This window comes from Amblyomma mixtum, chromosome 6 (genome assembly GCF_055824585.1).
Source record: "Amblyomma mixtum isolate Tamu chromosome 6, ASM5582458v1, whole genome shotgun sequence".
Classification (NCBI taxonomy): domain Eukaryota; kingdom Metazoa; phylum Arthropoda; class Arachnida; order Ixodida; family Ixodidae; genus Amblyomma; species Amblyomma mixtum.
In genome coordinates this window covers 81,059,524-81,131,612 of record NC_143017.1, presented here as the reverse complement: position 1 = coordinate 81,131,612, position 72,089 = coordinate 81,059,524, and the positions used below count along the sequence as shown (strand labels likewise).

The following is a 72,089-nucleotide window of genomic DNA, read 5'->3' as shown; positions in this document are numbered from 1 at the left end:
CGCCGGGATCGTGCGCGGCGCCTCCTGGACGCCCGCGTCCAAAAGCCTAATGAGAGCGTTGCCATGTTCGCCGAGGACGTGACCCGTCTTTGTCGGCGCGCTGACCCAGATATGGCGGAATCAACGAAGCTCCGCCACCTGATGCAAGGTGTGAAGGACCAACTCTTCGCTGGTTTGGTCCGCAATCCCCCGCAGACGGTAGCCGACTTCATCAAAGAGGCGACCGCCATTGAGCGGGCCTTGCATCAGCGCTGCCGCCGAAATGACTCCTTGTGCGGTGAGCCAAGCGCCAGTGCGGCTTCTTTGAGCGTGTCCAGCGACAATGCGTCGCTGCGTGAGCTCATACGCGCGGTGGTCCGTGAAGAGCTGCAGAACCTGACCCTTGCCTCTTCTGATCCGACGGCTGCGGCTCTTACCGAGGTTGTGCGCGGCGAGATTCGCCAAGCATTTTCACCGCCTCCTCCAGTCATGCCGGAGCCACGCCCCATGAGCTACGCCGCGGCTCTCCGTTCCGAGTTGCCACCTGTGCAACGCTTGCCGTACCACCCGCCGCCGCCAACCGCTCCGTCACCGTCATTCTACCAGCGGCCTCAGCGAGGACCTGCCATGCGTCCACCGGCCCGGAAGGCGGCTGTTTGGCGCACTTCTGATCAGCAGCCGCTCTGTTACCATTGCGGGGAAGCCGGCCACCTGTATCGCCGTTGCCCCTACCGTGAAATCGGCCTCCGGGGTTTCCCACGTGACGCTCCCTGTCCCCGTTTCGGTGAGCGACCCCACGAAATAGAGGAGTACCTTGCTGCCCATGACAGCACCTCTACCTGCCGACCCCGATCTCCGTCTCCCGCACGCATCACGTCGCCCAGCCGCCAGGCTTTCCCAGATGGACGGCGGGGCCGGTCTCCAAGCCCGCGCCGGGGAAACTGAAAGCGGCGACCTCAGGGGGGAAGGTTGCTGACAGCGGATATAACGAAGACCCCCGAACGCCGCCGGAGCGCGATGCCGAGATCCCGATGCCGCCGCAGCCCGATTCTGTGAACCCGAGTTTCCCTGACACCGATGCAGTTAGCGCCGACCTCCGCATTCACGTTGACGGGCACCCAGTGACTGCTTTAGTTGATACAGGCGCGGACTTTTCGATAATAAGCAAGCACCTCGCGGATCGCCTCAGCAAGGTAAAGACAGCATGGGATGGACCTCAAATTCGTACTGCTGGCGGTCACCTCATGACGCCTGTCGGAAGATGCACTGCTCGAGTCACCATTGCCAATTCTGCTTTTGTTGGCACTTTTGTTGTTCTGCCGCACTGCTGCAAAGACCTGATCCTCGGAATGGACTTCTTGCGTGAGCATGGTGCCATCATAAACCTTCCTGATCGTCTGGTAACATTTTCGACCCCTGGAACGATTTCAGCCGACACCGAACCACGCAGAGTGGCCCTGCGCATAATCGACGCCGATGTGACCGTGCCTCCGCGATCCTGTGCCCTCGTTACTGTCATTTGTGACGACCGGTGCAGTGCTGACGGCGTAGCAGAACAGAACACTGCGCTTGTGCTCTCTCATGGGGTCTGCATCGCGAGGGGTATCGTCACGCTACGGAACGGCCTGGCAGATGTCCTTCTAACGAATTTCGGGACCGAACGGCAACACATCGCCAAGGGCACTGCGGTCGCATACTTCGAGGGAATCGCTGAAATTAACGACTGCCTTGCCCTCCAGAGCGAAACGTGCAATTCTTGCACACCTCAGCTGATCCTCGACGTGAACCCAGACTTACCCCCAGCCGATAGGGAGAGCCTAGTCGGCCTACTGCATCAGTTCCAAGACTGTTTCTCGTCTACGTCGGCAGTCAAACAGACGCCTCTCGCTAAGCACCGCATCATTACGGACTACAGTACCCGACCAATTCGACAAAACCCATACCGTGTCTCACTGAGGGAGCGTGAAGCCATAGCTGAACAAGTCAAAGAGATGCTGCAGGATGGTGTTATTCAGCCGTCGAGGAGCCCGTGGGCTTCGCCTGTGGTTTTGGTTAAGAAGAAGGATGGTAGTCTGCGATTTTGCGTTGACTACCGGAAGCTTAACCAGGTTACCAAGAAAGACGTCTACCCGTTACCACGCATTGACGACTCTCTTGACCGGCTGCGGCACGCGCGCTACTTTTCTTCGCTGGACTTAAAAAGTGGTTACTGGCAGATCGAAGTTGACGAGCGGGATCGCGAGAAGACAGCGTTCGTGACGCCGGATGGCCTTTATGAGTTCAAGGTCCTTCCTTTCGGTTTGTGTTCAGCTCCGGCAACATTTCAGAGAATGATGGACGCTGTTTTGTCGGGCCTGAAATGGCAGACGTGCTTGGTATACCTGGACGACGTTGTTGTATTTTCGCCAACGTTCGAAGAACACCTCCAGCGCCTCTTGACCGTGCTACAGGCTATAAGATCTGCCGGCCTGACGTTGAAGCCCGAGAAATGCCACTTTGGTTATGAGGAGCTCCTTTTCCTGGGCCATGTCGTCAGCCATCGTGGAGTCCGGCCGGATCCTGCTAAAACAGCTGCCGTCGCCAACTTTCCCACTCCTTCGGACAAGAAAACGGTCCGGCGTTTTTTGGGCCTTTGCGCGTATTACCGGCGGTTCATTGCCAACTTTTCCCGACTTGCTGCACCGTTGACGCATCTTACAAGAGAGGACGTCCCATTCGCGTGGACAGAACAGCAGCAGCAGGCATTTGATGAATTACGGCGACGCTTGCAATCCACGCCTGTCCTTGGTCATTTCGATTCTCGTGCGGAGACTCTCGTCCACACAGATGCCAGCAACGTGGGTCTCGGTGCTGTACTCGTCCAGTGGCAGGACGGCGCTGAGCGTGTAATAGCATACGCCAGCCGCACTCTGTCTCGTGCTGAATTTAATTATTCCACGACCGAAAAAGAATGCCTTGCCGTGGTATGGGCTGTGACAAAATTTCGACCTTACCTGTACGGCCGGCATTTTCAAGTTGTAACCGACCACCACTGTCTCTGCTGGTTGACGAACTTACGGGATCCCTCTGGCCGCCTTGCGCGTTGGAGCTTACGCCTTCAGGAGTTTGACATGTCCATCGTGTATAAATCAGGGCGCCAGCACAACGATGCCGACTGCTTGTCCAGATATCCAGTCGAAGCTGCGCTCGACGACGACGAACCGGACTTTCCTCTCATCGCAGCCGTAGACGCAGCGACTATTTCCAGTCAGCAACGTGAAGACCCGGCGTTGAAACCTCTCATCGACTTCCTGGAAGCACGTACCGAGGAGGTTCCCCAGCCCTTCGCAAGAACCCAGTCCTCCTTTTGTCTGCGCAACAACGTGCTGTACAAAGCCAACTTTTCTCCAACCGGAAGCGACTACCTCCTCGTCGTTCCAGCGAATCTCCGTGAAGAAATCTTGCAGGCGTGTCACGACGAGCCCACCGCAGGTCACCTCGGCTACGCCCGCACTCTGGCTCGGATCAAAAAGAGCTATTACTGGCCTAAGCTTGCAGCGACTGTACGACACTATGTGCGCACGTGCCGTAATTGTCAACGAAGAAAAACACCCCCTGTCAAGCCAGCTGGACTTTTGCATCCCGTTCAAGTGCCCAGACTCCCGTTTGAGCAAGTTGGCATGGACCTTCTCGGCCCTTTTCCAACATCATCTTCGGGAAACCGGTGGATTATTGTTGCCACCGATTACCTTACGCGCTACGCTGAAACCAAGGCCCTCCAGCGCGGCACAGCAGCCGAGGCTGCGAAATTTTTCGTGGAATGCATCGTCCTCCGCCATGGCGCTCCAGAACTAATTATCACAGATAGAGGCACCGCTTTCACTGCCAAACTCTTGGAATCCCTCATGCGGCTGAGTGGCACTACTCACAGGAAAACAACCGCCTACCATCCCCAGACGAATGGCCTGACCGAGCGCCTCAACAAAACTCTCGTCGACATGCTGTCCATGTATGTTGACGTTGAGCATCGATCTTGGGACGATATCCTGCCATATATTACTTTCGCGTATAACACGGCTCAACAGGAAACAACGCGGAGGACGCCCTTCTGTCTGTTGTACGGCCGCGAAGTGTCGACAATGTTGGAAGCAATGCTGCCCCATGATGGCCGCGACCCCGACGTTGGCGCCCAGGAGTTCACGCTTCGCGCAGAAGAAGCTCGACAACTTGCAAGAGTGCGCATCATGAACCAACAAGACCGTGACGCCCGACGTTACAACCGCCGCCACAGACTGATGACGTTCGCCCCGGACGACAAAGTGTGGGTATGGACCCCCATTCGACGCCGTGGTCTTTCCGAAAAACTGCTCAAGCAGTATTTCGGCCCCTACCGAGTTCTCCGTCAGCTAAGTGACGTAACCTATGAAGTTCTCCCGGATGGGGCTTCCCAGACTACTCGCCGTCAGCAGAGACCAGAGATTGTTCATGTAGTGCGGATGAAGCCCTATTTTTCGCGAGACATTCAGTGACTAAGTGCTGTGTGTTACTGTGTTTTTTTTTTATTTCTTTCTCTCTATTTTCTTGTTAAAGCATCGGGCCGATGCTCTTTCCGAGAGGGAGGGTAATGCCGCGTCTACAACAATAGCCGCTCGGCGGCTGTTCGGCACGCAGCTCGTGCGCCACGCGGTTCGCTGCTGAAGAAGACGAAGCTCGACGTTCCATCCTGGCCGTCTCGGTGTGCGCTGGCATCATCTCGGTGTTGGCGTTCCTCTGCCGTCTGGACGCGGCGCTACCTGTACCAACTGCTACGTGACAATATGTTTCCGCTGGAATAAACAGCTCTCCGCATGCCTTGTTCAATCTTTCACGTTCCCGAGAAGCTAAAGGGTTTCATTATGATTGTCCAAGAGGACCCCTGGACTCTGTCGTGCCAAAGCACCATTAATAGCTATAGTTCCGTGTCCTCAACGTCTGCCTTGCTTTAGCTTTTGGTACCGCCATGAATAATCAGAACGCTATTAACGCATTACTTAAAATGCACATACTCGTATCTTCGAGAACCTATCAAATCTAATTTACGCGCTGGACATTAGACGCGCGGTTTCAACCCTCCAAGCTTCTCTCCTCAAATATAAACCTATTGGGATTACGGGCAGCTATCATGTGAACATTGATGTTTTTTTCTTTGTGGCCAGATCAAATAACGACGAATGCGAAAAGATAGCCGACAAACAAGAGCTGTTAGTAGGGGTTTTAAGGTACGCCATAACGAGGGTCGTGTGAGTTCACATCTCCTGGCGGTATTTTTGTTACGAGTTCCCCAAGCAACGCTTTCGGGCGTTAAATTTATACAAAAGCTGTTTCTTGGTCTTCATTGGGTGTTTGTTCGCTTTGCCCTTAGTATATACTTCTCCACTTACCAGTGGCTGCCTACAGCTATCAATTCGAGAGTCGTTAAGGGTATCAGCTCAACGACAAAATACAGATTCAGTTTTGAATGTGATGAGTGGATTATACCACAGAAGCTTTTTCTATAAGTAAAGCATTTATTTGGTTCATTCATTCATTATTACAGCGCAAAGACGGCACCGAACCAGAGGGGGACACAACAGCGCTGTACTGTCAACTAAATTTTATTCGATTCCAGTAGGGTTTTTACACCACCTGGGGATCAGAACAGAAAAAAAACATACAAGAATAGCTGCAGGCACGCGCAAGGGTACAAGAACGGCGGTTAACCGGCACGTGTCAGATTTCACATTCTAGATATTTGATATATTTCTGGGACAACGCCACTGATGGTGCGCTTATGCACTCGTCCTGCAATCTTATAATCACACAAGCTTCGATTATTTCTCTTGTTAATGCGTCTCGGTGTTTCCCTATGACACTGCATTGCCTGTACTATCGCGCTCAATATGAGTTGCAACGCGCGATCATCGACCGGAGCTCGTTCCGTCGTGTGCCTCCTCCAAACAGTCGCTCGGAATTCTGGGAAAAACTGCTGTTCCAGGAAACAACAGCACCCCCGCTCAGGAAAAAGCTTGCAGTAATTGAAATTCATTCTTTTGGCTGCGACATACTACCGCATTGCAACAGCTCACGATAAGTTCCCTATAAATTTCCTGTTAGTGGCCCAATTAAACAGCAAGAGAGAAATTATTTGATACTGAATTCTATTTGCTGCATTTGATTGAATTACGTGATAACGTTTTATTGCAACGAAACCTTTTTCAATCCGATCTTGATGCATATCAAACAAAACGATTTTTGTAGCCCTCTGCTGCCATGACTGTCATGAGTTTGCATGAGGTATTACTAGTCATTGTCACGTGACCATGCTGGTGTATAGCGAAATATTTTCATACCTAGGAGTGACTCATATCAAACAATATGGTTTTTGTAGGCTTGATCGGCTATCAAAATAGTGACACCCCTTGGCCTAGTCACTAGTGGCAATAGTAACGTGACTACGCTCGAGCACAGTGCATTATCATTCTACCCAGGCATGCATGTTTCATATCAAACAGACCGTGTCTTAAATCTTTGTTCAGATAACGAGAGGACGCGATCGCGCGATGAAATCGCGTGATTACGGTCACGTGACAATGTTCGAGTGCAGTGAACTCTGTTTGTACCCAGGCATGATGCACATCAAACGAAATGGTTTTCCAAGCCCTTCGGCTGTCAGTATACGAAGACATGACCAAGTCACGAGTGACTATAGTCACGTGAGAACTTTCGAGCACAGGGTATTATTTTTCTGCCCAGGCATGTTGCATATCAAACGACTCAGATCTTGAAGCTCTCTTCGGCCATCAGCATAACGAGTTCCCATGGTGGAATCACTAGTGATTCGGGTCACGTGACCACGTTCGAGAGTAGTGAACTCTCTTTGTACCCAGGCATGATGCACATCAAACGAAATGGTTTTCCAAGCCCTGCTCGGCTGTCGGTACACGAAGGCCACATGACCAAGTCACGAGTGACTAAAGTCACGTGACCACCTTTGAGCACGGAGTATTATTTTTCTGCCCGGGCATGTTGCATATCAAACGACTCAGGTCTTGAAGCTCTCTTCGGCCATCAGCATGACGAGCTCCCATGATGAAATCACTAGTGATTCGGGTCACGTGACTACGTTCGAGAGTAGTGAACTCTCTTTGTGCCCAGGCATGATGCACATCAAACGAAATGGTTTTCCAAGCCCTGCTCGGCTGTCGGTACACGAAGACCACGTGACCAAGTCACTAGTGACTAAAGTCACGTGACCACCTTTGAGCACGGAGTATTATTTTTCTGCCCGGGCATGTTGTATATCAAACGACTCAGGTCTTGAAGCTCTCTTCGGCCATCAGCATGACGAGTTCCCAAGATGGAATCACTAGTGATTCGGGTCACGTGACTACCTTCGAGAGTAGCGAACTCTCTTTGTACCCAGGCATGATGCACATCAAACGAAATGGTTTTCCAAGCCCTGCTCGGCTGTCGGTACACGAAGGCCACATGACCAAGTCACTAGTGACTAAAGTCACGTGACCACCTTTGAACACGGGATACTATTTTTCTGTCCAGGCATGTTGCATATCAAACGACTCAGGTCTTGAAGCTCTCTTCGGCCATCAGCATGACGAGTTCCCATGATGGAATCACTAGTGATTCGGGTCACGTGACTCCGTTCGAGAGTAGTGAACTCTCTTTGTACCCAGGCATGATGCACATCAAACGAAATGGTTTTCCAAGCCCTGCTCGGCTGTCGGTACACGAAGGCCGCATGACTAAGTCACTAGTGACTAAAGTCACGTGACCACTTTCGAGCACAGGGTATTATTTTTCTGCGCAGACATGTTGCATATCAAACGACTCAGGTCTTGAAGCTCCCTTCCGCAGTCAGCATGACGAGTTCCCATGATGGAATCACTAGTGATTCGGGTCACGTGACTACGTTCGAGAGTAGTGAACTCTCTTTGTACCCAGGCATGATGCACATCAAACGAAATGGTTTTCCAAGCCCTGCTCGGCTGTCGGTACACGAAGGCCACGTGACCAAGTCACTAGTGACTAAAGTCACGTGACCACCTTTGAACACGGGATACTATTTTTCTGCCCAGGCATGTTGCATATCAAACGACTCAGGTCTTGAAGCTCCCTTCCGCAGTCAGCATGACGAGTTCCTATGATGAAATCACTAGTGATTCGGGTCACGTGACTACGTTCGAGAGTAGCGAACTCTCTTAGTACCCAGGCATGATGCACATCAAACGAAATGGTTTTCCAAGCCCTGCTCGGCTGTCGGTACACGAAGGCCACGTGACCAAGTCACTAGTGACTAAAGTCACGTGACCACCTTTGAACACGGGATACTATTTTTCTGCCCAGGCATGTTGGATATCAAACGACTCAGGTCTTGAAGCTCCCTTCCGCAGTCAGCATGACGAGTTCCTATGATGAAATCACTAGTGATTCGGGTCACGTGACTACCTTCGAGAGTAGTGAACTCTCTTTCTACCCAGGCATGATGCACATCAAACGAAATAGTTTTCCAAGCCCTGCTCGGCTGTCGGTACACGAAGGCCACGTGACCAAGTCACTAGTGACTAAAGTCACGTGAACACTTTCGAGTACAGGGCATTATTTTGCTGCCCAGGCATGTTGCATATCAAACGACTCAGGTCTTGAAGCTACCTTCCGCAGTCAGCATGACGAGTTCCCATGATGAAATCACTAGTGATTCGGGTCACGTGACTACCTTCGAGAGTAGTGAACTCTCTTTCTACCCAGGCATGATGCACATCAAACGAAATGGTTTTGCAAGCCCTGCTCGGCTGTCGGTATAAGAGCGCCCTATGACCAAGTCACTAGTGACTAATGTCACGTGACCACTTTCGAGCACAGGGTATTATTTTTCTGTCCAGGCATGTTGCATACCAAACGACTCAGGTCTTGAAGCTCTGTTTGGCCATCATCATGAGGAGTTCTCATGATGAAATCACTATTGATTTGTGTCACGTGACTACGTTCAAGCGTAATGAACTCTCTTTGTACCCAGGCGTGATGCACATCAAACGAAATGGTTTTCCAAGCCCTGCTCGGCTGTCAGTATAAGAAGGCCACGTGACCAAGTGACTACAGCGTACAGTCACGTGACCACGTTCAAGCACGGGGAATTATTTTCTACCCTAGCATGCTGCATTTCAAAAGGAATGTTTTTCAAATACCTTTTAGGCTATCACTATGATGAGTCCACATGACCTAGCCGTTAGCGATTACTGTCACGCTAATACGCTCGATCACGCTTCATTTTTCTACTCAGGCATGGTACATATCAAATGACACGCGTTTTAAAGGGCAACTCCGGTGATTTTGCAGCTATTTTAAGTTAATGGAAGTTTTGTGTTCCTAAGAACCTCCTGTAATGTGTAGGATACAAGGTTTTCAAGAGTAATTCTAAAATAAATCTTAAAGAGCAAAAAAAGCAATTACTCGAAACCGAAACTGCAAAACTCAAACCGGGGAGGTGCCTTCGCGCGATATTGACTGTGATGTCACTGGCGTGTTCGCAGCGCTGCGAAGTTCGGAGCGGCGCTGTCGACATGTCTGAAGCGCGGAGAACAGCTTTTCCGAGACCAGCCAGTCTTTAGAAGACGACTCGTTCGACGATTTTGGACTGGACGAGTCGCCTTTCAGGTATGACCTACCGCCGCGCGAGCCAGGCGAGTCACACCGCAGGCCGCGTCACCTGCAGCATGGAGACGGTCTGAACTGGGAGAAGTAAGTGCTTGAGTCATTTCGCGTGCACGCATTTGTGGCACAGTCGTCCGAACAAAAGTTAATGTGATGCTCCCGCGTACAGCTGTTCGTGTGGTGAGTGCAGGCCGATCCAGCTTGAGAAAAGAATCTGCTGCCGGAACGCTGCCGCGGTGCACAACGTCCTTACAGGGGCATGCATCACTAATAGTCCTCTCTTAAAGAAGCTTTGTCTCGACTTTGAGCTTTTGGAAGTGAATTCACGCCAGCTACAATTCTACAATCCAACATACTTTGAGCACGCTTACCGTGGTCCGCTTCCTCTTGACGGCTGCGCTTCGTTCCGCTGGACGCTGCTATGGGCAGTTGTACTCGAATAACGTTGGCACATAATCTGCCTTCAAGCGCAGGTTCATTAGTTAGTCCAAAGCTCTCTCTGAGGTACAGGCTGTCTTCATAGCAATTCGCTCGAAATGTTTTGGGCACAAGCGGGAATGCTTCCTCGGAGACCAGTTGCCACGGCGGACAGCTCTCACCCACTTGTCGCGAAGGTTCTTATCGCTAGTAAACCTACGGTAGATCACGCCCGTTGTCACAGATGAAGAACTAGTGCACCCCACAGTACAACAGAAGTTCCCGTGACCCATCACTCTGGCGTACACATCACATCAGGTACGTTGAGATGGCGGAAAATTACCCAGGTGTTCGAAATAATTCCGAACAACTCCAGTACGCACCTCTTTCTTCCTTTCTTCTTTCACTCCTTCCTTACGTCGCAGTTCGGGTGTCCGTTACTGCGTCATTTACTTTCCTCGAAACCAATTTGCGGTTTTCTCCTGCACTGCCAACGCCAACGCGCGCCCGACCAGCTTGACACACCTGCACGCCATTGACATCACAGTACAGGGTGGCCTGCAGAAGTTGCTCGATCCATGGATGCCGCTCGCGTCAGCTCGCGTCGAGAAGCGCTTGTCTTGAAATTCGCTCGAGGAAAACTACGCCGCTTTCAGGTGCGAAATTGTACATGAGACATCAGATTACTATAAAGAATGCAGACTTAAAATTTCATTTCTATCGATGAACATCGAAAAATCGCCGGAGTTGCCGTTTAAAGACCTCTCTAAGCGTGACCAGCTCATGTGATGAATTCACTAGTGATACTGGTCACGTGATCACGCTCGGGACTCTCTCTGTGTAGACAGGCAGGTTGCTTATCAGACGAAATTGTTTTGGACGCTTTGTTCGGCTATCACTTCGGTAAGCACACACTACGTCACGTGTTAACGCTCGAGCATAGTCCACTATTTTTACTCTCACACCACCGCCCTCGCGCCTCTTTCGCCCACCTTCAACCTGCAGATGAATTCCATCGATTGTTTGAAGTCTTGACTTAAGGTAAATATATTAATTAGAGCACAACCACGACACTAATTATCGGGGGTCATTTCAACGGTTTTCGCCTAATTGTCGACTCGGATGCAAGGTCAATTTATTTGCACTGCGCAAATGCGACGGCGGTGCTCCGATCCGGTCTAAGAACCAAGCACCTACGACATCAGTTAGAGCTGTGGAGTTCGACCAGATGTGTTGAGCGGCAAACACAAATCATAAAAATAATTAATTACATAATTTTGATTTATAAACATTTTAACCCTATAAAATGACTGGCTATAAAAGGTGCTTTAGTGCTGCCCATTTGCGTGAAAGTACAGCGCCTCTTCTAGAAACAAAATATTCTTGTTCACTTTCCTTCACGGGCAGTGGCTCTTATTGGATCCAATCTGGCCGAGGTCGGTTCGTATTTTTGCCACTAGCTGCCGGCCTGTGTAGGTCTGGTCATCTCGTGACGTCGTTAGATGAAGCTTCTCGCTTTTTTCAGCGTGAAAGTTAAGTGCTGGGCTCGTTTTTGTCGCCCTGTTACGATCTCGACGGCTACGTATGTGCTTTCGTTTTTCACTATACCGGACACAGTTGAAGTCGCAGGCTTTGCAGCTGCTACCTTGAGAAAGGCGGTGTGCTTCGAGACAAAACGCCCATAGCAGGCTAAGAGCCGATGTTCCGTTGGACACTGTCAAAGTGCAAACTGCTCTGCTGGCCTAACACTGCGACGGTAGGGTATTACTATCACATTCATATGGTGATGTCATCGGGAGCATATAAAAACCAGAAAGATGTCTTCCACCTGCGTGGGAGGTTTAATACTCGACTTCAAGATCATGTGGCTTGGTAGTCTCCATGCAAGCGCATATTCCACTCTGAATTCTTTTCTTTTCCTTGTTCCTGCAGTTGGACTAAATGGTTGTGGTCTGTGTTGACTGTAGTGAATGAAATAATCCATGAGAATTATTTTTACTCGTAGTGAAGAAATTGCATGATCAGCGTGCACTTGTTAGTGATTTGAGGTATACTAACGTTCATGTCCCTCTAAATTTTCGGCACTGCTTTCATAACAGAGGAATCTATAAGGTTATCTCTTGCTAATAAAAAGGGAGTGCTGCCTTGAACATTTATCTTCCTTTCATTTTACTGAGAACTGAAAAGTGCTAATGACTACGATTGTTTAGACATTCAGTTTTATAGATGCTACAGTGACGGTACACTACCCTCTCATTATCACAGATTAGATAAGAGAGTGCTTTATGTCATGTCATGGTTTCTTTCCTTTGCAAAATCTCGAGGGCTTCGATGATATTTCTATCTGCGCCTTATACAAACAGGAGTGTACCATGAGGTAAGCTGTTTTATTGAAATCTTCCTATGTAAACTACTGCGGCAAGTACTTGCTGTAACGTTTCCTGAAGCTGCAAAGTCACTATCTGTATTTGTCCAGTCTCCCAGGCCTTTCATTGCTTTCGCCTTCTTCGAGCGCTTGATTTTCTTTCGTTTGATCTGTGCAGCTTTACAGTGTATTTAGCTTATTCTTAGTCATGTGTGGTCGTGTTTTGAACAAATAAATTTTGCCCTTTGTTAAGAAATTTTACACGGGCTCAATTCGATGTTCAACATAATTTTGTGACAACCCATTGCTCGCAAGCTCTAGCGCTCAGTAACAATTAACTTCCAAACAAGGGAGAAGAACTATGCCTATAACTGTACCTATGGGGCAATGATAAAACCAGTTGGGCCTATTGGCACTTTGGCACCTTGTTATTCAGAGAAAAACACGTGGCGAAAAAGAAGGACGAAGACGCAATGCGCCCTCAGTATCTACAAATAGCGCCGGTAGTCAGCACTCGTCGTGTCTTCTTTCTTCGTCCTAGTCTCGTGTATCACGCTGAACCTCGAGCCACACGATGTTCTATTTTTCCGCCATCACGAAGCTATGACGTAACATTTTAGTTTTTATTACAACGTCACTGTTTACATATCTAATCATATCGAGAACGACGGTGGCTCCGCACCATAAGCTGCATGTTAGTAACGTATGGGCTTCAGTGGAAGCTACACCACTACTCTAGGTCCACTTTGTCAGATACTTGATCTCCTCGCAATTTTTTTCTCAATAGGCGTGATGCATACCAAGTGACAGGGTTCTTGTAGTCTTGTTCAGCTTTTTCTACAATGGCCTTACACGTCCTGATTGGCAGTGAACCTCGTCACGTGACCAAGTTTGAGGATGGTCCACTATTTTTGTACTCGGGTATGCATATCAAACGAAACAGTTTTGCAAGCCCGTCTAGAACTGGTCATTAGTTACTGACGACACGTCGCTGAGCCTTAGTAAAGTGCACCTTTTTTTTCTGAGCTCATATGATGCCCGCCAGACTGGAAATACTATTCGATTATTGACATAGTTAACTCATCATGCCTAATCACAGTGGTTACACGCATGTGCTTGCGTTCGGACAGCGATACCGCTTCGCCGCGGCAGTCATAAATACCGACCAAATGGAATTCGAAGACGAGTTGACCGATAAATATGAGAAAGTCAAGGTATTTTTTACTTAGACTGTTTTTACTCAGTATAGGAGCATAGTGTCCTCGTCTTACCATGGCGTCATGCATATCAAGCGTACGCCGTATATATAGTTACTCCGTAAAAAGGTCACATGGCCTGATCATTAAATAATGTTGACACGCCACCGTGTCAGTTGCGGTTTAGCCATTTTCACGGTCAGAGCCGTTGAAAGGGGAACCGGGGTGGTCGCAGAATTTAATTTTTTTTGTAGTCATTTCAGAACTCCGCAGACCAATGAAATACAGGTGAACAGTAAAAAGAAGAGAGAGAAGAGTAAGTAGAGACACAAGAAGAGGGAGACGCAAGATGCAAAGAATAAGGTATAAGATAAGTCAACAGAGAGCATAACGAAAAAGAATAAGATCATAAGAGAAGCGTATGAGAGGAGAGGAAGGGAGCAATAAGATAGATGGCATGCGAAAGGAGAGAAGAAGGAAGCAAGTGAAAGGTTCGAACTTAAATATATTCAGCAAAATGTACCCGGATCAGTACAGGGACATATGCCCATGATGTGGGGCCAAACCCACCCTATATCATATCACGTGGGAATGCAAAAGAAACGAGGCTTTCCACAGAATACAAAATCCGAGTGCGGAACAGTGGGAGAGTTTGCTCTCCAGCGGCAACCCGGTTCTCCAGAGAGAACTGGTCATCCATGCCCAGCGAGCAGCCAAGCTCAGCGGTGCCCTGGAATAGGGGCGCCGACCTCTGTCGACCGTAATAACTTGCAAAATAGAGCGAATAAAGTTTATCCTCTCCTATCCTATCCTATCCTATCCAGAATGATTTCGAAAACTTGGGGCTGTTCACGTGCGCTGGCTCGTGAGTAAACGGGCCTGTCTGCAGTTCGCCCACATTTAAATGTGATCGTCGCCGTCGGCATCGAACCCCCGACCTTGGGATCAGCAGCCGAACGCCAAAGCCACTCAACACAGCAGTAGGCAGAAGACAGAAAGGAAGAAAGCAGGTGAAGAAAAGTTTGAAGCCTGCTGGGCTTGCTTTTCCTATTCGGTCATTGCCGCTCGCTGCATAAACAGCCTGTGCAGCCACCGATACTCCATGGCGACCTCCTCCGCGTGTGTTATGTCACGAGCTCGGAGAGTAAGGCCGTTCCAAAACAGTGAACGGCCTTACTTTCCGAGCCCCTGGCATAACACACGAGGAGGAGGTCGCCATTGCATTGGCTGCGTCTGATCCCATCGCGAAAACAATTATTTCCGACTCGCGAGGGGCCTGTCGAAATGCCGAGCAGGGCTGGGTACCGTATCTAACCTACCAGCATTCTCCAAAACAGCGTCTACACCGGGGACCCCGCTCACCGGCGTATCGTTTGAGCCCCGGCTCACATAGGCCTTCAGGGAAATGAGGCAGCTGATGCCGCCGTTCGCGCGCTCTCTCACTGGACATTCCCCTCAGACCACGACGATCAGGAACTGGAATTCACTCCACCTTACACCTTCAAAGACATTGTTTCACTTTATCAGTTTGGCCATGGTCTTTATCCCCACCCGTGTAAAGGTCTCTCAAAGGCGGAGGAGCTGCTTCGCCTGTATACTAATACTTTGCTGTGCCCAGCAGCTCTCAAACACTTCGACATTCTTTCTTGGGCAGCTGTCCGCACTGGTGTGGGCCTGCCCCTCCAACCCTGCTATCTCCTCTCCCCCCAACTCAACCCCGGAGGACCAGGAGGTGGCCCTACTCGGCTGCTCTGACCCGCAGGTCCAACGGGCCTTGATCGGGCGAGCCCAGGCGGCGGCCCGCGCCACTGGGGTCCCGAACTAGGGACATCCACCTAGTACTTGTAAGGGCTGGCCCCCCTCTGGGTTAACTCAATCATAACCTCCTTAAGTCTATCCGTATCTAAATGTTTTCCACCGCCACCACCACATCTTCACCGGCATACCTCTGTGGCCGCCTTCTCACCTTCCAACTGACGCTGAGTCTGCCTCCGCGCCCGGCTATGTGACGTCGCCTTGCACACCTGCAAACTACCCTCCCATCAATGAAGAACGTTCTTTTGACTTGGTTAATGGGTAGCCTTGTGCCTCTTGCGGTGAATAGAAAATCTTAAAAGTAAAATAAAGAGCAGTGTCAGCAGTTGTGACTTGTTCTGCAAAGAGAATAAAAGGCGGCTGAAAGGACGCTATAAGCTAAAGCGGCATACCTTTAAGGAGAAACTTATGTCCCCCCCGAATGTTTTTTTCTTCTCCAGCGGGGACTCTCATTCTCTGGCATTAATAATGCGAGTGCGCCCATCCTTTTTTTCTAAAGGATGATTGAATATTTGCTTTAGATAAGGTTATACGCGATACCATTAACCTTCCGTTCAGCGGAGAAGCCGCCGTAGTTGGCGTTGGTGTGCCGTGAAAACCTCGATTAGTCGAGCGGGTCACTAGATCGCACGCTGAGCTGTGGAATGTAAATTACTAAAACATGATTTAAATTGTTATGAGTACGTAGCATGACTCAAATGTCATTGTGACATTTGGGGATGCAGAGTAAATTAATCGAGCTCATAAGAAAATTAGGGTAATTTCTTGAAAATCGAACTCATAATCCTTAGGTTTCCAGTCAGAGAAGCTACCGCTACACCACTGAGGCATTTTTTTACACATGGTATTTATTATAATGAATCAATGTTTTATGTACAAGAACTATGAACAGAACCCCGAAGAAAACAATCGGCAGTCAACAGAATGCATAATACGACACACCTAAACAACCAAGCACGAGAAGAGACGCTACGCAGGGCACATCACTACTATATCTTATCAGGATACATCTAAGCAACGACGCACTAGAAACGGGGAAATGAAGAGCACATTCGTTCTACTTTATTAAAGGGAAACCATGTGTCTGTTGTGGCGTAATACGCGATATAGTGTGCTCACTGATGTGCGCTACAGCGTTCGTGTAATGCAATTAGAGGTGCTAATTAAGAAAGTAGCAAATAACTATTAACTCTGTCATGTCATGCAATTAAGGCATAGTTTAAGACCCCCCTTTCGTTCCTAGGATTTTTAACTAACGTAGACTTTTTTATTTGGAATCTGTACTCACGCTCCCCTCAATCCGCTCTTATTGTTGAGGAGGTGACTCAGCTTTCATTCTTAGCTCTTAGAAGGTTTGCTTTTCTTGTTTAGCAATAGCGGGACGCTACATGGCGGTTCATGCAAGCGGACGCACGTCGCATCGGTTCCGCACATTTTGACCAAATTCGACCGGACGAAATCATTCTCGTTAACGGATTTTATTCGGAACGGAAAGATATCAAGTGCTGGATCCCCAGGATAGATATTTCAAGCGGTAGGACCAGTTTCCGGCCTTCTACCGGACTTGAAAGTTATAAAGCGGGCGCCGGCCCGCTAACCCTATCGGGCCACCCAGCTCGACATCGTGAGAGCATGGGCCGCTAACCTTGTCGACGACGCCGACGCTTAACATCGACGCCGTTTCGAAGACGGACCATATGGCGGGGTCCAGCCAAGAGAACGATGTGCCACTACAATCACTAAACGTCCTTCTCAACGAATTCCAAGAGATGGATGAAGACGACTTCGGAGACGTCGACTTGGGAAGTGAGGATGAGATCCCGTCCGACTCCTCGTCGAAGCCAGCCGGGTACAACAACGATGCCAGCTGGGAGCTTGCACAATCCAAGCGCCAGAGAAAACTTCAAAGGCGAAAAGAACGCAAAGGCACGGGAACCGGCCCGGCCGTCGAACCTCACGATGGAAAATTACCGGGTGCTGCGACCGGCTGCAACAAGAATGGATCAAGGGAGCAGAGCAGGCCTAGGCGAAGAATGCCGCCACTCCCCAGAAGCGACTACAAGATCATTATTCGACCTACGAAAGGACTCATAGTGAAGTCCCTCAGCACCCACCAAGTAGCGCGCGCCATTGTCATGGCGTGAGGCCAGCAATGCAAGAACGAGGACCTACTTGTAAGGCTGCGCACTGGATCCAATATCATTATCGTTAGCACCCCGCACGAGCAAACGGCTCAGCTAGTACGGCACATTACCCGTCTCAAATTCGACGGAAAGACTTATGATGTAAACGCCTACGTGGCGGCACCGGAACACGTCCTGCGCGGCGTGATCCACGGTGTAGACCCAGGTACCCCTCCTGAAGAACTAAAAACACACCTACGAGTCAGAACTCAAGGAGTGACCATACTTCAGGCAAGGATGCTCGGAAAATCCAAGACGGCAGGCCTCACGTTCGACAGCCCAGTCTTGCCGAAATTCGTCATATATTACGGAGGTGAAGTACCATGCTATCAGTACCGCCCCACTAGGCTAGTGTGTTACGTCTGCTTCCATAAAGGACACCGCTCCGACGTGTGCCCCTCACCGAACATTATTGTGTGCGGACTGTGCGGATTTTCAAACCCGCCCGACGACCACGAGTGGGCGCCGAAGTGCATAATCTTTGGCGAGGCACACCGGACCGGATCCAAGGAGTGCCACGAGAGATTAAAAAAAGCGAGGCCAAAACCCACAGAAGAAAGAGGACGAAACGACCAACGCGGGCGACCACCCAAGCGATGGCTCAGCTCAGAGGGAGAGACATTGAGGAGCCGATCGAGGTCCAACTCCTTCCCGCCTCTACCACCAGCCGGCCTACAGGAGGGGGAGAAGCAAAAGAAAAAGAAGAAGCTTTCCCAGACAAGCGGTAGAAGGTGAGCTGGGCTTCTACCACTGCTTCGTACTCGGTAGGAAAGGGTAGTCACATAAAGAACACAAACAACAAAGACAGTCGCGTCATAGAACCGAAGGACGCGAACAGCGATGCGCTCAGACGCGAGCTAGAACTCGCTCGAATCAAACAAAACGAGCTCGAACGCAAAGTTAAGGAACTCACAAAAACACTAAAGGAACAACAGCGGGAACTCGACACCACTAGAGCCCTTCCAAAACGACAACGACAGGCATCGAACGAAGGAGACCTTGAAACACGAATGCAACAGATGATGCAGCAGATGATGCAGGATATGATGCAGCAAATCCAATCGGAAATGCAACAGATGCAAGTACAATTTCAAGGGCAGATCTCAGAGATCAGAAGCGCTTTTCGAAAAAAAAAACATACCGAAAACATTAGGGAAAGAGCGTACAACCGTCCAGCGCTAACAGCTTTTGCAAGCGAACAAGGCAACAACAGTAACCCGTAAACTTGATCAATACGTATCGGCAAGAACAAGAATACTTAGATATTTGGCAATGGAACTGCAGAGACTACCGCAAAAAGCAGGCCCTCTTAAAACAATATATAAACACACAACTCACACCCCCTGATGATGATGCGCTCCAAGAGACTGGAATCAAGCCGACCTTACAAGGGTACGAGGTTTACGAGAGTCGAAACGAAGGTAAAGTGGCTGTCCTAGTCAGCAAAACCATCACCGCCATCAGGCACGATACCATCGCCGATACCGACATTGAGCACGCACTTGTTGAACGTATTCCGAACAAGCGAAAGGGGAGCAGCACGTTCTTATTGAACGTGTACAGCCCGCCGAGACAAAAAAAAGCTAAACTCTTCGAACTGTTCTATGAAGCGCACAAGCTGGCCAAAGAAAATGCCCTCACCATCGTAGGAGATTTCAACGCCATGGACAGGAGTTGGGGATACCAGAAACAAGACATCAAGGGAAGAACATTAGTGGAAGTAGCGGAATACTTTGGCTGCAGTCTAATCACAGATCCTGCGACCCCCACGAGAATCGGGAATAGCGTGAGCACGGACACATGCCCGGACCTCACCTTCGTAAGGAAGAGCAGGGAGTCAAAGTGGGAAAACATGATGGAAAATCTAGGCAGCGATCACTATATCCTATGGACACGAATAGCATCCGACACCATAAGACGCCAGATTGGACAGGCGAAAATCACTGATTGGAACGCGTTTCGCGGGGCTTGCAACAAATCTGAAGGCGGTATCCAATCACTGGAGGAATGGACTGGCATTCTGAGAGAAACGCGACAACGATGCACAAAAAGTCTAAGGAGAACGACAGCAACGCCAGAAGTAGACGCACACCTCCCCAGACTAGGGGAAGCGAGACGCAGTCTCACCAAAAGATGGTGGAAGCAAAAACACAACAGGAAACTAAAACTAAGGATAGCACAAATTACGGCAAAGGCGGAAGAATACGCGATGCAACTTGCGAAACAAAATTGGGAACAACTCAGCGACTCGCTTAGAAGAACTCTAGGCACGGCTAGAACCTGGAATCTCTTAAGAGCACTAATTGATCCGACCAAAATAAAATCAGAAAACAATAAAACCATCCACAGGCTCATCCACTCTTTCGAGGGATAAGACATCGCCCTACTTGAGAAGGCACGAGAAAAATGTTTCGGCGATCACAACCCCTTGCGATACCAAGGAACGTATCGAGGAGCCGAAAACGAGAAACTCGACCGCCCCATAACTGTGGAAGAGGTTTACGCGGCCATAAGAAACACCACCAGAAACACGGCAGCCGGAGTGGACAGAATCAACAACGCCCAAATCCGCAACCTGAGCGACGACCTCATACAAGAGCTCGTCAGCTTTCTTAGCAAACATTTTGAGGCGGAGACGGTTCCCGGAGATTGGAAACACGCCGAAGTAATAATGATACCTAAACCTGGTAAAAAGCTAAAAATTGAAAACCTCAGGCCCGTATCACTCACGTCATGCCCTGGCAAGCTTTACGAACGGGTGGTAACTTCAAGACTGCAAAATTACATGGAAGATAATGGCTGTGTACCACATACCATGTTCGGCTTCAGAGCGAAGCTCTCGACGCGGGACGTTCTCCTCCAAAGACAAGAATATGTGCTCCGAACCGTACCATGGACGGGAGAAAATGTCATAATGGCCCTGGACATCAAGGAGGCATTCGATAACGCCAGCCACGAAGCGATCCTTACGGGCCTAGACAACCTGGATTGTGGACGCAGAATCCATTGCTTCGTCAAAGCCTTCCTGTCCGATAGAACTCCCACCATCGGCATAGGAGAACTTTGATCGGAAAAAATTCGCATTGCAAACAAGGGAACACCTCAAGGGTCAGTTATCTCACCCCTACTCTTCAGCATAGCTATGATAGGCCTAGCTCGAAAACTAGAGAACATCGAAGGCATTAGGCATGCAATGTATGCTGACGATATAACAGTCTGGACAAACACGGGCTGTCTCGGAGAGAATGAAGAAAGGCTACAGCAAGCGGCCTCTTGTGTAGAGCAATACCTCGCAGAATGAGGACTCGCATGCTCGACCGAGAAATCGGAACTGCTGAGAGTCTGCAGAGGCAAGCAAAACCGGACCGTCCCAACAAACGAGGTCCTAAAACTCAACGTCTACCTAGAAGGGACGCCCATACGAAAAGACAACAATAAGAATTTTGGGCATGTGGGTTCAATCGAACCAGCGCAGTACTCACACTTTTACCCTGCTCAAAGCAACAACGCTACAAGTCGCACGCATGATCACCCGCATCACCAACAGGCGACATGGCATGCGTGAACAGGACACACTAAAACTAGTCAGAAGCCTAGTAGTTAGTCGAATCACGTACAGGCTACCCCACCAGTGCCTCAACAAAACGAAATACAGCAAGCGGATGCACGCAAAGCATATAAGAACGCGCTCCGACAACCACGCAACACATCTACAGAAAAACTCATGGCCCTGGGATTACGTAACACCTTTGAGGAGCTACGAGAGGCGCAGCTTGAGTCGCAAAAACTTAGGCTGTTGCAAACAACGACTGGAAGAGCGCTCCTGCAGAGGCTCGGATACCGCGAGCAGATGCGAGAAATGACGAGGACGGTAACGATCCCCGACGTGCTTCGCAAGACCCTCAAGGTAGCACCAATACCACAAAACATGGATCCCAACCTCCATCGAGGCAGAAGAGAAGCCAGGGCCGAATTCAGCGAAAAAACATACGCTCCTCAAGCCACGACCGTGTATGCAGACGGGTCTTGGAGAGGAGCAGACACCAAAATCGCTGTGGCGGCGGTGGTCGATTCGTCTTTACGCGAAATGGCCAGCGCGTCTCTCCGAGGCTGCACAGCTGCAGAGTCCGAGGAAGTAACCGTTGCTCTAGCGGTGGCGGAGGCTAGAGAACCGGGCGGTCAATAACAATACTCACGGACTCTCAAACAGCCTGCCGAAATTACATGAATGGCAGGATAGGTCGTCACGCGCTCCGTATACTCCTCGCAGCGAGCGACAGAATTGAAAACCAGGAAGAACAAAACAACAAGATCCCACACAAAATTGTGTGGGTACCGGGGCACACGGGGGTGGCAGGGAATCAAGAGGTCGACAGGATAGCTCAAGGATACATTACTTTCTGAGCATCCGACGACACCGCGGAACTCGCGCCAGCGCCCAGGGAATACTCGGCCATACTACAAAACTATAGAGGCAGAAGAATACGATATACCCCACTGCACAAATCTCTCAGCAGAGAGGAAGCTGTCACTTGGAGACAATTACAAACAGGCTCTTTCCCAAACCTGCACACACTAAACAAAATGCACCCTCCGAAATACGCGGAGAAATGTCCCTGGTGTGGGGGAAAACCTACTCTATATCACATCACATGGCCCTGCCAAAACATAGACGTGGTCCCCAAAATAAAAAACCCGAGTGCGGAGCAATGGGAGAGACTGCTGTCCAGCGACCGCTGTGAAGACCAACAAGGTCTGGTACAGCGAGCTCAACGGGCGGCAGTGGCCAAGCGGAGCCCTGGACTGAGGGCAACTGACCATTGATTAGAGGCGGACGTCTTCGACAGAGAAGGCTCCTGAGGGTAGAACCAAGACGTCTCTGAAGATGCCCCGAAACCGCAGGAAGAAGCATTAGTGAAAATAGTTTTCCCTTCCTTCCTTAGCAATAGCGGCGGATGAAGATGCCGGACGTGGTCTTGAATACAATTACTCTTTTAGCTACCCTTTCAGGCACTACGCTGTCTCTTTTTCTTGGTTACTGCGTGGGAAATAATTGCCCTCCAAAGAGTAACGACTCATGCGCGTATTTTAAATTGCTCTATGCACCTGCGTTTGTTCTATCGCAGTTTCAGAAAATGTCAGCAAATGCATACCTGCTCACTGACTCGTGCTGACCAATCACCTTGTACTTGGCGCTGTTTGGTTAGAGCTGCCCTTGCACCATAAAAAAACTACCACCACCAACATCGTCGTCATCATTGGTGAAGGTAAAGGTGATCAAGTTGAAGCGCTTGAATGCACAGATTATCCAATGCAGTCCATAACATTACAATTAGTCAGTGAAGGAAACGAGAACACCATATAATGTCCGGAGCTATACGCGACGCCCAATTTCAGTCATTTGCTTCGCATATCTTTGCAAGCCGACCTCGGGCTCAGTAGCGGCTCATGGCTCCCTGAAGGGCTATCACATGCTGAATTCTTGACGGCAGTGATGTGTACAAAGCTTCAACAAAGCTGGTGTCACCCTTTATGCGGTCCCACTCCCTTTCCACAGCCTGCCAGAGCCCTTCAGCCGACAGACGCTGCAGGTTGCTCTTTGCGAGGTTCAGCTTCATTTTTGCCCACACGTGCTCGATGATGTTCATATCGGCTCCTTTCGGTGGCCACTGAAGCCGTCGAACACCGCGATCATTGAGAAGTTTGTTCACTCTCTTGGCAGTGTGCACTGGGGAGAGGTCCTGCTGGAAAATAAAATCGCCATCCGGGAATGGCCCATCTAGGGCATAAGGAAGCATCACATGGTCGAGAATTTCGCAGTACTTCTCTGTCGCAAGGTTCCCGTCTATCCTGTACAATATGCCAAGTCCATCCTTTGAAATAGCGCCCCACACGTTGACGGAACATCGCCCACTGTGAGCAACCTCCTGCACATAGTGGGGGTCATATCTTGCGTGGTCTGGGCGCCAGACGCGGCTCTTCACATCCCAAACAGTAGTAAAAGTTGACTCGTCGCTGAACATGACTTGCTTCCATTGGTCTACGCCCCAAGAGGCGTGTTCAGTGGCGAACAACAGGCGCGCAGCCTTGTTTGCGCTGGACAGAAGGGGTTTTTGCGCCGCCACGCGGCTGTGGAGACAACCTTCTGCAAGACGCCGTTTCACTGTCGACACGCTGGCGGACACCCCGGCAAATTCACCAATTTCTTTGGCAGTTCCAAAGGGTCTCACATGAGCGGCAGCGAGAATCACCTCGTCTTCGGAACTTTCGGTAACCCTAGGGCGGCGGGCATGAGGAGCATCGGCGATTCGTCCATCTTCTTTGTATGCTTGAATAATTCGGTTTACAGTGTGCGTTGACCGCCCCACCATTTCTGCAATTTGTCTTTGTGAATACTCCTTCAAGGAGAGCTCAATTATGCGCACCCGTTCGCCGCTCGGCACCCTCGACATGGCGGTGGCACTGACACAAGAAAGCGTCGATGTTTAAGGGAGCCTGTCCTGAATCACACACGTCAGCAAAAGGAAGCAATCTGGAGAAGTCGGCTGCTCCAGACTGCAGCTTATGTAATGCCATCCTGTTCACGGCATAAATATTTTTAAAAATTCGCTTACAGAAAGAATTACTTGCTTTTTCTTGAAGATAAAACTCTTTACAGGCGCAATCTGTAACGGCATCGCAGACGAACTTTTACTGCAAGGCGCAAATACTGCCGTCTGCTACCATGCCGCTATAACAGACGACACTGCGTCATGGGGGCAGTAGAGAGGGTTCGCTGGTGCAACTAGCGGCAGGGCTGTCGGCGAAAAATCTTCAAAGCAGATATCGAAACGGGCTGTCCGAGCGCAGTGTTCGAGTTATAACTTAAATGAACATCGGCTCACTCGCTGCGTAACACATAAACAATGCATGCCTTTTGTGCTCCAGCCACGCGGCGCACCGGCAGTTAAGCATTTTGTTTGAATACGAAGCAGGCGAACTCGGCAACGCGTTCAGGAGTGGACGACTCCAGCGTCGGCTGCCCGTTTGGCAGTGCTAATAGTAAGCGCCAAATGCTCTCTTCTACGTGCTGGGTGTTTCACCTAAAACTTTACACAATTAAAAAAAAGGTTTTTTGAATTGAAGCGAGATTTGTTCGGCTAGGCTTTGTAATCGGTGTAGCAGACTTGAATGCGCATAAGACGTGCTAACCAGTATCCTGGTTAACTAATATTCAATACCTAACTTTTAAACTATTACTGTTAGGCTCTTTAATTATTGACTAGCATGTCGCCCACCTTAAGTAATATCCATATCAGATCTTGGAATTTCGCAAACGCAATTATCCTGAGCGCCGTGGCCCAAAAAACTTTGGCTGAAAATTTGGATTATTTACGACCTGTGCAAAGGTTGCTTTGCCTGCAAACTTCTCGAAACGCATGGATTTTAGCGCAGTATAGAAAGAATCGGTTCGGTCATAGCGCCGAGAGTAACCGCTTTATCTAAATTCTAAAAACCGATATGCAATTACTTACGCTGCGCTATACGCCTTTCAATAATTAAGCAGCGTAAAAATAATTGGCAAAAATTTAACTATTCATATTTAGTTAGTCAGCGTGCTAGTGAGCACATCTTAGCTATGCTTTGACGTACTGCTACACTGACAATGCTACGTAGGAAAAAGCACTTATCGAACTCAAAAACCTTGTTTTTAAAGAATGTATGAAGTATCAAGGTGAAACACCCTGTATAGGAAAACAGCGGCGAATTCGTCGATGCCTTCAAGTGCCGGTAGCAACCTCAACGGCCATTTTAAAGCCGTGAAATCTGCTTGCTCTTCGGTCCACACACTGACATCATCGTTCAGGAGAAGGTTAAGCACCCAGATACACTTGCCAATGTCCTTAATGGAGCGACTAAAACACTATGCGAACCAGTGATACTGCATAGCTATTTCTTTGTGCCGTTAGCGGCATTGACGGCCAGAGCCCGTAGTTTTTCAGAGGTGGGCGGTATGCCTTGCTTGTTAACGACGTGGTCAAGGTTGCCACTTTATTAAATGAAAAAAAAAAACTCTTCTTCGTTCCGAAAGGTACTGCTAGATACCAGGTTGAGAGCAATAGCCTGAGACGGTGATGGTGTTCGTAACAAGCAGCCGCACAGAATATGTTGTCGTGGAGGGACGCCAGTGAAATTTCTACTTTACGTGGCCGATAAAGTTTATATCAGGCACTGAAGCGTGACTGGTGTGCTGAAGTGGGTGAAGAAAATCGTGTTCTTTGTAACCCGAAGGAGCGACGGGGCCAGTCTGCGAAGCTGATGACGAATGGAGTCTGAGCCCTCAGTGCCGACGCGATGTTTTCCTAGTTTCTGCAGGAAAAGAGTAATGCACAAGAAATGCTTCTTGAGGAGTGCCCACCCCGCGTACGCCTAGTTCTCTAAAAACTGCGGTTCAAATTAAACTACTCTCATGACCGATTAGCACGTTTAAACAAGTATATATTCTCACCTCTCACAGGCTTTCGCTATGCTACAAACAAAATGATAGTCTTTAAACTTTACCGAACGTCTTCGGCTTGCCTGCTGACACAAGTAACACGGCGGTGGGACGACGCTGTTCTTTTTGCGACGAGAAATTACATAGGTTCGCCTCGAACATAGCTTCAGTAAGGATGCATAATAGGATCCTGCAGTACGACTGCGCAGGTCACAGCTACATGTACTACTTTATCAGGCGCTGTTTCGATGCTGTGCCGAAGGTGCATCTACTAATGCTGACGCGTTGAAAATGGCGCTCTTTCAGGGCGCTGGTAAAGGAGCACACAGATGTTGGGCACCGGTCGTAGCAACTAAGGGGAGCGCATTGCCAGATGCCTGTCAAAGCCATTCGCAGTCGCCTCTAATGAATACCAGCCAAATGGTTTCATCGTTCGAGTGAACAGAATCACACCGACGAGGGCACATAGTGAGTTAGGCGTCGCAGAATTAAGGGAAGCTAGTTCACTCTGTGACACTGCAACTTTGTTCATTGCACGTGAATGTGCACAGACGCAGCTTTCAGGCTTGCCGTGAGTATTTTTGGCGAGCTCGCTTCAGCACAGTCGTAAGAGTAGGGGCCACAGGAGTGGAATCTAACAGCTGTATCATATCAGTACAAACCGATGGGGCAGAAGCATGGAGGCTAACGAAAATGATTCAACCTAATTTGAGAGCAACGCCGCAAGCAGTGGAAAGTAAATCCATAGCTGTAACGTTAAAGGCCGATTCACACGACGGACCGTTCGCCCGCGGCCTGCGCACTACGTGTGCATACGTCAGCACTTTGAGGGGCGCGCTGTCGGCCGCCATCCATCCATGCATCCAGCGCGCCTCTCAAAGTCCTGACGTATGCACACGTAGTGCGCGGGCCGCGGGCGAACGGTCCGTCGTGTGAATCGGCCTTAAGAGGCACTAAGAGAGCAGAATGGGTCAGGATACAAACGAGAGTTGATGGTATTCTAGTGAATATCTGTTTTGAAAGATTCGAGCTCATGCATGAGGTCGTCAGGGGTGAAGTGGCCGCCGACATTATGGATGATGCCGAGGCATGAGATTGGAGGATGGGGGAATATAAAAACTGAATCTGAATTATTTCAATGCAACATTCAATAAACATGACCCACGCTCCCTCAGATATACACGATACGTCACTCCTCGCATTAGAACTAATTACGGTATGCAGATGTCCTCGTATGCTGTTTCGGTCTTAATTAATAAACCCCCATTCATTTACACCTTGTCTCAGGATTTCAAAACTGCTCGTTCATTGAAAAAAGTGTTATTAAACTTCACCTTTTTTTCAACTGTTTGTATTTAACGCGGTTTTCTTGTTTCCTATTTGCTCCATACGTTTTAAGGCCTTCTCCGCTTTTTAGTGTTTCATGCAATGCGTGTCTCATGCTTCAGTGGATGCATTCATTTCCTATTTTGTGTTCATGTTTCTTTTTAAACATTGCCCCACAGTGTTGCTGCTGTAAACTTATATCTGTACTTACGTTTGTTTTTTTCCTTGGGGCCCGGGGCCCCGTCAGGCAGAATTTATCTGCCTTTAGCTCAGGTCTCCAGGATTTTTTATACTCTGAAATAAAATTCAATTCAATTCATATGCCCCTCCCTCAAGCACTCTCATTGGAGTGCTCTTTGTGATGGCCTTGACTCTGCATTGCACTCGCGATCCGCATGGTCTCTCTTTAAATCTCTCCTTGGCAATAAGCTTCTTACCCTTGCTTCCACTCTAGCTAAAGCCCTCAATTAGGGGACTCCCTCTGACGTTTTTGATCAGCTCGCCTCTCTCTACCTCCCTCCCCCTCTGGAACCCTCCTACCCGATGTACTCGGGTGGTCCTAACCCCGATCTGGACCACTCCTTCACTCTCCGAGAGCTCGAATCGGCTCTGGCTGCTAATGCTACACGCTCGGCTCCCGGTGAGGATGCCATTACATATACCACACTTCGCAACCTTCCTGACTGCGCCAAAGAATTCCTTTTTCAAACCTACAATGAGGCCTGGAACAGCGGCTGCCTGCCGAGCTCCTGGACCTCCTCCCTCATTTCTATGATTCCTAAGCCGGGCAAACCTCCCTCTCTCTCTAACCTCCGCCCAATCTCCCTGACATCGTGTGTTGGTAAGACATTTGAGCGAATGGCCTTGACTCGCCTCTCTAATTTTCTCGAGGCGACGGAGTTCTTCCCCATTCTCTCATCGGCTTCCCACGCCGCGTCTGTGCACAGGACATGTTTCTGATTCTCCAGCACACCTTTCTGTCACCTATCCCCAACTCAAATTCACGCACTTGTGACCGTCGATGTTCGCAAGGCCTTCGACGGTGTTTGCCACGACCGCATCCTTTCCCCATCCTTTCGACACCCTAGACTGTGGCCCCCGCATGTACTCTTATATCCGTTCTTTCCTCTCTAAACGTGCGGCTCGCTTTCGAGTAGATACCCATCTGTCCGACCCCCACCACCTCACCCCTGGCACTCCTCAATGTGCTGTTCTCTCTCCTACCCTTTTCAATCTTACTATGGCCCCTCTCCCCTCCCAACTAGCTGAAATTCCTGACCTGCATCATATAGTTTTCGCCGATGACATCACTCTCTGGTGTGTGTTCATCTGGCTCTCCCGGTCAGCTACAGGACACCTTGCAACGTGGCCTAGATCTCATCGACTCCTTTCTCACCACCGCTGGCCTCTCTCCTGCTCCTGAGAAATCCGAGATTCTCCTTCTCAATCAATCCTCCTACCAGCGCTCACACCACTTCGTCTCTCTCCACCTTTCTGGCTCTCCCATTCCTGTCGTCACGCAGTGCAAAGTTCTTGGCTTCCCTTTGCACGCGGCGAAGAATGTGCAAGCCCTTCACCACGCTGTCACCACCCGCCACTCGGTAACTGACCTCCTGCGGTGCGTGGTCACTCGACGCTGAGGTCTCCACGAGGCTCATGCGTGCCGAGTAAGTTGCCCACGCACTGGCCCTTAGCAAGATCGTGTACTTTGCACCCTACGCTCCGTTCACTCAGACTCAACTTAACGCTCTCGAGATTGCCCTTGTTGGCCTCTACCAGGCAGCTCTCAACCTCCCTGTCACTACCTCTACGGCTAAGCTATTTGCCACAGGCCTCTTCCATCCTCTCCGTTCTTTTCTCAATCTCCATCGCAACTCACCGCTTGCCCTGCTTTCCCTTAACCGACAGGGTCAGTGGTTATTGACTCAAGCGGGTATCTCGCACATTCCAATCTCCCCGTTTACCTTTCCCACTCCCACCCTGGCTCCCAATCTTCGTATCATCCCCCTCCCCACCAACATGTTCCCCGTCCTGCACGCCGGCCGTCGTCATGCAGCTGCGCCGCACCATTCCCCTCTCTTTGATACCCAGGGTTTAGCTTACACGGATGCCTCCTTCGTGGCTCCTCGAGGTTCCTGCCGCTACGCCCTGTACCATTCCCACCTCCCCGCTCCTGAAACACACATCAGCGGGCCGTATCTACGCTTTCCGGACGCATTGTCCCTCGAGGTCCTCGCCATTGCGCATGCCCTCCAGTCTATTCAGATTCACAAGCCGCTATGCACCACATACAGAAACGCACCCTAACCCCTTTCTTCCAAGGAGGTCGAATGAGCTGTCTCCGCACAGCAGCCTTCCATTGTTTCCCTGCGCTGGATTCTTGGGCACTCAATGATTGACGGCAATGAGCTGGCCCATCAGCTAGCCCGCGACACACTTTTCCGGGCACGGTTGATCCCCTGGCCCAAGCCCTCGAAGGACAGTGGGAGACTCACCCTTCACCGCAGCATAAAAGAGATCTACCTCCAGCTCTGCCTCGACAAGCGCCTTTACCATCTCCCTCATCTATCACTCAAGGTGCCGGAGGCTCGCATTCTTCAGCACATCCAGATGAATGTAGTCTTCACCCCGTCCCGCCTCTTTAGTCACTGGTTACTTGGTCATGTGGGCGTACTTATACCGACAGCCGAGCAGGGCTTGCAAAACCATTTCGTTTGATGTGCATCATGCCTGGGTAGAAAGAGAGTTCACTACTCTCGAAGGTAGTCACGTGACCCGAATCACTAGTGATTTCATCATGGGAACTCGTCATGCTGACTGCGGAAGGGAGCTTCAAGACCTGAGTCGTTTGATATGCAACATGCCTGGGCAGAAAAATAATACTCCGTGCTCAAATGTGGTCACGTGACTTTAGTCACTAGTGACTTGGTCATGCGGCCTTCTTATACTGACAGCCGAGCAGGGCTTGGAAAACCATTTCGTTTGATGTGCATCATGCCTGGGTACAAAGAGAGTTCGCTACTCTCGAACGTAGTCACGTGACCCGAATCACTAGTGATTCCATCAGGGGAACTCGTCATGCTGATGGCCGAAGAGAGCTTCAAGACCTGAGTCGTTTGATATGCAACATGCCTGGGCAGAAAAATAGTATCCCGTGTTCAAAGGTGGTCACGTGACTTTAGTCACTAGTGACTTGGTCACGTGGCCTTCGTGTACCGACAGCCGAGCAGGGCTTGGAAAACCATTTCGTTTGATGTGCATCATGCCTGGGTACAAAGAGAGTTCACTACTCTCGAACGTAGTCACGTGACCCGAATCACTAGTGATTTCATCATGGGAACTCGTCATGCTGACTGCGGAAGGGAGCTTCAAGACCTGAGTCGTTTGATATGCAACATGTCTGCGCAGAAAAATAATACCCTGTGCTCGAAAGTGGTCACGTGACTTTAGTCACTAGTGACTTAGTCATGCGGCCTTCGTGTACCGACAGCCGAGCAGGGCTTGGAAAACCATTTCGTTTGATGTGCATCATGCCTGGGTACAAAGAGAGTTCACTACTCTCGAACGGAGTCACGTGACCCGAATCACTAGTGATTCCATCATGGGAACTCGTCATGCTGATGGCCGAAGAGAGCTTCAAGACCTGAGTCGTTTGATATGCAACATGCCTGGACAGAAAAATAGTATCCCGTGTTCAAAGGTGGTCACGTGACTTTAGTCACTAGTGACTTGGTCATGTGGCCTTCGTGTACCGACAGCCGAGCAGGGCTTGGAAAACCATTTCGTTTGATGTGCATCATGCCTGGGTACAAAGAGAGTTCGCTACTCTCGAAGGTAGTCACGTGACCCGAATCACTAGTGATTCCATCTTGGGAACTCGTCATGCTGATGGCCGAAGAGAGCTTCAAGACCTGAGTCGTTTGATATACAACATGCCCGGGCAGAAAAATATTACTCCGTGCTCAAAGGTGGTCACGTGACTTTAGTCACTAGTGACTTGGTCACGTGGTCTTCGTGTACCGACAGCCGAGCAGGGCTTGGAAAACCATTTCGTTTGATGTGCATCATGCCTGGGCACAAAGAGAGTTCACTACTCTCGAACGTAGTCACGTGACCCGAATCACTAGTGATTTCATCATGGGAGCTCGTCATGCTGATGGCCGAAGAGAGCTTCAAGACCTGAGTCGTTTGATATGCAACATGCCCGGGCAGAAAAATAATACTCCGTGCTCAAAGGTGGTCACGTGACTTTAGTCACTCGTGACTTGGTCATGTGGCCTTCGTGTACCGACAGCCGAGCAGGGCTTGGAAAACCATTTCGTTTGATGTGCATCATGCCTGGGTACAAAGAGAGTTCACTACTCTCGAACGTGGTCACGTGACCCGAATCACTAGTGATTCCACCATGGGAACTCGTTATGCTGATGGCCGAAGAGAGCTTCAAGATCTGAGTCGTTTGATATGCAACATGCCTGGGCAGAAAAATAATACCCTGTGCTCGAAAGTTCTCACGTGACTATAGTCACTCGTGACTTGGTCATGTCTTCGTATACTGACAGCCGAAGGGCTTGGAAAACCATTTCGTTTGATGTGCATCATGCCTGGGTACAAACAGAGTTCACTGCACTCGAACATTGTCACGTGACCGTAATCACGCGATTTCATCGCGCGATCGCGTCCTCTCGTTATCTGAACAAAGATTTAAGACACGGTCTGTTTGATATGAAACATGCATGCCTGGGTAGAATGATAATGCACTGTGCTCGAGCGTAGTCACGTTACTATTGCCACTAGTGACTAGGCCAAGGGGTGTCACTATTTTGATAGCCGATCAAGCCTACAAAAACCATATTGTTTGATATGAGTCACTCCTAGGTATGAAAATATTTCGCTTACACCAGCATGGTCACGTGACAATGACTAGTAATACCTCATGCAAACTCATGACAGTCATGGCAGCAGAGGGCTACAAAAATCGTTTTGTTTGATATGCATCAAGATCGGATTGAAAAAGGTTTCGTTGCAATAAAACGTTATCACGTAATTCAATCAAATGCAGCAAATAGAATTCAGTATCAAATAATTTCTCTCTTGCTGTTTAATTGGGCCACTAACAGGAAATTTATAGGGAACTTATCGTGAGCTGTTGCAATGCGGTAGTATGTCGCAGCCAAAAGAATGAATTTCAATTACTGCAAGCTTTTTCCTGAGCGGGGGTGCTGTTGTTTCCTGGAACAGCAGTTTTTCCCAGAATTCCGAGCGACTGTTTGGAGGAGGCACACGACGGAACGAGCTCCGGTCGATGATCGCGCGTTGCAACTCATATTGAGCGCGATAGTACATAGGGTCACATTTATCGTCGCTGTCATCTTCTGCGCTGCAGTCCCTGCAATGTTTGGCTACGTGGCCTGAGGTAGCAAAACGTGCGACATTGCCACTGTGCTCTTTTAGCCTTTTTGTTGAGACAGCGGCCAGTCTGCCCGCTGTATTTTTTCCCACAGGACATGGGCAGTGAATACATCACATCTTCTTGACACGGGACAAAACGCTCCCCGTTGTTTAACTCTACACCTGCGCGTTTCGTTGGTGGTGATCTTAACTTTTTTGCACAACCTGGAAAGTTTTTCCGGCGCTGAAAATACTACGTCAACCCCTGCCCTACTTCCAATTTGCCGGAGGTTGTGCGACACCTGATGGATATAAGGCAAAACAAAAACCTTTCTTCTTTCCCTTTGCCTAACCGGTTCGCTAGTGTGGCGACGTCTCAGGTTTTTCAGCTGCTTTTCTGCCACTGACACTAGGACATCGGACGGATAACCAGCCATCCTAAGGCGATCAACTAGTTTCGCAGAGCTTTGTCCCATACTATGCTGGCAACACTTCTTTAAAACATTATTAAAAACAGAATGAATAATGGCCCTTTTTACAAGTTTCGAATGAGCTGATGCTTATGGCAGGATGGGTTTTTTTGCTCGAGGCTCGTACGACCAACACACATGGGACGGAGTGAAATGAAGGGCGAGATCTAAGAACCTGATAGAATCGTTAAGTTGGGTTTCATGTGCTAAAACCAGTGGTTCAAGACACTCTGTGAACACTGAATGAATCTTTAGGAACTGCTGCTCAAAACTGAGGTTGTCGTTCTGTACCAATACAAAGTCATCGTCTGCAAATCTAAAAATGCGGCACCCACCGAACCCTTCTAGATGATCTTGCAGTGTTTTGACACGCAAGGACAAAAACATATCGCTAAGAATCGGGGCTAGGCATGCACCAATACATATCCCGTCTTTCTGGGTGTACATAACCCCATTCCATTCCACAAAAGTCGAACCAAGATAAAATGATAATAATTCTAGGAAGGCATCGGCGGAAATTCCGCACTCGTTTTGGAAAGCTATAACACCATGCTTTTCGATGTGCTTATTATCACCTGACAAGATTTCCGCCTGGGCAATCTTGTAATACAAATCTTTTATGTCTACTGAAAATCTGCAGTTTTTTTATCGTGGTTCCATCATTTTAGGAAGGTGATTTTCGTCAGAATTTTTTATTCTAAGAGGGTCATCGATCGTTGAAACGTTGAGTTTCTGTTGCAAGTATCTTGCGACATGCTCCTGCCATGTCCCTGCCTCTGAAACTATTGCACGAAACGGCCAGTTGGGTTTATGGGTCTTTGCAGAGAGAAAAAAAGATTGTTTTCTTTATTCTCTCAGCCTTATTTCATCCCTTTTAACCTTAAGCGTGTTGATGACTATTTCATGCTTGGGAAAATTTAAACTCTTCGCGGGTACCGAATAGAAAAATTGCGGCTGATATTTTTCGTTCAGCCTTCTCCTGCAGACGTCGCTATTTCAACGACGTTTTGCATTCTCAACAGAGGAAAAATTACTGAAATGCTTTCCGTTGACTTTTTACAGCTCTCGAGAAACATGGGAAACCTGTCAACTCTCATCGTCTTCGGGGCTGCTTTTATCGGTAGGAACTTTTAGTTGCGTGCAGAAACGCACACACTGTGTTTTAAAAGCTAATATGATCGTGCGAAATGTTGCCATAGAAGGAAGAATGGCCACCTTGAGGCGCAACTCGGCATAGATCCCCAACGACAGATACCAGAATATTGAAGCAGCATATACCAGGAAGCACCTAGCATTGCGTCGTCCCTCCGTAGCTAGCAAGCCTTCTTTGCCGATCTGAGTGTTGTTATGTCAGCATTAGCTCCCGTTTTGTTAAGCTGGAACGAAAAAAATTGTATTCAGTTGCGGGTATAGGAGGCCAGGGTGAACCGCTCCGCATCAAGTTTCTGCCTAGGCAGGAGATGCTGAAAATAAAATATGGCCAGTGAGATTTGCTGAGGAGTTTTTCCTTACTACGCTGGCTTTAACTCAATTTCGATACGAGGTATTTTTTTAAGTGTTCGAGTAGCTCTATACCCATATAACATCTACGAATACAGCAGAAGGATTGTGAGGCGGTTGCAAATAAAGCATACTCACAAACTGAAATTCAACAAAAATTCAGGAAGATTGTTCACATCAAGTTAGAGAGATGTGATCTTGACGTTAGCCATTACTGCACACTGCACGCCTTAAAAATATGCCCTGCAACTTCGATGCTTTTTTTTCTGTTGTGTACTTAGCACGCGTTGTGTATCGTTTTCTCGACCCATGTGTCGGATATCTCCACAAGCACGTTTCAAGGATTCAGCTGTGATTTAAAAACGTTCATTTGTCTGCCATTATTTCGCAGCGGCTGTTCTAAGCGGAGCTGCGGGTATAGACTGCAGACTTTTTGGCCGGGACATTGCTGGCGACGCCCCCGAGGAGAGAATTGAAGACAGCCATGAATGAGGAAAGTCCTGTTGACGGCGCCAGAAGCATGCCTTGATGGAAAGTGGGAAGCCACGGCCATTGGCAGAAACGAGAAAATAAAGTGGACAGGTCAAGGCTGAATACGCATTTCGTGCATACTCGACCAAGTGATACGCACATCACTACAGCAACTATGATTTTCTCTTGAATGTGCGGGTCTGAGATCAGTTAACTTCTTCCAGTTATAAATATGAATCCCGCAACCTTCGACTACGGCCCAAAAAAACTGTGATCCCGAACTAGATCCTTCATTGCCCGAAATCTGAACACCGAGCCCGGACTCAGCTCGAGATTCGAAACTTAGGCCCACCCAGCTAAGTCCCACGTCTTCAATACCGGGCCGGGCACAGCCCCGGTGCAGTGTCCCTCTACGCCTAGGCGCGGACCACTTAGCTCGACGCGAGGCCCAGCCGGGCTCCGTCACGGGTCCCTCAGCAGCTCTAGAGGTAAACTGCTTACTGAATCAAAATTGGTCTTCCGTTACACAAGTAAGGAAGTGGCCTGCATAGGCGGTGGTACCACAATACTTGAAATAACCGGTTTGGTGAACACAGAAAGAAGGTGATGTGACGCGGGCTAACCCCGTCTGCTTGTGAAACAGTGATCTCTCTCAGAAGCCCCAGTTCCGGGAAACATATGAGTACAGTTGCATTCTTGCGCATTCAACTTTGTGTTACCTGTAGGTTTTTAATGTACATTTTTGCTGAGTGTTTCCTGTCCTAATGCGCATGGTGCAGTGGGTTCAATTCCTGATCACACAGGCTCCGGTCTCACACAAAATGGAAGCAAAATTGTCTCCTTATTTCATGCTGTGTGTCGGAAATCACGAAGTGCTATAAACACTATGGTCCCTTTAATTGGCGATTCTCATCGCTCAGAAATGTCTTTTCGGGAATCGAAAGGAGAGAGTTATGAATTCGCTCGGAACAGACGGCTGCCCTCCGACCAATATAATGAAGGCCTTTCTTTCGAGGTTTTTCTCAAGATTCTAACGCCCTACCATGAGCGGTAACAAAAAACAACAGGTGCGGGGCGTTTTCACTCACTCGTTTTCACCCCGTGTTCTCTTTGATGGCTGAAATCGCCGAAGCATGCGGTGCATTGTGCTGTAGAAGGCGAACGAACTCGAGCAAACCGACCATGAATGAAGCATTACAATGCGCCACTTCGAACGCCGCATTGAAGCTGCCCTTGCAGAACTTTGCGCTTTTAGAGTGAAAGCTCTGCTACGCTAGGTACAACTCTTAGCTTCTCCTGGCTTTGTGCGCTAGGCTTTGACGCCGTACCAACTTCAAACCAACCACACCCCGGAGGCTAACAATGTGCGACTATATACGGCTTGCTGCGCATAGTAATGCTATGCCTGTATGGTATACTCTTAGCTAATAGCCAGCAACTACGTGACGGATAATAAGTGGTTACTTGACCCTTGACCTTGACTTTCTACTATGAAATTTAATCTTGACTTTTGAGCTTGACCACTAGAGCTGGGATTCTGATTGCCTGACGCAACGTCATGCAATGACGCAGCATTCTGGTCACACCATTCTTCGCTATAGTTACCGCTGGCTTTGTATTCACTCGTCTGCTAGGTTCATCCGTGTTGGACGTCAGCGAATTTTTTCCTTTCAGTAAACTTCTTGCCTTTCATCGCTTATCGCGGTGAGGCGTGCGCGTACATTGCTTGCTCATAGCACTGTGACTGACGATGCCGCTCCCTGAACTAGGTCTACAAATGTGCTTTTCCTGATTCCGCGCAAAGAAGTAGTCGTACTAATGCAGAGAAGGAATTTTAGCGCCGGCAGTTGTTTAGTTTCGAGACGTTCCAGGCTGCAGAACAAAAAGAAATTATGGTCTGTATGTTGCACGGGGGAGCAAAATGTGACTATAGTAGACCACAATAAAACAATGGGCACTCGATCAGAGAATTTGATGCGAAGTGCGTGCGCGAGCTGTCACAATCTTGCATAAGTGCTTAGTGGTGAATGAACTTTCAAATGATACTTCTCGTTCCCACTGGCGTCGGATTCGTAGTTTTGCTCACGAGCCCGCATTACTGCTTGATCTCTCCATAGCCCTCTCTTGTGATGAGATAGACGACATCATCGCCTAGGTTGTCTTCGCTGTCCGAGCATATATATGTATATATATATAATGTAAGATGGGCACTGGGATGGTTAGAGGAGCTGGGCGCCGGCGGTAGACACAGAGACACCGGCCTCGTAGAAACACAGGTCGAGCACCGAGAGCACACACCCAAAGCGATGGCAATGACACAACGGTCAGAAGTTCGTCGTCGTCTTCGCCTGTACAAGAACTTCTTCGTCAGTACAACTGCCCCCCCCCCCCCCCCCCCCCCGGGAAGGAGAGGAGCCATCCTGGCGACTTACGGCGTAGGTGAGATGGCCGGGTCATAATACTGCTTTAGGCGCTGCACGTGAACAGTCTCGCGTCCGCGCCGGCGAAGTTCAGGAGACGACATCAGCGGTTCCACCACGTAATTAACAGGCGAGGTTCACTCCACAACTCGGTAGGGGCCATGAAACTTCGCAAGAAGTTTCGAGGAGAGGCCGGGAGTACTGGATGGAACCCAGAGCCACACGAGGCTACCAGAAGAAAAATACGGGGACGTGTGATGGCTGTCGTGGCGGGATTTCCGACGGTATTGGGCCTCAGTTGTGAGAGAACGCGCGATTTGGCGACACTCTTCTGCGTGTCGTGCAGCTTGCGAAATTGAAGTACACTCAGATGCGTCAGGCTGGTATGGGAGAATGGTATCGAGTGGAGCAGAAGGATGACGGCCGTAAAGAAGATAGAACGGGGAGAAGCCGGTAGTCGACGGTGTTGCGGTGTTGTAGGCGTACGTCACATACGGAAAGACGAGATCCCAGTTGGAATGGTCTGATGAGACGTATATAGAGAGCATATCGCCGAGGGTAGGGTTAAATCTTTCGATAAGGCGTTAGTTTGCGGGTGATAGGCAGACCTGGTTCGGTGAATGATGTTACACTTGCGGAGCAAGGCTTGCACAACTTCCGATAAGAAAACGCGGCCTCTGTCACTGAGCAGTTCGCGCGGTGCGCCGTGGCGAAGAATGAACCATCGCAAAATGAAGGAGGCGACGTCAGACGCTGAGGCGGATGGAAGGGCGGCGGTTTCTGCTTACCTCGTCAAGTGGTCAACTGCCACGATAGCCCAACGGTTACCGGCTGCAGTGTAGGGAAGAGGTCCATACAAATCAATGCCTACGCGGTCGAATGGGCGCGGTGGGCAAGGTAGCGGCTGCAACTCGCCTGCAGAACGGTGAGGAGAGGGCTTGCGACGTTGGCAGGGCAGGCATGAACAGATGTGCTCAAGGATGAAGTTATACATTCCGCGCCAGTAGTAACGCAGCCGGATCCGATTGTATGTTTTCAAGACTCCTGCGTGTCCGCATTGGGGGTCAGCGCGGAAATAATCACAGACTTGCGAGCGGAGATGGCGAGGAACAACTAATAACCATTTGCGACCATCTGCGCCGTAGTTGCGGCGGTAAAGGAGATTGTCACGGATGGCGAAGTGAGGAGCTTGGCGACGGAGAGCGCGTGATGGAGAAGCCGCCGTAGGGTTAGAGAGGAAATCAAGCAGAGACGCAATCCAAGGGTCCATGCGCTGCGCTGAAGGCATGTCGTTGATGTGAAGCAACGGAGGGGAGTCTTCGAGTGTTGAGAGGCCGGCGATCTCAACCGGAAGTGGGCAGCGAGAAAGGGCGTCCGCATCTTGGTGTTTGAGTCTGGTGCGATAAACTACGCGGGTGTCGTATTCCTGCATACGAAGAGCCCATCTTGCGAGGCGGCCGGAGGGGTCTTTCAGGGAGGATAACAAGCAAAGCCCATGGTGGTCCGTCACGACGTCAAAGGGACGACCATAGAGATAAGGGCATCATGATGGCTTTACGGAGAGTGCGATGTATAATAATCAATAAAGTGCAGGGATGTGATCAAGGGGATATCCAAATTTAACAATAGATAACTCGCGTAACAGTAATTTGACCAGATAAATCAAGGGAAATCTTTTTCTAATTTTTGAGCCAGTCCAGGCAGTGCTCCATCCCTGCATTGATCAGAAATGTCTCACGCGGCGCAAGAAGAGAAAGCTTTCAATTACAACGCTTGTTCTCGTTCCACGTGAAAGAATGCACGCTGTCATGTTGAAAAAAGTTTTTTTTTATCCCAGCAAGCAAATGAGACTTTCTATAGAGCTCAATAAACTTAAACCCTGTCACAGCGTTTCAAATATGCATGTCCAGTCGCTAAAGGCAGATGAGCTATTTTTATCATCCCGATTAGTTTATGATTCAAATCCCATGGATGTTTTTGTATTCTATTTGTATGGCTGATTCGTACGTTCACCTTTAGCGACGAGCAAATAAAAAGCGGGGCTTCGCATCCAAGTTCACATTTTCCCAGCCATCCCTGCAGTCACCTTAGCTTCAGTGCAACGGTGTGTATACCACTTCACTGCTAAACAACAGACTTCATCCATTACAGTATGTTTCTTCTGAATTAAACTGCTCGGCGAACGTCCTGTTGAAACTATCATGTTCATGAAAAGCTTAAGGGCTTTGTTATAGTAGACATAGGTGACCCATGTTCCCTGCCGTATCAATGCGCTAGTGGAAGCTATTTTCTCCATTTTCTCACGCTTAGGTCGCGCATATGCTTTTGGTACAACGATAAATAATCAGAATGCTATGAACGCCTTACTAAAAAGGCACATATCTTCGCAAACCTATCAATTCTAATTAACGCGTTCGGTTTGAAATGCGAGGCCCCAAAGCCATGCAGCTTTAAGCTGTTATTAGCCCCGAGAAGTTTGAGTGGCGCCCTCTCACGGCCAGCAGACGTGACGTCACGGCGAGGACGCCCGTGCGCCTGTGTCGACTGCTCCAGCTATACTACTGCTCGAGGAGTACGTTCGCATTCGCTTCTACGTTTTGTTGTTCGTCACTGAAGACCTGATGGACAACGCAGACAGCGGTGATAGAATCTTAGGTAAGCAAAACTACGCTGAATCACGATCACTGCCGCGTTCAAAGCTTAAAAAACGGAGTACATCGAGGCGAGCACAAGTGCGCTCGAGCGGTCGCCGCGACGGGCTCCTGCTATGCCGTCTTTCTTCGGAAATGACTATGCCTTCAGCAATGCCTGTTTTCTTCTATGCGCATTTTTGTTTATTCCAGTTATGGATATATGGCAGATATGCGGTTGGGCGGTTTACGGCGCAATATAAGATTGTTTGATGTTGATGTAGCGTCGTGATTGTTGTTGAGAGCGATCACAACAAACGTGTTTGGCGCGGTGGCACTTGATACGCGGATTTGTTTTGAAAGCAGGTTATTGGTTAAAGCTGGAAGATTAGCCTTGCTTGGCGCGCATTTTTGAGTGTGATCACAAGCATGTACGCTGTACAATTATGCCTAGTTTACTGACTGCAACGAACATGCATGATCGTGTTTCACCAGCAGATGGCCGGAAATTTTATCGGTGCTGCCGTAGAATGATCAGCTTCTCCGGCATTCGTTTCGCCTCTGCGTGCTGCGACGTAACCGCAACGCTGCCTCGGGGATAATATACAAACTTGCAAACGTTTCTCTTTCCAGTCGCCTTGCCACTGAGCAGCATCAACTGCTATGTGGACAAGGTGTGCGAGACCAGTCGCTGCCTCATCGAAGCAGAGGACGTGTTCTATGCAGGCCATGTAGTTGAGTGCTCCGTTGAAGCAGCTGAAAATGGTCGCGTCAGTTTGCTGGCGTTTGTTTTACAAACGACCGCACTCAACAGTTCCCCACACGAAATTAAGATCACCTTGTGCAACTCCGAGGTTGATCGAGCCAGCTGCTCCTGCAAGGCAGGGTATGATCTCCTTCCGGTTGACTGTCGGCTCAAATTGTAGATGCACGGAGTGCAGTAAATTTAATATCTGGGTGACAATAGCTAAAGATGACAGCATCCTGCGCTGAGTAATTTTTTTTTTTATTCATACACCTTGGCTGTCGAAAATGCTCAAAACATTCTTTACGAGTTTCTTCCCTTCAAGTTGCTGATAAACTCAGTTAATGATCGTATCACATTCGCATTTAAGCACCTTCTTTAATTGACACAATAGGTGTTCAGACTGAAGTAACTCGAATGTCTTCAAGTGCTGTTCTGGATTTTATTTTACAGGATTTTACAATTATATTGTGGCTTTTCTGCTACATATTAATGCAGTAAGAACATTCGACAAACTGTCACCGACTGATCAGCCACAGAAATGGGGCAAAATGCAGAAGGACCGAATAAAGCAGAAGTATGAACCAAGGGCTATAGTTGACCTTCCATGCGCAAAAAAGGTGTGTGAATAATACTGCTTTTACAACATAACTTGGAGTAAAAAAACAAAGAATGGAAGGCAAGACTGTGGCAGGAAGGCCGCAGCTGACTGGTGCATTATGTTAGAGTAGTGAAATTTTTGGTTGATAAATTCAGCAGTTTGCTTAATGCTTTTTCACTAAAAGCCCTCACAGCGCTCTAATTCCTGTGTTCAGTTCCCACAACGAGGACAAGCACACGTTATTTTCTTTTTATCAATAGTAAAAACCAGTGTCACAAGTACCATGTGATAATTTTCGGGAATATCAGTTGTCATATATCTCCGTTTTATAAGACTGCTTCAAATATACGGCATTTGACTCTAAATATAATTTAGTACTCTCGTATTTACTGAAACGTTGCTACCTTATGGATCACTTCAAGGTAACTCTCAAAGAGGTGAAATAGAAATGGTGAGATGTAGCTGGCTAATGGCGCCAAGTTGTGTGTTTTCATCAAGTGCACATTTTTCAGCCTGAACCTTTATATCAATTTCTTCTTGTTTCCCAGGCAAAGATCAAAGAGCCTGCTGAACCTAGCGGTAACATCCTTGAAAGGCTCCTAAAGAATTTGGGCAATCAGTCTGCAGCAAAAATGCCTTCGGAGAGTGCCATTGAAACAGGTATTAATACAAGCTTATTTTAGATATTGGCTGGCCATATCAGTGCAGTATACATAGCAGCCGAGCCTATTATTATGAAATGAATCCGTGCAGTGAAAAGTTGCAGTACATAATACCGTTATGCTGGCATCCATTCATCTACATGGTGGTGAATCTCATGTTACTTTGCTACATCAAAATTTATTGGTGTTAGTTGTGCAACAGCTGTGCAAAAGAAGGCTACTTGATCAGGTCACTGCATGGTATATTTGCTGATGGGCAACACTGTCAGTGCTAGAATGTCTCCTACATGATTAAAGTAAATATGAACTTCACCTAATGAATGGAATTGGGACCTTTGCATGGCAGAAAGGTACTCTTGTGTACGACTACCTAGATTGCAGTTCACTACAGCTCATGTAATGTTTTTAACAAGGAGCATGCAGTAGTGACACTGCAGTACTGGTTGAGATATGACGACACATTTCGGAAACAACCAAGCTATCCAGCATGATGCGATATTGAGTCACTGAAGTTTCAGTAGGTGGTCTATGAAGATACTTGGCCACCCTTCAATGCCTATAACTGTGAGGTTGTCCAGGGCTTTAGCCTTTGGTATCTGTCACTCTCAGAAAGTTCTACCTATATACTTATGAGCTTCCAGCAATAGTTGTCGGCCTTACTATAAGGCCATGTATTAGGGTATGGGTACTAGGCACAAAATACCAGCAATTTTCCAGGATGTCCATATGGATCTCATTGTATTATGTTGTTCTGTTGGAGCCGTTCTTGTCCGGCCTTTTAGAGTCAGTAAACCTCTGGTGATGTAGACCTCTAATTTTGTGTGGTCTGCTTTCTCTGCAGCTGTAGCAGACTGTGATGCACAACCCCACCCCTGTGAGCGTGAAGCTAGGAAAATCACTCTCATGGGTACCATTCACGAGCTAAGAAGGTTCCTTGGGAACTGTGGCCTAAGAAAGCTGCTCGAACACTTAAGCAATGCAAGAAGCCGCGAAGATATTGCTGCGATTGAAGAGTCAACACGAAACCAAGCGAAATCTGGCCTCTGGTGGCCCCACAGGGTTGGCATGATTACTGCCTCCATCGCCTACAGTGTCTTCACAAGGGTGAAGACACTGCGGACGAAGATGGGCCCACATGACCTGAGACCTTTACTAAAAAAGGTCATGCGGCAAACCAACGTCTGCACAGCAGCAATGCGCAGAGGCAGCATGATGGAAGAAAGCGCCAAAAAGTGCTATGCCCAACAGGAGCAGTCGCAACACACGGAATTAATTGTAAGGGAGTGTGGACTTTTTGTCATGGATGGACGACCTTACATTGGTGCAAGTCCAGATGGAATAGTACAATGTCAGTGCTGCCCCAAGCGTGTGCTTGAAGTGAAGTGCCCAGAGTCATTGGAAAGGTTTGTGGTGGAGAACACCGAGAAAAATGACAAAGCAACTAAAAGGTTGAAGCGTGCAAGCACGTACTTTTTCCAAATACAAGTGCAAATGGGCTTGGCAGGACTGAAGCAAGGGGAGCTATTTGTCTTTTTGAATGAGGAAAACAACACGTGCATACCTGTGTCATTCGATGAGGAATATTTCAGGGATGTGGTTGAGCGGTCCTCATATTTTTTCGAAGAGTATGTGCTCCCACATATTCTGTGTGATGAGGCTTCCCATTCTGCCACTTGAAAATAAGACTTGTAGCTACAATGTAGCACCTACTCTAAGCATTTATTAAAAGATCTCTTGGGGATGATTATTTTTATATTTTTTGCAGAAAGTGTTATGTGCAATTGATAAATGTAGAAATCAAGCATTTTGTACCTGTAATATGCCTGCCAGCTGTTTATTGCTATTCTGCACTTTTTATTGTACATGTGTTACACACACATTGTGATACATCTGTGATATAACACAAAACAAAGTGAACAAGAGTTGAGGGGAAGCATCAGTCAGCTAGCCAATGTTTCGACAAGGGGACTTGCCGAAACCAAGCCCTCTTGTGAAATCATTGGTTAGCGGACTGAAGCTCCCCCTCAATTCCTGTTCATTTTGTTATGTGTTGTCAAGAGTCCCATCTTCCTGCCCTCTATCAACCGTGGATCTGTGATATAACTGTTTTTTTTTTTGAGGAAGTAATAAACTCGGGGGGGGGGGGGAGGGGGGAGGTTGAAGGTTTTACTGATTAAATACTGTTCTGAATGTTACAAATGAAGATGATGTGATAGTAATACATCTTTTACAACACACATGAAACATACAACATTCATCTGTTTACTCCATGCACTCAAGCTTAGTCATCTACGACCTCAAGAGGAACTTGTTGTCCTTAAACAAAGGCTTCGATAGGTTCACTGTGCCAGCAATTACGATGAGAATATTGTCTATGTATGGCAGAAGATCAAGATCGAACCGATTTCTCAAAATACGAAAGAGTTTCAATCTTTGAATGGCTCTTTCTACATGTACACGAGCACTTGCGATGGACTGATTTTTTCTTGCCTCCTCTGTTGTCAGCTGTTTTTCCATAAGAAAGGGAGGTCTGATCATCTTGACATTTTTTTCTCTGCAGAGTTCACTGATGACAAATCCTTTATCCACCATGACGCTGTCAACATGTGGCATACGCTTGTCAAGCACTTTAGAGTGTTTTGTGATATATGTATCCGATGCTTTCCCACCATATGCTGGGCTTATATAGCTAATTAGACCCCCTGGAGTCCCGCTCACCAGCACCTTTGCAGTGTAGGTACGTTTGTAATGGCTGTATGTTAGCAGCCGAGAGGTGAGGTCTTTTGGCCGCTCAATTTCTATTTCTGTACAGTCGAGCACCATTCTAGTGTCCTTGTACTCCTTGAAATAAGTTGTGAGGCAGCTGACCACGCAGGCCTTTTCTGGCCAAAATACTGCGTGCTTTAAAATGCTGGCCAGGATCACAATGGACTCTCTGAACAAGTTAGACGCAGTTGTGCGGTGAACTTGAAACAGCACAGCCAGCAGTGAGAAAGTCGGATCATGATACAACTTCATGAATGTTAATAGGACAGCATCATCATTACTTATACAGAAGATGTGGTTTGTCTGCAAGACACGTGCTTCTGTGAACAATTCCGTGATGTTGTAAAACAACTCAAAGCATCCTATCCCTGTGAGCACAAGCAAGCCATTTTCATCTAAAATTTTCGAAATAGTAATGAGCTGTTCACGTTTGAAAATGCCATTTGTTGTGTTAACTTGGATTCCAGCATCTTTGCAAAGCTTCTGCACCTCCACGGTAACCTCTGGAAGAAAAAATACAAGCAATGTAAAAAACCAGCCGCATGTGAAAAACGAAAGTATTCAGTACCTTCTGAACTTGCTGCGTGATGGTCCAGACTCTGTGTCGGAACTGCTAAAGCATTGAAAGAAAAATACACAGCAGACTTAATTTGTGTCATCTGATATACTCTGTGCATGTACAGGGATGTTACTAAATTTCCACACATATTGAAAACTTTTTTTTTTTTGCAGAATACTGAATACTCCAAAGAACTTATTGAGTGTCACGTGATGAGGACAAAGAAAGTGCCCTTGTTTTAAACAGGCTACATCTTTCGGTGCCTTTTTTCCTAGGGCCAGAAGGCAGTTCTCAGTAATAACTGAGGTAGCTTCGATCACATGTCATTTTCTTCTAGGTGGGGTGATGCGAGTGGGGAGAAGATTTTTCTTGTGTAGTTACTGAGGTAATAATACCTGTGACTTTATATGTTGTACCAAGTGGTCACTCATCCCAGCTGTCAGTGGCGTAAGATTACTTTGGGGTAGCATCACGTTGCTTTGATCAACACCAATGGTGAGGAGCTAAAGCTGACCATTTATAATGGTTTGCGCCTAGGCATTTTCGTGCAGTACTGTTTCATGGATAGCGCTAAGCACAATGAAGTTCTTTTTTTACCAAAAGGAGGTTCCTGCATTTTCTATATGCCCTACAGCAAGCTCAGCCATAGCAACATGAATCTTCACATGGGTGTGATGGATTGTAAACTTACCGTCACACTCCATTTGTACCACCTCCTCGTCTGATCGTGCAACAGATTCCATTGTAACGGCGGTCGAACTTTCACTGCTGGTCCCGTTTTCGTGTGTTGCCAATGCGTCAGTGCGTGTGCAGAGCTGAAACGATCTTGCGGGAGCACCTCTGTCACCTGGAATTTTAATCAAAGTGATACGGGAAATCGCGTAAATAAACACCGCTGCAACAATGAAGATCTAGTTAACACATTCCGGGCATTCTCTCAGAAGAAAATAGCGCTGACCAGGTGCACATCTCGGGGGTACTCTTAAAGCGCAGTACAAGTCGGGCGCGCAGCCTAGGCAGGGCCCCACGAGGCTCGCCCCAAAGCTCGCGCGCCGCATCCCGAGAAATATCTATCTACGCGGTGCCTGGTAGAACTGACGTATTTTACAGACAGGTAACGGCGCTTTGCATGTTATATCAAATCTTTCTCCATGATTGAGCGCGAGAACAGCTCGCTCGTGAGTAGTATGACACGCGACTAGAAGAATCGCCACGGCTGAACCATATCTCAGTCGTTTGGCTACCGCAGAAGCCAAGTTCTGTCACTTCGCGTGGTTTAAATAAACGCCTGAACATTCAATGACGAAAAATAGAGCAAAGGACAGTTAGAAGAAGATGTGACTGACTTACGCTGCCGCCTCGTCAATCCCAGGTACGATCGGTTTGCATCACTTGGACGCACGGGAAGATTGACGGATGGGATAGCTTCCGACGCCAGCTTCCTGTACTTGTAACCTGATAATTATAAAGAGAATCGCTGACAACCAGCCCGGAAAAGCTTGGTAGAGGACTTACCTAGTATCTTGTAAACAGGGTAGACAAAGTCTTCCTCTTTGAAATTCCTGCTGCACACAACAGCCGACGCTGACGGTTGCTTTCCCATTTTCAATTTAATCATCCAAGCCTTCTTCATTTTTGACGACTTCGGGTAGAAGTGAAAGCTAACACCGGCTTCTTTACGTGATTTGCACTGCGGCACTGAGCAGTAAGTCACCATGACTGCGAATTAGCGCGCGAAAACGAACGAAAACAGTCAGCACGCCGGCAGCCAGGCTGACGGAGTCCTTGCCGTGACGTCACACTGCGGCGATCGCAGCGGCGCCAGTGTTCGTTCTCGGGGCTAAGAAGAGGAATCACGCGATGATTGATGTTAACTGTGTCCCTCTTTTACGTTTCACTCGTTTTGTATTTTTCTCTTCGTGGTCAGATGTATTAACGACGAATCCGAAAAGATTGCCGACAAAGAAGAGCTTTTATTGTGGGTTATCAGGTACGCCATGATAAGGGCCGGGTGAGTACAAATTGCCTGGCGGCATTTTTGTTACGAGTTCTGCACGCAATGCTTTCTGGCGTCTAAGTTGACCCAAAAGCTGCTTTCATGGACGCCATTGGGCGTTTCTTATGCTTCGCCCTTATTATATACATCATTCATTTACCAGTGCCCGCGTACAACTATCACTTCGTGAATCATGCAGGGCATCAACACTACGGAAAAATATACATTCAGTTTGGATCTGATGTGTGGATTATACCACGGAAGTTCTTTTATGAGTGAAGCATTTAATTAGTTCCTTCATTCTCCTAGCATTATTTCATCCCTTTTAACGCTGAGCCGTGTTGATGATCATTTCATCGTTTTAGAAATTTAAACGTTTCGCGGTTACTGAATATAAAACTGAAGATTATATGTTTCTTTTTGCCTTGTCCAGCCGACGTTGCATTTTGAATGACAGTTGGCATTCCAAGAGACCTGAACATACTGAAACGTTTCCTGTCGACTGCTTGCAGCGCTCCAGAAACATGGCCAACCTATTAAGTCTGATCGTCTTCGGGGCAGCTTTTATAGGTACGAATTCTAGTTGACAGTAGAACCTCACTACACTGTTTTAAAAATCAAATCATCATGCGAAATATTCTCATAAGAGAAAGAATTTCCTCAATAAGGAGCAACTCCGGAAAGATCGCTAACGATGGTTACCAGAATATTGCAAAAGTTTACACCCGGAAGCAGATAACATTGCTTCGTCCCTCCGCTGGTAGCAAGCCTTCACTGTCGATCTGTGGGTTCTTAAGGATGCATTACTCACAGTTTTAACTCGACGGTATGCAAGAAAATTGTTTTATGCTGCGGGAAAGGGACAGTAGAACGAACCGCAGAACATCTAGGTCAAGCGAAGGCAGGACATACTAAAAACAAAATGCCGCCAGTGACATGTGCTGGAAGTACTTTTTTACTTGCTACGTGGGTGTTAACTTAATCTTCATACAAAGAATTAATTTTTTCACGGAATGTATTAGCCCGATCAGAGTATGAGATCCAGAAATAGAGCAGAGTGATTGTGAGCCAGTTGCAAAGAAAGAATATTGTCACCCTGAAGTGGAACAAAAATATCAGAAGGTGGTTCTGGTCAATGTGCAGAAATATCAACTTGACGTTAGCCAGTATAGTTTTCTCGCCCCAGCTGTGGGCTATCGCGATCTGCACGCAACAATCATCCATTTAAAAGTTTAATCCTTTCCCTTCTGTTGCATATTTTTTCCCAACGGCCGTTATTACCGGTGCTTATGCGAGTCTACCTCCTGGAATCCGTTTTAGTCGGAGCATTCTTGGTGGCGCCCCAGAGGAGAGAATCAAAGATAGCCACCCATGAAGGCAATTATGTTCACGGCGCTAGAGCGCATTTTTGATACAATGTGGGAAGCCACGGCTACTGGAATAAACAAGACAATAAAGAGCACTAATCAGGGCTTCAATTGCATTTCGTGCCTGCTTGGACCCAACTTCATGATCATCTATGCTTGAATGCTATGGTTTATGGTTTATGCATAAACCATCAGCTATGGTTAATGCTTGAATGTGTGATACTGACACGAGTTAACTGCTTGGATGCATGAATATAAAGCCCTTTCCGGTCAGCTATGAATACAAAAAAAATGTCCTCCCGCTCCAGATCTGCCCGAATTGTCAAAATAAAGCCCTGCCTTAGCCCGAGATACGAACCCCTGGCCCGACGCAGCTCAGGCCCACCGCCTCAAGCAAGGGTCAGGCACTGCCCGCTGCAGTGTACCTCTACTCAGCCTCGGCCAGGCCCGCTCAGCTCGACGTGAGGCGCAGTCGGGCTCAGTCTTGGCTCCCACAGGAGCTCAAGGGCTAAACTGCTTAATGACACAAAGTGGTATCGTGCTACATGATTGAGGAAGCGGCCTGTAAATGTCCTGGAATCAAAATAAAGTTTGAAATAACTGGCATAGCAAACTCGGAAGGAATGTGATATGACGCAAGCTAACCACGTTAGCATCTCCAATTTTGAGATGTTCTCTATCAGTTGCCGAAATTGCGAAAGCGAAATGAGCACAGTTGCATACATGCGCTTATAAAATTGTATCACCTCTAGATTTTTAATAACTTTTTTTGCTCAGTATTTCATATTTTATTAAGTATTATATCGTTGGCTCAATTCCAGGCCGCATGGGCGAAGATTTTACGAAGAGGAAAAGCAAAAGTGCCTCTTTATTTCTTTTTAGGGTACCCGAAGTGCCATAAACGAATACGCTCTCCTGGCTTTGCGGGTTGCCACTTGAATTCTGATTAAGATAAAAAATCTTTCACTATGCGTCTTGCTGCGTATAGCCATGAAATGCCTGCATTGTAAGATCATAGCTAATGACGAACAACCACGTGCCCAAGGACCAGTGTTGGCTTCACCTATCAGATTGACTTTTGACACTGACCACTGACATAGCCTGATGTGCCACCATGCAATGACGGGGCGATGACGTCAATGATTCTTCGCTATAAATTCCTCTGGCTTTGCTTTCGCATGTCTACTAGGTGCTGCCGTGTTAAACCTCGGACAATTTTTTCTTTCTAAGCCCTTATCTTGCATCGCTTGTCGCGGTGAAGTCTGCCCGCCCGATGTTGCTTGCTGAAAGATGTGTGATTTACGCTGCCTAAACTCAATTAACAAATGTGCTTAGCCTTATTCCGCGTCAAGGAAGAACCAGTAATCATTATTTTTTCTTAATGTAGAGGAAATCCTTTAGCGCCGGCAGTAGTTTATATCCGAGAATCATATTCGAAAAAAGAATCATTCTTTGCATTTTCCGCGCGTGAAGACAATGTGACAATACTGGTCCGAAATTAAAAATTGGACCGATGATGAGAAAATGTGATGCGTACAGCGGGTGCAAACATCATAATTTTTCCCGGCTGCTTTGAGATGAAAGAATTTTCAAATGATACTTCTCGTTCCCCAACTGGCGTCGAACAGCTAGTTGTTTCGCTTGGGGACCTCGCTTTGCGGCATCATATCTCCCTCGGCCATATCTCCTTCTAACGAGCCTGACGACGTCGTCACCTCTGTTGTCTTTGCCGTCCGGTGTGACGAGCACGCCAATGATCCTCTTCGTCTTCCTTGGCGGCTCACATCGTTTCTCGCTGAAATCCTTTAGCTCGGCCCGCGTGGCGGGAGCTAAGAGCCGGAAGCGAAGAGGCTCAATTCCACTTGGCTCGAAATGTTTTCCGTTAATAAAATTCGAGGGTCGCGTTAGTGCTTGGCCCGCCCTAATTCGCAGAAAAGTAGCTCTACCAAACCTGCCTTAAGCAACCGAGTCATTACCGTATTTTCTGGGGTATAAGACGCACTCTTGTTTAAGACGCACCCGCCATATATGCAAGCTGTCATTGAAAAAGTTCGTATATAAGACGGACCAGTGTATAAGACGCACCCCAGTTTACCCAGTTAGGCTAGTACCTGTGAGAAATTCTCAAGCAACGCTAAGTGACTGAAAAAGGCAACACTCACGCCATACCCGCCCACGTTTTAGCAAGAAAGAAAGAAAAAACGAATGAGCTGCCCATGAGTACATCTTGTCTAGGCTTGTCTTGAAAATGGTGAGAAGCGCGATTGTCGCCATCTTTTGGCATTTCTCATTACTTTAGCTTGAGGCCTCCGAAACGGCCGCACGGTTGTGCTCCGGAAGACGTCATCCCTGCCGTTTCATGATAAAGTTCTACTAAAAAAAAGTTGCGCACGGCAGTTCCGCTATTAAAGCATTAACCGTGTTACAACCGCGTGACTGGTAGCGATATTTTTTCGGTGAAGAAAGGTAGGGCATGTACCCGAGTAATCAATGAACTCGGAAAAAAAAAACGAAAAATTCGCATATAAGACGCACCCTTGTACAGGACGCACCAGCAAGATTTTGGAAAAAAAAGCCGCGTGTTATTTGCCGGAAAATATGGTACATTAAAAATGCACCTGTGGAGCGCTGACTTCTCAGGCCAGTCGTGGACTGTGCAAGTATCGATTATTTGTTTCTGTATTTATTTATTCAAATATCTTAAAAGTACACCGGTGAGGGTATTACATAAGGGGGACACACGAAGCACTTTGAAAACACTTTCCTTAAAAGCAAAGGTGCAGAAAAGCGAGAAACAAGAAATGCAGACACCATTTCTTGAAGTACAGTAAAAAAAACAACTACAACACTAGAGCGCAAATAGAAAAGCATAAAATTTAAACAGCTGAAATTAAGAATACAAAAACAACGCAGAATGTAAAAAAAAAAATCTGAGAGAAAGTAGTGCTATTCGAGTAGTGGTATCCGAGTGATATACATGTTTTATTTCATTTATATTGGACTGTGAGATGCTGATCGCGTTAAGAAGGTTTAAAATGTACAAGCACAAATGTTTTGCCTTGAATAAAGAAAACATTACGCGTACTGCTTGATTAAAGTATTTTTTTTTAGCAGATTCAAGTATTTTTTTCACTAACACGTTACCACACAAAGAGAAAAATTAGCAGTGGTCCGAAGTGTGGGCTAGTAAATGCAGCCTACAAGTTCCGACCTCTCTTTGATAGCATATGTCAGGTTAGACATTTTTAAAGTAGCGTTTTTAGACAGAGTAGTGCATTACACGCAGAAATTGTTGCGCAGAAAAAAAGCACCTTAGCTTCTTTGAAAGCTGACGTGACGGTTTTTACGCAAAATTTGGTCTTTACTGCCCTTTCCAGCCTGTGCGGCAGTACGTGGCATGCTTTGAGCGAGAGGCACGATCTTATAATTTTCGATGCCTCCTGGAGTTCCTCTTTCGAGGAGCTCCCTTTGCTGTGTGCCTCTATAATGATGAAATCAGTTCAGTAGCGCAAGGGCAGCTTGGCAAAAGTGCGTTCAGCGAAACATTTTCATACACGCGAGATTTTCTCGAGCATTGCCGGGAACACAACACGACTCCATAGAAAAGCTTGAACACAAAATATCGCAGGTGAGTACCCTGGGCATTCTCCAACGAATCACGCAATGTCCGCATATCAAGCGGACGCTAAAACTGGAATACCCCGGCTGCAGGCAGTGTTGCAACTAAAACATACTTCCAAGAAAAAATCAGCAGCGGGGTGCGTACAATGGTCACAGATTGAGCACTGCATAAGTGCAACTGGCTGCACTCTGGTAAGATGCTTTAATGGGTAAAGTACAATTCAGGGGGTCTTGCTTTAGGAAGAGCTCATGTGATTGTCTGAGTCTAGTCTGGTGTACAGATTACGCTTGCTCGGACCGCTGTTGTGTGCACAAGAGAGCGCATCAAACCGGTCTGGCGCGCCTCAATGTTCTCACCAGAATGTCTGGGGACCGCAACAAACTGGAAACAGGCCGACATTCTGCCCATACTACGCATTCTGTAGCTGTGGAATTTGTGGTAGAACATATGAAATCATCAGACATTGGCGATGTTAGAGAACTTAGGTCACATGGTAGACCAGTAACGAAAAACAAGGATATTGCACAGGCCCTCAACGACTACTCGCAAACTGTTTTCTCATCTAGCACTGAAAATACATTGGCATCGTGGCATGGCCGTGTCCGGAGAAAAGAAAATCCTGGTGGCTGAGCCAATGCTGAGCGTTTGGACCTCTAAGGCCCTTCGGTTGAGGCTATGCACCACTTTAACACCACCTTCCCGTAGACGGCACCTCCGGCCTGACCCCACCGGGGGACATCGGCACTCGCCTTTTCCTATCGTCCCATCTATCTTTCACTTACCTATCTTCTCTCTGAGAACTTTCCTTTCTCCGGCTCTCTTCTTACATTTTTTCACTTTTCATAAGCGTGTAGCGTTAACCTTGTGTGGTGTAACTACCCTTAGTTGCCCATATTTGGTTATAGCAGTGGTGTACAGCTGGCGTGGGCAGGACTTGTTTTGTAAGTTCCTGTCTCGTCCGCTTGTTGGGCTCCATGGTGGGTGGCTGGCACCATGGCCGAAGAACTTATGTTTTTATGGCTAACTCATTCCATTGTAGTGATCGCCCTCTAAAAAGAGGGCGGACTGATGTGGCCTCCAAATTCATCAATAAAAAGAAAGTAACTTCCCAAAGTGCCGTATTGTTCGTAGTTAGCAAAAAGAAAAGCCGGCTAGAACGATATCCCCCTTTGTAGCGCTAAAAGTTTTGACAGATTCCTTGGGCTATAAGTACAAAGTGACCAAATTGGCCAGCGGCGACCTCCTGCTAGAATTTATGGATCTAATTCAGATCACAAAGCTTGCATACATCGAAGCCTTTTGTGATATCGCTCTTTCCGTAAGACCACACTGGTCTTTGAACACAGTACGTGGTGTCATCTCTGACAACGACTTTCTCGAGAGAACAGATTAGGAAATGCTTGAAGGATTTTCCGATCAGAACGTAACAAATGTACACAGAATCAAAGTCCGAAAGTAAAACAAAGAGGTTCCGACGAAATACTCAGTCTTGACCTTTGCCACCAGCACCCTGCCCGAGTCAATCGAGGTATGGTACGCAAAAATCTCTGTGCGCCCTTATATACCTAACCATAAACGCTGCTTCAAATGCTAGAAGTTTGGCCATGGCTCCCAAAGCTGCCGCGACCGTGACACCTGTGCCAAACGTGCCTCAAATAACAACAAATCCGACCACTGCGAGGGCGCGCCAAGCTATGCAAACTGCCACACCGCTTAGTCAAGGTCTTGTCCCGGCTGGAAGAAAGAAAAGCAAATAATAACCATAAGGACAAAAGAAAATATAACTTTCAAAGAAGCAAGAAAGACGTAGGCACAGGGCACTTTCTTTTTTTCACGCCTCACACGAAATTCGCCGATGTGGTCCTCGGCACCTGCCCAGCTCACACTTAGTGAGGCTTAAGCAAGGCATTCGCGCCTCCGGCAGTTGCAGCGAGAGCTGCTATGCCACCGCCGAAAAAGGGCCCGCCGGCCACCAAGTCGGCAGCCCGCAAGGTTTCCCTTCATTATGGAGAAGCCCGCTACTGCCCTGCCCGCGGGCGGTCTGCGCAATTACAACGTCTCCAGTAACGCGATGGACACAAGACAGGCCTCGCCTCCGCCACAGCGGAGGCGGAGCTCGCTGGAACGAAAAAAAGATAAAATTCCATTAACGGGCCCCGAACAAAGAGGGACCTAATGTTCTGAGTACATCACTTTAAAATAATCATGGCGTTTCTTATCCACGGGAACTGCCGTGGAATACTAAAAAACTATTGTGACGGAAGAGACCTCCTAAATTCAATATCTCCCTTAGCACTTTGTCTGCAGGAATCCCACTTGGGACATTTACATAAAAATATATTTAATAAATATAAAGCCTTCCGCTGTGACCTTGAGCAGGCAATTAGGCTCTCTGGTGGTGTTGCTATCGTAGTCCAGAACGGTGTCGCAACCCACGAAATTGAGCTCCAAACAAAATACGAACCAGTCGCAGTCACTGTGCTTACTTTTAAAACAATTACAATATGCACAGTATATATTCAACCACACCTCACAGTAACACTCCATAACCTAAAAAACACTTCTTAATCAACTACTAGAGGCACATCTGGCAATAGGCGATTTTAATGTCCACTCTTTGTTTTGGGGACGCAAACAGACTGGCACCAGACGTCGTGAAACAACGTTTTTTGCTATGCAACAACGTTTGCCTGCTCAATAGAGGCAAACCCACACATTGCCTTCCATCATCAGGAAAAATGAGCTCCATAGATTTTTTTTTTTTAGCTTTCCATCCGTTTTTACCGATTTTAAGTGGGATGTTCTTGACAACCTGTACGGAAGTGATCACCTTTCTGCTGTGATTAACATTTCATTACCAGCATCCATCATTCCAACTAAAGCAGGCTGTCGGAAGCTGCACTTAGCGGACTGGCCACTGTTTTGCGGAAAGGCCGGTCTGGAGAAAATATTTTCGGATAATCATAGTATTACCGAACTAAATGAAATTTTTACAACATGTATCATTACGGCTTCACGTCTAGCTATTCTACAATCACCAGGAATTGTACGACAAAATAACAAGCTTTGGTATAACCAAAATTGCAGAGAAGCAAAAAGGAAACAAACCAAAGCATGGAGAATTTTTCGAAGGTACTCTACACACGCAAATATCATAAATTTTAAAAAGTGAGGGTAAAAACATGGCACATGCGTCTAAATGCAGAAAAAACTTCCTGGAAAACCTATGTGTCGTCCATAAATAGTTCAACTATATCAAAAAAATGTAGGATCAAGTAGGTAATCCCAATGGCAGCTTCTCCCCATTCACAATTCCTTTCTCTGCTACCCCTAGTAGCCAAACCGGTATTGAGGAACAGGCAGACATAATAGAAGATTTCTCTACTATTTCCAGTTCCTCACATTACAGACAGTCATTTTTGAAATATAAGAACACAGCTGAAAAACAAAGACTGCTGACAAGTTGCAGTACAAATGAACATTATATTAATTTAATTACACTGCAGGAAATTCGTAGAGTGCTGTCGGCCGGGAAAAAGATGGCACCAGGCCCAGGTGAAATCCATTATGAAATGCTTGCTCACCTCTCTGAAGACGCTGTAGAAGCTCTTCTTAAATTCTTCAGTAAAATATGGCTTTGTGGAAAAATGCCAGAGGCATAGAAAAAGGCCGTGATTGTGCCATTTCTGAAATCAGGAAAACCGCCATCCTCGGCTGGCAGTTACAAGCTAATACTACTTACGAGTTGTCTTGCTAAATGTTTTGAAAGTGTGCTTAAGATTAGGTTAATGTTCATCCTTCAATGTGGATTTAAAAAAGCATGTTTTACAAATGGCCACCTCGTACGTCTTGAAAACACAGTCCGTAAAGCATTCATACACAAACAGAACTGTATGGGAGTATTTTTGACTTGCAAAAGGCCTATGATACCAGCTAGAGGTTTCGGATTCTTCGTGACCTCGCAGATCTAGGTATCTGTGGCAGGATGCTGAACTGTTTGAAAGACTTTCTTTCTGACCATTCATTTCATGTACGTCTAGGTTGCACGCTTTCGAAAAATTTCCTTCAAGAAAATGGCGTACTGCAGGGGTGTATTCTGGGTACCACACTATTTATTGAAACAATAAATTCAATATCGCAAATAATTCCAAAGTCCATCACGTACTCCATATATGTTGACCACCTTCAAAATCCATGCACATCTTCCACCTTATCAACATGTGAAAGACGGAAACAGCTTACACCGAACAGAATAGCAACTTGGGCAAACCAAAATGTATTTAAGTTCTCTCCACAAAAACAGTTTCCGTCCTTTTTTCACTGTAAAGAGGTGGGCCGATCGATCCTACCCTCAAAGCTCACATTCTTATCCCACATAAACATCCTCAAAAAGAAAGCTTCCCGATCTCTTAATATATTGAAGGTATTCTCACGGAAACACTGGGGGTCCGATAGGCTATGCCTTTTACAGATCTACCGCTTCTTAGTACGGTCCACTTTGGACTATGGATGTATTGTGTATGGGTCTGCAAGGCCATCATACCTCCAAAAACTAGATCCTGTTCAAAACCCGGGTCTGCGTCTATCAACTGGTGCATACAGAACATCTCCCGTAAAGAGTATGTATGTAGAAACAAATAAAGCGTGCCTCGCAAACAGAAGAGCAATGCTTAGCTGTGCAAAGCTACTGAAAATCACATCCTTAACAAAACACCTTTGTTACCACATATTTACTTAGTGTACATCCAGAACACTGTTCAGTAATAAACGACAATCAATCAGACCTTTGTTATTACGCCTTGAAGATGCACGTGATGAACAAGGAATACTAGATGCTGTACCTGAAATTGCCCTGAGACACAATCCACTCCCGCCGTGGTACTGCTTTCCCGCTGCGTGCGACTTCACACTGACAGTTTCATAAAAAACAAACACCACATGAACACCTACTAAAAGAACACCTGGCTTTGAAAGAGAAATATGCAACCTACATGGAATTTTACACGGATGGCTCTAAAACAACAACACAGGTTGGAAGTGCAGTAGTACCAGGCAAATAGGAAAAAAATAGTAAGATTTCCAAGTTATTAATCAATTTTTACAGCCGAATGTTATGCAGTGTTTATTGCTCTGGACAAAATAGTAAATGAGCATATCGAAAAAAATATGATCAATACTGACTCCCTGAGCCTACTCACAGCGCTACAGTCAATGAACGCATTTGAAACCTTAGTAGGCAGCGTCATTCACAGGATCGAGACAGTCACAACGCGGGGACAAGAAAAAAAACGCCTTCTTCTAACCTCATGCTTAACTGCCGCGAATGCAAAAGCATTATTATCCTTGAATGCCAGACATGTCTAATATGTTGATAGCATAGAATAGTAGTAACCAGATAGGCAGAGAAATTTTCGGGGCATATTGTATCGCTATGAAATCGCACACGCGCGTGGCAGAACCGTCTGTTGCTCTACGGGGACATGAGATAGCGTTCCTTGACAAGTGCCTTTGCTTTGCAGTGTAACCCTTGATGTTTTTCTGTGTTTTGTTTCATTTTTCGCCTGTTTTCAACTTTTTTTTCTATGATTTTTTCATTAAGCTTTCAGTTGTTAGTCAGCGCCCATGTCGTCTTCTCTTTGATTGGTTCTGTGTCATTTTAGCGCTGGGCTTCAGGAGTAAACCGCGCTGCTAAATTAAAAAAATTGCCGAGGCACTCTAAGACATCGCGAGCAAACGCATGTGGCCGGTTACGGTGGGGCGCAAGTCATTATTTTTTATATTCTGCTTAACTGCATAACTTGTCGATATTAATATCCAACAAATAGTTTGTATTGGTTTACTGGGGTTTAACGCCCCAAAGAAACTCAGGGTATGAGGGACGCCGCATTGAAGGGCTCCGGAAATTATGACCACCTGGGGTTCTTTAACGTGCACTGACATCGCAGAGCGCACGGGCCTCTAGGATTTCTCCTTCATCGAAATTGTGCCGCCGCAGCCGGGATCGAACCCGCGTTTTTTGGGTCAGCAGCCGTGCGCCATAACCACTGAGCCTCCGCGGCGAGGCGTAACCAACAAATAGCTCAAGGAGCTACAAGTTCTTTAAACTGAAAGTGATGCTGCTCTTTCATGCTTCTTAATTTTTTTATTATTTCAGTTATGTTGGCATTGCTTCTTTTTTATGAAAGTTGTGAACTTTTTTTCTATTGCCGGTATATTTCTACTCCAGTGTATGTTTTCAGTTTTGCAAAAGATTTTCGTTTTGCTAATTTACAGCTGTGTGTGTATTCTTTTGGTAGTACACTTCGGCCATAGCGGTGGCAATTTTTTTTTTACATTTTTTGAATGCCTTCATCTTTTATATATGAGGTTGCGGTTCCTACCCTAAAATTTGCTGTTGTTTTCGTTAAAATAATTTTTTACTGTGCATTTCATTTGTCGTTTTGTCGCGAGGGTCCTGATGTGTAAACCGGGGTGTAGGCTTCGTCAGTAGGCATGCTTTGCCTGCCTTCTCTTGCCTGTCCTGGGGGGTATATTGTAAATATGAATAAATGAGCTTCAGCATTTCAATTTCGCAAGCAACGAAGTTGGGCAGGAAATTCATCATCATCATCATCATCATCATTTATTAGACCCTTAAAGGCCCCTGGGAGGGGGTATTACATAAGGGGGGGGGGGAGTAGTACATTCATCATGACTCACATTGGTGGGGAAAAAAAGAATTAAAAAAAAAAGAACAAACAAGAAAACACACACACAACAAAAGCATAAAGAGAAATAAAGTCACGAAAGGGAAATGAAACCATTTATACAGCAAGATAACACATCAGACGTTCTTTAAACCTTTCTGGATCGCTTTCAATGACAACCGATTCTGGAAGCCGATTCCAGTCTTGAATAGCGGCTGGCAAAAAAGATTTGTTAAAGGCATTAGTTGATCCGTGTAAACGTTGGATGCTCATGGAGTTGAATAAACGGGATGACGTGCGCACAGGAGGGACTAGAACGGACTCGCGTAGGTTAGGAAAATTGTGATATAATTTGTGCAATAAACATAAGCGAGAAACTTTGCGTCTAAGGGCTAGGGGGCTGATAGCGATGGATGACTTGATAGCGGTAATGCTGTGGTGAAAATCTTAATCTGAAGTAATGAAGCGTGCCGCACGATTCTGAATGGATTCAATGGTGTTAATTAAGTAAGCCTGGTGAGGAGACCAAATTGCTGATGCGTACTCAAGTTTAGTGCGAATGAAAGTCTCGTATGCTAGTTTACGGATTGATTGCGGAGACAGTGAAAGTGACCTTCTAAAAAAAACCAGTGTTTTTGATGTATCAGCAACGAGTTGAGTGATGTGTTTTTCCCACGTCAGTTTGCTGCTGATTGTGACACCTAAGTACTTATATGATTCAACCTGCGAAAGGATAGTTGATTGAAGAGAGTAAGGATACGTAATATTGGAATGCTTGCGTGAAATTTGCATAAATTTGCATTTAGTGATGCTCAGCTCCATCAACCATTCGGAACACCAATTATCTATTTTTTGTAGGTCATTTTGTAGGATAACCTGGTCGTCGTGAGAGGAAATGCGACGATATAACACACAGTCGTCAGCGAAAAGACGAATGGACGAAGATATGCCGGATGGGAGATCATTGATAAATATGAGAAAGAGCAGGGGCCCAAGCACAGAACCCTGCGGCACGCCTGAAATCACTTCATGAGTTTCTGAATGATAACCGCCGATGACGGTATATTGAAACCGGTTAGTGAGGAAACAGTTAATCCATGATAGTGTGAGGGGATCAATATTGAGGCAAGAAAGTTTTGACATAAGACATCGGTGCGGGACGCGATCGAACGCTTTTGAAAAGTCTAAAAATATGACATCGGTTTGAAATAATGATTCCAAATGCAAATGAAGGTCAGTAGTGAATTCAAAAAGTTGTGTCTCGCATGAAACACCGGGGCGGAGGCCATGCTGCTTAGAAAAGAAAAATGAGTTATTGTGAAGGTGGCTGGCGACTTGAGAGTATATAATGTGTTCCATGATCTTACATGCAATGCACGTTAATGAAATTGGGCGATAGTTGGACGGATTTGAGCGGTTTCCTGATTTTAATACTGGCACTATCTTGCTTAGTTTCCAGTCTTCCGGAAGCGAGCTGTCGGTCAATGACTGGGTGAATATGATTTGCAAGATCAGGCTAGAAATTATTTTAGTGGACTTCAGAATCTTCGCGGGGAGGTTGTCAGGGCCGGGGCTGGTAGAGAACTTAAGGCTGTCAATAAGTTTCTCGATTCCTTCTGCAGAAATATGAATGGGCGGCATCTGGCTGAGGTGTGAGCGAGGTAAGACCGGCGTGCTTTGAGCAGGTTCATGAGTGAAAATGTATGAGAAGTATGAATTCATTACATTGGAGCGCTGCTCTACCGGTACCAGAGAACCGTCTTCGTTAAGCAAGGAAATGTTAAGCAAGGAAATTCCGAACAGAGAGTTGTAGAACGGTTCGCAAAACGCTCGATTCAACAGTTTCTAGCTGTATATTGTAGCGCTGTATTGACGGCAGTCCAGCGCTCAGGAAGACAGTAACAAGGCTTGCAAACGAATCTCTTTATTTGGGCGGACTTGCGCCCGCAAAAGAACGGAATCGCTCGACGGCGGCGTAAGCAACAAATGTGCTCATCAGTCGTCTAACTACGAATGCCCGCCGCTCCCGGCATCGCTCAATTTAAAGCCGGCAAGGAAACTTCGAGATAACCAGTCAAATTTATCTAAAGTACTCTTGAAAAACGTAAATGCAGCTCTTCATGCCTGCGATCAATCGAGATTGGTCCAGTCGCTTCTCGCGTCACGAACAAAAATGATAACTCTCCTTTCCTGCGCCCTTGAGCTGGAATGGACACTACAATGATACGTGGCATCACCCCCCCCCTCCCCCCCGCCTTCCAAAGAAGCGTCGCCTCTATGCTTCAAAAATGAAAATAAACATGGAGAATGCAAACTTCGCATCCTTTAGTGTTCATAATATGATTTAAGGAATACGACATGTACGACTTCCGGGCGTCTGCGTCGTCGCTGAGATGCTGTCGTGCTGTCGGGGATGACTTTTTGGTCGAGGTCACCGATGCGACCGAGAACCCTGTACGAGCCAAAGTTTACTCAATCCATGGCACCTGTTTACTCAATCCATGGCGGCGAATTGGTGTCCATATCCAAACACGATCACACGGTTTGTAATGCATGTCTCGTCGGCGCAGATTGTAGCGTCGGGCGTCGGTGTGCTACTGGTCTTTAATGTGAAGCCGCGCAAATCTTCGGGCTTCCTCGGCGCGATGAAGGTACGCGACGACGTCGAGGATGTATTCGTCTGAAACGTTCGGGAGCATATCGACGAGTGTTGTGACGGGCTTCCTGCCGTATACAAGCTGGAATGGGGTAAACCTTGTTTTTCCCATGGACGGAACACTTATAGGCGAAGATCACGTAGGGCAGAATGGTGTCCCAAGTCTTGTGTTCGGTGCCGATGTACATGGAGTGCATGTCTGCGAATGTTTCGTTCGGACGCTCTGTCAATTCGTTTGTTTGCGGATGATCGGCAGTTGTCCTCCGATGGCTTGTCTCACTGTAGGTTAGGGTGGTTTGCGTCTTATCCGCTGATCTAATTACACACGCCAGGGGTGCATTTACAATGCAACGATAACGTAGCTTAAATATACCGTTTGGAAACAACATGTTTGCGCAAACAAGGGCAGTTCTGGAACTAACGCGATCCTTAACGTGCTATCAGGGACAACATTGGGGAAGTGTTAGGCATGTTCCTGGGAAAAGCGAACTGGAAGTGTGCCAGATCGCTACCGGCTCTTAGCTTCTGCTACCCGGGGCGAGCCCAATGATTCAAACCAGAAACAATGTGAGCCGCCAGCGAAGACAAAGACGCGGATCAGCGAGCTCGTCGTCGTTGCTCGGACCGCGAAGACACCGGAGGCGACGATGTCGTCTGGCTCATGACAAGAGAGGGCTAGCGAGAGATGATGCAGTAATACGAGGTCGGCAAGCCAAACTACCTATTCGACGCCAGTGTCAACGACAAGCGTCATTCGAAAGTGCTTTCATCACAAAGCACTCAGGCAAAATTATAACTGCTTGCGCTCCGCTGTTCGCATCACATTGTCTGAGCAAGTGCCCATTGTTTTATTCCGGTTTGCGGTAGTCACATTTTAATCACCCGCGGAAAATACGGAGAGTTATTTTTTTTTATTGCTGCCTGGAACGTCCCTAAAATAAAGAACTGCCAGCGCTGAAACCATTTCTGTCAATTGTAGACAGACCACTAGTGCTTCTTCTTTGACGAGGGATCAGGAAAAGCACATTTGTAGACCTAGTTTAGGCAGTGGTATCGTCAGTCAGAGTGCTAAGAACAAGCAACCAACTCAAGCACGCACGCCTCGCACGTCATAAGCGATGAATGGCAAGAAGTTCACTGAAAAGAAAAACTTCGCCGAGGTATGGACAACCCGGCTGAACCTAGCAGACGAGCGAATACAAAGCCGGTGGTGTTTATAGCGAAGAATAATATGGCCTCATTGCTACGTCGATGCATGACGTAACCTCAGGCGATGAGAATACCATCTCTAGAGGTCAACCTCTCAAGTCAAGGTTAAATTTCATAGCAGAGAGGTAAAGGCCAAGCGTGAAGTGACCACTGCTTATCGGTCATGTGGTTGCTGGACATTAGCAAAGGCTATACATCTCGCCTTTTTACTAAGGCTATACCATGCAGGTATACCATTAATATACGCAGCAAGACGTATATAGTCGCACATTGTTAGTCTCAGAGGTGCGCTTGGTTTGACCTTGGTAGGGTTTCAAGGTCTAGCGCACAAAGCCATGAGAAGGTGAGAGTTGTACCTAGAGTAGCAGAGGTTTCCCTCTACTAGCACGCAAATCTGCAATGGCGGCTCCAACGCGGCGTTCGATGTGGCGCCTTGTAACGCCTAAAACATGGTTGATTTGCATGCGGCCGTCCGCCTACTAAAGCACAATGCACCCCTTGCTTCGGCGATTTCAGCCATCAACGAGAACACCCGGTCAGAGCTAAGACAAAGCGCTCCGCACCTGCTGATGTTTTGTAGTACCGCTCACGACTATGCGTTTGAATCTTGATAAGAACCTCGAGAGAAAGGCCTTCATTATATTGGTCGAAAGACAGCCGTCTCTTCCAAGCCAATTCATAACTGTTTGCCTTCGATTCCCGAAAAGACATTTCTGAGCGACGAGAATCACCAAGGAGGGGGAGATTAGTTTTTATAGCACTTCGGGTTTTTCAAACACACAGTATGAAATACGGAGACCGTTTTGCTTTTCTTCTCAATAAGACCGGTGCCTTGTGTGGTCGGGAATTGAACCCACTACACCATGCGGATTAGGAAAGGAAACACTCACTAAAATGCACATTAAAAATCTAGAGGTAACACAAAGTATAATGTGCAAGAATGCGAGGTCCGGCTGTGCCTCGCCTCGAGCTAAGCGGTCCGGGCCCAGGCTGAGTAGAGGGACATTGCACTGGAGCCGTGCCCGGCCCGGGTTTGAAGACGCGGGACTAAGTTGGGCGGGACTAAACTTTGAATCCCGAGCTCAGCCCGGCTCGATATTCAGAATTCAGGCAACGAAGGCTCTAGTTCGTGAGCGCAGTCTAGTTTTGTGCAGTAGCCGATGGGTGCGGGATTTATATTCTTGATTGCAAGAAGTTAACTGATCCCAAACCTATACTTTCGTATGAAAATCGTAGTTGCTGTAGGGATGTGAATGTCATTTCATCAAGTAGGCACAAAATGGATATGGAGTCTTGAACTGTCCACTTTATTTTCTCGTTTCTGCCAATGGCCGTGGCGTCTCACTTTCTATCAAAGCGAACTTCTGGCGCCGTCAACAGGATTTCCCTCATTGATTGCTGTCTTCAGTTCTCTCCTCACGGCCGCCGCCAACAATGCCTCGACCAACAAGTTCAGGGGGAAAAGCCGCAGCTCCGCTTAGGACAGCCGCTGCGAAAAAAATTCCAGAGAAATAAAAGAATTTAGTTCATAACTGGGACGTGCATGTGGCGATATATGACACTTTGGTCGAGAAAACGAGACACAACGCGTGGTAAGTACACAATAGAAAAAAAATAAGCATTGAGGTTGCTCGGTTTATTTTTAAGACGTGCAGTGTGCAGTAATAGCTAACGTCATGTGTATATTTCTCAAGCTTGATGAGAACCATCTTCCTGAATTTTTGTTCCATTACCGGATGAGCATATTCTTTCTTTGTAACTGGCTCACAATCCTTCTGCTCTGTTTGTAGATCTTACACGCTGATGAGGCTGCTTCAATACTTGAAAAATACCGAGCAATCGGACTGATTTAAAGCCCTCGTAGCAAGTAAAAACTTCCCAGCAACTTTCACTGGCCGCATTTCATTTTCAGCATGTCCTGCCATTGCAAGACCCTGATGTGCAGCGGTTTGTCCTCTTCTGCCTTTCGCGCAAAAGAAAACGACTTTTTTTCATAACAACATAACAAAACTGGAGGTAATGCGGACTGATAACCCACAGATCAGCAAAGAAGGCTTTCTGGCTGCGTAGGGACGACGCTATCTTAGTTGCTTCCGGTTATGCCTAGCTGCAATATTCTGGTGTCGGTCGTAGGCTATCTTTGCCGAGTTCCGCTTCATGGAGAAAATTCTTCGTTCTATGACGAAATTTCGTATGATCATATGAATATTTGAAACAGTGTGTGTTCGTTTCTGCTCGCAATTAAAAGTTCGTACCTATAAAAGCAGCCCCGACGACGATGAGAGTTGAGAGGTTTGCCATGTTTCTCGAGAGCTGTAAGAAGTCAACGGAAAACATTTCTTTTATTTGTCCTTTGTTGGAATCAAAATGTCGTTCAAATAGCGACGTCTGCAGTAGAATGCATAACAAAAAATATAAGCTGCACTTTTCTATTCAGCACCCAAGAAGAGTTTAAATTGCCCGAAGCATGGAACAGCCATCAGCATGCTTGAGCGTTAAAATGGATGAAATAAGGCTGAGAGAATACTTTGCCACTGGTGTGTGGATAAGTATATAATAAGGGCAAACCGAACAGACACCCAATGAAGACGAAGAAACAGCTTTTGTGCAAACTTAAACGCCAGAAAGCGTAGCGTGGCGAACTCTAAACAAAAATGCAGTCAGGAGACGTGAACTCACCCGACCATCGTTATGACGTACCTTAAAAATCCCATTAACAGCTCTCATTTGTGGGCCATCTTTTCGCATTCGTCTTTATTGTATCAGGCCACGAAGAGGAGAACATCGATGTTCACATGATTGCTCCCTTAATCCCATTAGCTTTATATTTGAGGAGAGAAGCTTGGAGGGTTTGGACCCTCGCCCCAAATCTCCATCGCGTTAATTAGATTTGATACGTTCTCGATGATGTGTGGATTTTAAGTAATGCATCAATAGCATTCTGATTATTTAAGCAGGCACCAAATGCTTAAACAAGGCAGACTATGTGGGCAAGAAACAATAGCTATCAATAGGTCTTTGGTACGGCAGAGTACAGGGGTTAGCTTAGTTGATTATAATTAAACCCTTTAGCTTCTCGGGAACATGAAAGATTTAACAAGGCATGCAGACAGCTGTTTAATCCAGCGGAAACATATTACGATAAATGAAGACTCTAGTTTTGCGATGAAGTGGAATACATACCGTAGCACTGAAGCTTAGGCGACTGCAGGGCTGTCCGGGAAGATGTGAAAATGCATGTGAAGCGCCGCTTTTTATACGCTTCTCGCTGAAGGCGAATGTACGACTCAGCCAAAGAAAAACAATGCAAACACATCCTTGAGGTTTCAATCATTCACAAATTATGATGAAAAAAGAAATCGTCTGCCTTTTGCCAACTGGTTATGCATATTTGAAACGCTGTGACAGGTTTTAAATTGATTCCGCCGTTTGAATAGTCCCATTTGCTAACTGTAATTAAAAACGTTTTTCAACATTATTGCGTTCCCTACTTTAGCGCGGGGCTAAATAGAGCGTTTTGATTGAAAGCTTTGTTATTCTGCACCGCTTGACACACGTCAAGTCATTGATGCGATGGGGTCCTGCTCGGGTTGGATCAAAAACCAAAGAAACTATGAACTGAATTTGTCTCGTCAAATTACTGATAGGCTTGTTATCCATGGTTAAATCTGAATATCAACTCGATCACATTCCTGAACACTTGGTTAATATACATTGCACTCTGTGTAAAGCCACCATGAAGAAAATAATCACAACGTTCAGCTCAACAAAATTTTCATTACAGTTCGTTGGCATTTTATTCTAGAACGTTTTTTGTAAATATTTCCTAAGGTAATTTATCTTTCTTATCTTTCCTGCTCACTTCTTAAACTGAAACACACTTCTCTAGACGTCGAATTTCAAATGCGGGAGACCCTTGCCGGATTTAAGGTTTCCAATGGTTTGAAGGCAAAAAGGAAGAACCTGAACTGAATGATTCGAAGGCTTCGACCTTCGGACTCTCCTATAAAATTTCAGCGCGGGAGACCAAGCTGACGGGGAAGCTTTAAGAACACGAGAACGAGTGTTTTATAGCACAGGCTGTATCACCGAACAAACCAAAATCAGCACACACGCAGAAGGAAATTGTCGCAAAAATTCCCAAGCCACCAGTGACCAAAATGCACACTCTAGTCATCGATACGTCTCCCCAATGCTTTCCTCATCGACATGCTCCAGCAAAGTTGTTTGGCAAGGAGCCTGGCCGTCGTGTTGCAGTGGTTGTTTCAGTCCCATGTGTTATGTCGTATAAAATTCCGTGGATCAGTGGGTCCAGTGCAACGCAGAAATTGCGACTTTCCAGCATTGGACAAAATCGCGAAAGTCTTCTACAGATTTGCCCGCACCTGGTCGCGCCTTCTCGCATCCGCTTCATTTCAAGCACATTATCTACTATATTATAATTTCGTTGCCTTGCCAGCCACTCCCACTGCGGGAGTCAATGACATCCTAGTCGAAATCAAGAGGAAGAAATGGGCTTCTCCAGAACACGTGCAATGTATGCAATGCGAGGGCAGGATAACCGCTGGTCCTTAAAGGTAACAGATTGGAGAGACATGGGAGAGGCCTCTGCCCTGCAGTGGACGTAGTCAGGCTGTTGATGATGGCGCTTTACCATTAAGAGTGAAATAAGATTAGGGTGGCAATTGGGCGCATGCACACTCGGTTCCGGTTAACGCGGTATGAATGAAAACCAGAGCTGCAGTCGTTGCAGTAGACATTCAATATTACTGTGATGCCAGTTAGTGTTTTTCATCTTTACCCTGCAAGTTTCAATCATTTTTATGGATCTGTTGGGGTATCCTTTGTATTCCTATGCTTACCTTCCAAGGGGTTATGGCCACTGATACTGGTACATTCAGGAAATTTTTACTCTTTTCTTTTTACAATTCAGAAGTTCATCAACTGAAACCACCATGGAACCACCATATTAAACTTATGCTTGCATCTGCTAATCGGTCATTAGGTCTCTTAAAACATAACCTAAAGCATGCTCTTCCTCACCTCCGTGCCCTTGCCTATACCACTCTAATTCGACCTAAAATTGAATATGCCTCGGTTATTTGGGACCCTTACCAATCTTACCTAATAAATAACATTGAATCATTGCAGAACCGCGCTGTTCGTTTTATTTACTCCGATTATTCACGTAACACCAGCATCACAGCCTTAAAGAAACGCGCAGGTCTCCAGGATTTATGTCTCCGCCGCAAAATTGCACGACTATCACTTTTTCATAAACTTTATCATCGTCCATCACTTCATAACGACTTTTTTTCTTTGCCTCCTTCGATTTTTGACCGCCGCGATCATCCCTTTATAGTTAGGCGTTTCACGTGCACAACATTTAACTATACGCATTCATTCTTACCACGCACAATATCTGACTGGAACACTCTGCCTTCAGATATCGCAACCACCACTGAGCCTGATAAATATTTTAAGCTTATATCTTCAATAACTACTGCTTAACTCCTCGCACATTGTTATTTTATTTGTTCATGGCTTCCTTTTTTGCAGGGTGTGTTACTAAAATGATTCATTGCATTAGTGTTCTGTTTGTATAATTATAATACTGCAGTAATCTTCGTTCTTTGCCGCGCTGCCATTCTTTTGATTCTTTTGCTTACTTATGTCATGCAAAGTGTCTTATTTGTGCTTTTGTTCCTTGTTTTATATTTGTGGTTTTGTTTTATTCTGTTCAATTGCCTGGGCCCCCCCACCCTATGTAATACCCTCTCAAGGGCCTTTAGGGGTATTCTGTATAAATAAATAAATAAATAAATAAATAAATAAATAAATAAATAAATAAATAAATAAATAAATAAATAAATAAATAAGTAAATAAATAAATAAATAAATAAATAAATAAATAAATAAATAAATAAATAAATAAATAAATAAATAAATAAATAAATAAATAAATAAAAACCAGACCACAGAAAGCCGGTTACACAATTTGGTGTAACTTGCATGGTTGACAACCTGGTCTTAAATTGACACTGGTGACGACTCCATCAATCTTTGTTCTGAGTAAAAATTGATTCTCTGCAAGGGCAACTTCAGTCTCAAGGCGGCCGTTCTTGTCGCTACCACAGACCCTTAGCCCCTGTACCAAAGCTGTCATCCGCACCATGGCATGAGGTTGTAGGGTGGAACTTAGAAGCCTTGAGCGGTGCCAATCTCCGGCCACAGTCAAGCCCCTGCCCATTAGCTGTCTGTCTGTATACTAGGTGATGGTATCCGGGACATTCCTGTGTCTAAGAAGGTCGATTAGAGGCTGTTGTCTTGGAACACTGAACATATGTTTGTCGGTTGATCCAATCGTCATAAAATAAGCCTGTCGGTACCTGAAAAGGTTCCACTCCGAAGTACCTATAGAAAATAGTCGCGCAGACTTTGACCACTTTTCACATTGTCTAATATTAAATTCATGGAATGATAATCCTCCAATAACTATCATACCTGCCTCCGTGATTGCTAAGAAAAGTTTAATAAACTATTAAAGAAAAGTTTAATAACCTTCGTACACTCCACCAGTATATGGCCTGCCTAAATGGGTAAAAATAGAACTGCTGTTCACCGCGATACAGGAAGCACATTCGTGCCCAACGTAGCGAAATAATTCTGTACTTGAAAGGCATCCCATCGAAACAGTTCAACGAACACACACACATTCAGATTTTATTTGATGTTATATTAACAGCTATTCAATATGCTGGCGAAATCATGCTGTGTTAAGCGAAAAAGGTTCTCTAGGTAGGTGATATCAGCGAAACTACCGAATTCGTTTTTTTGCAATAACACATTTTGAGCAGTTCAAAATTAATCTGCAGTGTATGGATGAGCATAAATTTACAGTGTGTACATCAGGTTTTGCAATGATGCTTCATTTGTGGTGTTTGAAAAAGAAGCAAGCGTATGATGCTGGCGCCAACAGAGTCTAAAAGCGAGCATTCGGTCAGCCAGAGTGAGACCCCTGCCCCAGTAGGATGACACCATAGCGTTAGGGGGTAATGCCTTTATACGCTTTTTGGTCCTTCTCTAAATTATATTCATATATCGCAGGAATTTTCACACCTCCCCGGGCACCATCACACCAGCCCTGCCACTGCACCACAGCCATGCGATGGCAGGTGCCACCGGTGATGTATATAAGACCCGGGTTTTCTTCCCGAGCAAGCTCCCGCGAAAAATCACTGCCATCTTCCGAGGTGCTAGTTCGCTCGTAATTCGGCGGCCACGTTCTGATGAACAGAGCTGGCGCAAAAACTGGACGACAGATAGAGAAGAAACAACCAACAAGTGCTGCCAACAACAAGGATTTATTGAAACGAGGCAATAAATAGGAGTGTTGCGAAAGCATAAACAAACCAGAAACAAAGAATCGCATCCGCGCCAGTCAAACGTTAACGTCTATTTATAAAGACCATCTTTTCATACAGCAAACTGACACGGGGAGCAATAGCCCAATCTGTACCTCTTTTACTAATTGCGAAGGGTTCTATAATTCTTCGCTTGAGTTGTGCCCTGTGATTCTTCAATACCTTGGAGTGACGCAGGTCAGGCTCACACACGTCTTTGTGGCAATCTGATGATGCCACAAGGTGACGTGACCAAGGTGGCCAACCTAAGTTGCCCAAAGTCGATGCCGACAGAAACGCCGATGGCAGACAACTTTTTCTGACAAATGGTACCAAAGCTCTTGCGTTAAGATATTTCAAAGAAAAGGAAGTCCCATATGAACAACAGCTTATGCTCATTTCCCTGACACGTAATAAGGATATTTAAAGCGCAATGCTTAGCTCTCTGTTCTTTGCCTGAGACAAGCACATGAGAGTGTTTCAGACCAGTGTTCTGTGCAGATTACAGTTTATCGGACCGCTCTCGTGCACACATCAAAATGCACACGACCAATTTGGTACACCGATGTTAGTCGCGATGCAACATGGTAGTTCAGTGCCGCAAAAAAAAAGCACAATACCTGTCCTACTGTCAGCACTAGAAAAAACAGAAAACTGTGGCAATAACTCCAGAACATACCAAGCAATTTTGGTGAAATTTTCAGATGGGAATGAAAGCACTCTTTGAATTTATGTACGGGAATGAAGGTGTATTGGCTGTTGCCTACGGCTAATAATTTATTTTCACGCTTTTATTTACTGGGCGTGGATTTTCTCTCAGTCAGCATCAAAACCCGCCTTGAAATGTTCCATCTATAATGCCACCGGGCTCTATATGTATGTCTCAACGAGAGCTTGCACACGTGAGGAAGCGCTGGTGTCTGGAGTTGCGGCGAGAGTAAATGACTCCCACGTATTGAACATTGAGAAGCGAAATGCATGCAAATGGTGATCCCATTACAATTTTGTTACGTTTAGGTTGTAGCAGCATCAAATATCCCTAATTATCGTCCCTTTCTCTTCATCTTATGATAGGCTTCCAAAAAGCTTTAGCAAGTTATAGAATGCGGTACTAGGGACCTCATAAATACAACATTTCAACTGCCAGGTGCGCCTTGAACGACGGCTTCCCACTCCTCGAGGACGAAAATACAAGCATTGCCTTGAACTACTGTGTGCCACTTCATGTACGCGCAAATAATAATATCAATGCTAGCAAATCTTCCACGGTGGCTTGTGCAGTTCTTGAATCCTGGGTGCTCGGATGCTAACCCTAAAGAACAGAATCTGCGCCATTCACTTAGAGGGTTTTTTGAGTTAGATAAACGCTTAACCCATCTAATCATCAGATAATCAACACACGCCATCCGGCCTGTAGGCAGCTGAATAAATGTCTTAAGGATTTGTCTAACCCAAAATGGACTTAAAGAAGCCGATTTATATCCCGGGCGCCGCGGTCGCATCATGATGGTGACGAAA

The 72,089-nt window shown here is 46.8% G+C and overlaps 2 protein-coding genes and 1 pseudogene across 2 annotated transcripts; 1 reads left to right on the top strand and 2 right to left on the bottom strand.

The window, feature by feature from the left end:
- Positions 1-40,829: 40,829 nt before the first annotated feature.
- Positions 40,830-43,984, top strand: LOC149339528 (uncharacterized; annotated as a pseudogene).
- Positions 43,985-44,596: 612 nt separating this feature from the next.
- LOC149339527 (uncharacterized) lies at positions 44,597-45,367 on the bottom strand. Its single transcript, XM_089550500.1, has one exon. It carries the CDS (start codon positions 45,323-45,325, stop codon positions 44,597-44,599), a length of 729 nt encoding a protein of 242 aa, XP_089406626.1. The 5' UTR covers positions 45,326-45,367.
- A 57-nt stretch (positions 45,368-45,424) lies between these two features.
- On the bottom strand, positions 45,425-47,459 carry LOC149339526 (uncharacterized). The gene is made up of 3 exons (XM_089550501.1): positions 47,148-47,459; positions 46,324-46,479; positions 45,425-45,686 (listed from the first exon to the last, which is right to left on the bottom strand). The coding sequence occupies exons 1-3, from the start codon at positions 47,347-47,349 to the stop codon at positions 45,469-45,471; spliced, it is 576 nt and encodes a 191-aa protein (XP_089406627.1). The 5' UTR covers positions 47,350-47,459; the 3' UTR covers positions 45,425-45,468.
- Between the last annotated feature and the right edge of the window lie 24,630 nt (positions 47,460-72,089).

Coding starts and splice junctions, on each gene's coding strand:
- LOC149339527 (XM_089550500.1), bottom strand. CDS start 45,325: ATGAAGTTGTATCATGATCCGACTTTCTCACTGCTGGCTGTGCTGTTT.
- LOC149339526 (XM_089550501.1), bottom strand. CDS start 47,349: ATGGTGACTTACTGCTCAGTGCCGCAGTGCAAATCACGTAAAGAAGCC. Junction 46,480..47,147: donor CCCTGTTTACAAGATACTAG/GTAAGTCCTCTA, acceptor TTAAAATTCCAG/GTGACAGAGGTGCTCCCGCA. Junction 45,687..46,323: donor GGTACAAATGGAGTGTGACG/GTAAGTTTACAA, acceptor TCAATGCTTTAG/CAGTTCCGACACAGAGTCTG.